Source organism: Pseudonaja textilis, chromosome 6, assembly GCF_049901715.1.
Source record: "Pseudonaja textilis isolate UNSWEBS1 chromosome 6, rPseTex1.2, whole genome shotgun sequence".
Lineage (NCBI taxonomy): Eukaryota > Metazoa > Chordata > Lepidosauria > Squamata > Elapidae > Pseudonaja > Pseudonaja textilis.
This window is the reverse complement of record NC_141995.1, coordinates 17,125,322-17,197,410: the sequence shown is the minus strand read 5'-3', so window position 1 is coordinate 17,197,410 and position 72,089 is coordinate 17,125,322. Positions and strand designations below refer to the sequence as shown.

General features: G+C 36.0%; 2 protein-coding genes across 2 annotated transcripts; one reads left to right on the top strand and one right to left on the bottom strand.

Annotated features, from left to right (window-relative positions):
* The first annotated feature begins 15,040 nt into the window (after positions 1 to 15,040).
* On the top strand, positions 15,041 to 27,073 carry C6H4orf54 (chromosome 6 C4orf54 homolog). The gene is made up of 2 exons (XM_026698290.2): positions 15,041 to 21,314; positions 24,939 to 27,073. Exon 1 carries the CDS (start codon positions 16,240 to 16,242, stop codon positions 21,277 to 21,279), a length of 5,040 nt encoding a protein of 1,679 aa, XP_026554075.2. The 5' UTR covers positions 15,041 to 16,239; the 3' UTR covers positions 21,280 to 21,314; positions 24,939 to 27,073.
* Positions 27,074 to 33,996: 6,923 nt separating this feature from the next.
* Positions 33,997 to 69,128, bottom strand: MTTP (microsomal triglyceride transfer protein). The gene is made up of 18 exons (XM_026698291.2): positions 68,955 to 69,128; positions 61,284 to 61,471; positions 60,441 to 60,584; positions 57,073 to 57,180; positions 54,605 to 54,721; positions 53,602 to 53,741; positions 52,671 to 52,821; positions 50,221 to 50,381; positions 48,622 to 48,790; positions 47,327 to 47,434; positions 44,941 to 45,153; positions 43,309 to 43,520; positions 42,287 to 42,384; positions 42,070 to 42,191; positions 40,741 to 40,968; positions 40,203 to 40,327; positions 38,928 to 39,098; positions 33,997 to 37,185 (listed from the first exon to the last, which is right to left on the bottom strand). The coding sequence occupies exons 1-18, from the start codon at positions 69,043 to 69,045 to the stop codon at positions 37,017 to 37,019; spliced, it is 2,715 nt and encodes a 904-aa protein (XP_026554076.1). The 5' UTR covers positions 69,046 to 69,128; the 3' UTR covers positions 33,997 to 37,016.
* Positions 69,129 to 72,089: the final 2,961 nt, after the last annotated feature.

Below are 72,089 nucleotides of genomic sequence, written 5' to 3'. Positions count from 1 at the left end.
GTTGCCGGGGGGGGGAGGTGCGGGGTGATTTTGTTATATTGTACTATATTAATTTATTTCATTCTTTTTGTTAGTTTTTATTGTTTTAAATGTGGTTTTTATATTCTGTAAGCCACCTTGAGTCATCATGGGCAATATAAATTCAATAGATTAATAAATAAACAATGGTTCGAACACTGTTTCTCAATCTTGGCAATTTTCAGATGTGTGGACTTCAATTCCCAGAATTTTCTCAGCCAGCAAACTTTAAATATTAAATTTAAGATTTAAATTTATCTTAAATTCTGGGAATTGAAGTCCACCCATCCTAAAGCACAGCTGGCTGGGGAATTCTGGGAGCTGAAGTCCACCTATCTTAAAACTGCCATGTTTTTAAAAATATTGTTTTTAATAAGCTTGGCTGATGCAAATAGTCACCAAAACAGTTTGTTAAAAGGTCCTATTTACTCAACTATTTCATATAATTTCCTCAAAGAAAAGTTAGGCAAATCAGTATTAACATTTCACTAACAATTGTGTTTATAGACTTCACTTTAGATCAGCTACAATAGTTCAGATTGTATAACATTCTACTTCTCAGTACATTTTTCAGGGTTTTTCTGACTGTGTTTCTACAGGATGAATTTTTTTTTGTAACTAATGAAGACGGCTTGAAATAGTATCTTGAAATAATATCTGTTCTCTGAAGCAAGAGCACCTCTTTTAACTCCTTATGGTAACAACTTTTAGAACCTTTTGCTTCTATTAACTTGAATTGCATTTTTCCTTTCTTTTCTGTGCATTTTTGAATGCAGCTGGAGACAAAACTGATGCAGCTACTGTACTGTGAAGATGGCATCAGTGAAGAAGTAGCCTCCTCACCATATTGCATGGTGCCAGACAGATACTGGTGCAGATTTAAAAAATTCCATAAAGCAATATGAATTAGGTAATAATACCCGTCAATTTTTAGTCATGTAAGCTTTGAATAGATTTCTTCATAGCCTTGTAGTATACATTAAAAAAAACCAAGCCTAAGAATTAAGATCTTCCCCCACAATGCTGGATTTATCTAGTTTTCATATCAGGATAAAGGCAGATTTTCGTCTACACCTGGACTGTCAAACTCCTGGCCCACGGGCCGGATGCAGCACTCTCTGGCCATGCCCACACCCAGTTTAGCGAAGGGGGGAAAAGTCCTGATATGTCATGTGACAATGTGAGTTTGCACCCCTGGTCTACACTTAACATCTATGGACTATTAAAACTCCCATTTTTGTAGCCTTTAATTGGGCAAAACAATGCATCGTTAGGCAGCAATTTATGAATCAAGCTATTTCAAATGGGCCAACTTACAGAATGCTTCCAAAATGGGCCCCATGACTCCTGAAGGAATATTGTGACAGCTTCAACTGCCAGGCTGTTGCTGCAGTCATACAATCCTCATTTTCAACATGTTGGGACAATTTCCTAGCCATTCTTGCAATCCCTCACTCCCTCTTCCATGCAGCAGCAGCCACTTATCTGCCTGGTGGAAAGGGAAGAGAAGGGAAGGGGAAGGCAGGAGAGAAAGGGGGGAAGCCAGGCTAGCCATGTTTATTTATCAAATTGGATTCATAGTCATTCACTTAAAATTGTTATTTATACAGCCCCTCACTTTTATGGAACAGATGCAGAAAAAGATTACAAAAACTATCAGATGAAATAAGACAAATAACCAGATTATTCATTTTATGATGGAAGGTTGAACTGGAGTAAGGTGTCCCGTGGATCTGAAGTGGATCTGAAATGAGATTGAGAAATGTTAAGGTTAAGCATCAGAAAATGAGCGAGAAACTTAAAGAAACCTAAAGAAACTTTAATGGGTCAAAGCTAATTAATAAAACACATTTTGCATCAAGATGGTTAACTAAGGATCTATAATAAAATCACAGTAGGAGAATGAATTGCAAAATATTGGCAATACAATTGCCAAAGAAAGAAGACCTATTAGAATATACTTTTCCTTCAAGGGATAAACAAAGCAGCCAGTGAAAAATTACAAATGATGGGGCTGAGGTAGTATGAAGGCTAGTTCTACATCGCAAACTATCAGAACTAATAGCAACTGCTGTGGGTTCTCTCAAGCACATAAACATGGAGTGGCTGATTGCCATCCCAGTTTGCCACTTGGAAAACCAGATCAAGAACTTGATAAATGCAATGAAAGAAACCTTTGAAAGGAAGGACATTTAAAAGAAATACTTTGAATACTTAAATATTCAAATAAAAATATTGGACAGAGATATAGAGTATTGTAGTGTTTACTCATGTATGTGATAGTTGTGCCATTTGGTTCGCCCTCTCTGTCTTGTGACTCTTTTGTGGCTTTTCTTCATTTCAGATTCCACTATTTTGGGTGCTCGTACATAAAAATATTTTGTTATGTTACAGAATGGTATATTGTGCATTGTCAGCACAACCTGAGCTTAAAGGCTGATCCTAAATAATTTTTTTAGCATGGTTCAGGTGGATTTACAGGTTTGAAATGTATAAGTTGATACTTCCCATCACCTTTTCCCCTTTCCCTTTAAAATGTAAAATAAGCCAAGGCCAGGACATATGAACCCCTACTAATTCCAAGCTATGGGTAGATAGTTTCTGATGAAGCATGTATTTTTACTCTCAACTCATCTTGGACTGATGTTCCACTTGGCCATGTGGCAAAGTAATCACTCAGACTCTTCACTGCGCATTCAATGCAGATCAAGCAGAGCAACCTTGACAAAATGCAAAAGGTTAGAGGAATGAATCTCGGCTAATGCTGATGGAAAACTGAAATTTCAATAGTGTATTTAATTTGACATCCATCATCAAAATAGGTAGAGAGGCAGATATTGCAGCTCAAGTTATTTTGTTAAAAAATATTCCTGCCAATACATTTAATGGCTATCAAATGCCAATAAAATGTTGATATTTAATAGGCATATTTCAGTGAACAATTTCACTGGCTCACACCCTTTTCCCTTTGTTGGAGAAATTTGATGCAGCTTTTGAAAGAAATTTTTCCTGTGGAAGATCATAGAAAACTAACAGAATATGGATAGCTTTCATATGAACATGTAGAGCATTGGCAGAAAAGTGCAGGCAGCATTTATTATAGAATCCTTCTGGATAAAAACTTGGTTAAAAATGAGGGAGGGAAACTAAGAATATAAAATAATTACTTTATTAAAAACATTTCATATTTATGTAGTGCTGTCACACTCTAAGTGGAGGATAGCCTTGTTCCAACGTTTACCAAAACTCTGTAAGGGAAGTTTTTGCCATTGTATTTCTGTAGTAAAGGAGAAGTCAAAGAGAGATGAGAAATTTTTCTTGCAGCCACTTTTTTGTATTTTGCTAAATTCATGGCACAAACAAGATTCAAACCAGCGACATGCATACCTCAGTTGCTTCTTCACCACTCTACTACAGCTATTGACTTATGATAGATTATGGAAAAGACACCTGTTCAGGGCTTCACATTGACCTTAATGCAGCACTTAAGATTATTTGAGAGACATGTAACAAGCAATAGATTCACAGACTTATTTGCTCCTATTTTAGAAGAATAATGGCATCTCTTCTAAAAGTAGTTGACCTTAGTCTTATACCATATACTCCAGTTGGAGCATCAGTCAAATAAATCTGTTTATTCCATCATTGTAGCTGCCATAAAAACAAAACAAAATATGTGACAGTATGTCCATAGCCCAAAGCTGCATTTCAAGAGTGATTTGTCATTGATTAGAAGAAAGTTCCATCTCTTCTACTGAGATAAAACCAGAAAAAGAGATCTCCCAGGTGATTGATCTTTGATTTATGGATTTCCATCAATGGAAAAGTTTGTTCTTTTTTGGATACTAATTCTTTTATTTAATTTTTTAAAATTCTGCCAATCACTTATCAGCATTTGTATATTTTGCTCCTGTTTTCTTGGAGAACCAACTGTTTTATATGGTCTTTCTGTTTCCAACATAGCCTTTTGTTACTCTACTCTGTTTTTTATTTTTAATTGTAATTATTTATTCATCATTATTTTTTTCCATTAATGTTATTACTGTCATTTTATTTACAAATCAAAGTGGAATTTGTTCACATATTAGATTCTTATTTCTACCAAAATACTGTTCAATGAAGCTAAGAATAAAATATAAAAAATAAAATAGCAAAGTTATAGTTTAAATTCAACAATAAAAATAATTGACTAAGAACAATAATAACAAATCTTCTGTTAGTATATAAATATATGGATCATAGATATAATTGCATGAACAAATCAGCACATTAAATTAATCCTTTAGATTTGGATTAAAGTAATGAAAAACAATCAAAAAACAGCTGTCACACAAGTTTTTGCCTATTGCTTCTTCTCTTTCACATTCCCCAAACCTTAAATTAATTAAAAAACAAACTTCAGTGACAATCTTAATATTAAAGCCACTGTTATCTTTCTTTTATTAAAATTACAAAGTGAAGCTAATTTAACCATCTTTCTTTCTTTGTTACTTCTACTATTTTATTTTTGTCAATTAATAAATAATTTTATTTATTAATTTAATAAATTATTTTAATTTATTAATTAATAAAAATAAAATAGTAGTGGTCATCTCATCTATAAAATATTAAATAAAACCAGGGTTACAGAAAATTTTAAATTTTCAGAAGTATCTGGACATGAATTTAGCAAAACAAACTTAACACATTCTCTCTCAATTAACTTAATTAGAACTAATATTCCATAGCTATCCAAAAAATCTTTTACTCTTGGACAATCTGGAAATCTTGTATTCATGTAATTATGTCACTAAGAAAAATGGTACAGGCTTTTTAATTTAAAATATGCATTCTTGCACAGTAGTGCATATATTTCCTGGACTTTTAATAAGAAAAAAATCAGCAATTGCCATCATAATCCCTCATTTTTTCTGTAATTTTGATACTATATAAATGCACTCTATTAAATATGCATATAATCACTACACATTATTTTAATGATTTTTGTACATCTACAATATATGGAATGTAAGGGCATTATAGACACCACAGAAGCTGTGCTGATTTGTCTATTTGTAGCCTTAGACCAACAATTACTGTTGTTTTTTTTAAAAAACTGACAAAATGTTGCCTGAGAAATTATAATGCCTCTAGTATAGATTTTCCTAAGAAATCCCTAATAGACTTTTTATCATGCGATACTGTAATTTCCAGTATTCCCAATTTAGCCCAGAGGATAAAAATTAGCTTGCATAAAATTAATGTTGATGGGTAATGGAGATTCAAAATGCCAAAATATAGCAATAGAGAAGATGCTTTTCCAATCATGTAATTCAAAGAAAGAAAAACTGCATTTTGATCTGTGGGTATCATTCTCCTAAACTGCAGAGCTAACACCCTGGCAGATTTAATACCTTGTTTTCTTGGAGGAAAGAAGAAGAGTCAGTGAGAGTTCTACTCTGCCGTTGAAATGTGAAAGAGATTGAAAGAGGACACACCTGTTGTGGTTGGAAAGTCCCATGGTGCACAAATGAGTAAGGGTCTGGCATCTGGCAAATGCATTGCAAGCTTGACCTCCCTCTTGACAATCCCACTGCCAAGTACAGACTAAAGTGGATTAGGGAAAAGAGAGAAGCCATAGGAGGAAACTGGGAAAAATCATCTCCATCTATAAGAAGCCCGGGGGAACAGCAGCTTTTTGCAAGACCATGAGTCACCCTTAGATAGCCTTCTAGGGGGGAAATGTTGGACTTTGCAACTGTGTGTGTATAACGTGTTGTTATAGCCTTGCATGTTACAATTTCCTGTGCATGTGCTTTGTGCATTGTACAATGCTGGCTGCCATGGGAGTAAAAGGAAGTGAGTACACACGTAGGAAAACAGAATCGTAAGCAAGTTGTCACATTGTTTCAGCTGTTTGATCAATACTCTGTGTGAGACAAAGTGCAAGCGTGTATCCAAAAATTTACAAATTATCTGCTTAATCATATCCTCAGCACATGCAGAGTTTGGGTTAAGTGAAAATGTAATCTCTGGAAATAGTAGAATTGCCATTTGTACAGTCCTTCCCACCCCACAATTGTCACTAATGTAGAAAAAAATAGAGAATAAAATCATAGCTTGGAAGGGACCTTAGAGGTCTTCTAGTCCAACCCCTTGCCCATGGCAGGAGACCTTATATCATCCTGGATAAACGGTTTCCAATCTTTTCTTGAAAACCTCCAGCAATGGAACACTCACAATTCTAGGAGGAAACTTTTACCATTGGTTAATTATTCTTACTGTCAGGAAATTTCTCCTTAATTGTAGGCTGGATCTCTCTTTAACAAGCTTCTACCCTTCTTGTTCTATCCTCAGGAGCTTTGGAGAATAAGTTGCCCCCCCCCCCCCCTCTGTATCAGCCCCTCTTGTACCAGAAGATAGCTGTCATGTCACCCCAATTCTTCTCTTCATTAGGTCACTAGACATACCTAGTTCCCATAACCATGCATCATATGGTAAGGCCTCCAGACTTATCTGCACTCTTTCTAGGGTCTCAGCATCTTTTTTGCATCATGGCAATCAGAACTGGATGCCGTATTCCAAGTGAGGCTTTACTACTGCAGTCTAGAGAGGTACTATCACGTCTCATGATCTTGATGCTATCCCTCTGTTAATGTAGCCTAGGACTGCATTGACTTTTTGTCATCTACAGCACCTACTGCTGGCTCATATTTAAGCGGTGGTCCACATGGACACCTAGACCCCTCTTAGAGTTTCTACTGTTGAGCCAGGTACCACTATAAATACCACTTAAAGCTCCATTGTAATTCATAAAATAGTAACTGAATGGAAATATAAAAGCAGAATATACATCAAATGGAAACTAAGGAAATTATAAAACAAAAAAATCAAATGGCTGGTTGAAAATACATTGCAAAATCCAATAGGAAAAAACATGCTAATTTGAACCCTAATATTTAACCCAGCATTTTGTTCCCAGTGAATACATGCAGGATGAGAAAACAATAACCCCACTCCCACCCCAATTCATGTTTCCCTACAACTTTTTCTGATTATTTTTCATTTCATTTTTTTTCTTTGCTCTTTGTAAGAGCCCAGGTTACCATGCATCATTGAACCGCAATGAAAACATTCTGTAAAAACATTATGGAATCCTTTCTCCTTCCAACCCATGTAAAATACACATTAATAACTGAAAAAATATTGGAAAAGCATTGCAATACTAGTTTTCATCCTGATTCTGAGTTCTAGAGTACAGCACATGGATTTTAAGTTATGAGAGAGCAGATTCCAATTAAATTTTAAATCTCCGCTTTTGACTACTGCGCTATCTTTTTATAATTTTTAGCCAAAACGCCTCTGATTCTGTACCTCTGCCTTACATCAAAGTCTTCTACTTGTTACTATTTTCTATGATTGTCTTATCTATCCTATCTATCTATCTATCTATCTATCTATCTAATATCAGAATACTATTCAATATTCCAAGTCTGGTCACAATATGGAATACAAATAGGAGATTTGGCAATTTATCTGAACATTCTGCATCAAATAATGACATGATATACAGCAATGAATGAAAATTACCTAGTCCACGTATATTTATTTATTAGATATATATTCCATCTTGCCGTTTGAGGCTCAAGTTAATATACATAGCATTTTCTCTTCCTATTTTTCCCATCAAAAACCTGTGAAGTCACCCCAGCATCTCCCAGAATGAGGTTCACTTGAACCTTGATCTCTTTGTACCAATTCATCACATCAGAATCATTACACCATACTAATGTGTGTGTGTGTGTTAAACATTTCATCAACCAATCAACATTTTGACATGAATAATTTACAATAGCAATAGTATTAGATTTTCTAAGTTAACTAACTAAATAGATAACTAGATAGTGAGAGAGAGAGAAAGAAAGCCAATTTAGAAATGTTTATAGAAGATATCTAATTAAAACTCAATATGTATGGGGTACGTGTGTGTGTGTGTGTGTGTGTATGATTATGTATCTCTCTCGCAACAGATTGCAAACAGCTTACAATGATATTCATTACACTGATCTATATATAGCAAATCCACTTTCATGAGGCTTTGCTCTGGGGCTTTTTAAAATTTATCCTTTCAGCACTGCATGATGGAGAGCACTATTTTCCCCACATGTCAAAGAAGAAATATAAGATAGATTTGTAGCACATGAACTTTAGGTATTATAACAAAACTAAAACCAAAAATAGTTGAGTAGCTTTTAACTTGGTTGTGTGAATTCTAACTTTGCTGAATGTGAAATGTTTTATGATGGTCTCTTTGGCCATTCATCTAATATGTATCTTCAGTGATATGGAAGATGCTTACCAGTGAAATATTAGTCTCCTGCCAAACCACTTTTTGGGTTGTTGCATTGATTGTATTTTTCAACCAATGTGAGAGATAATAGGACATGGCACTTATAAGGCAGAAAGTTTGGACTGGCTCCATTCTCTATAGACATATTCTAACTTCATCAACCTGAAATTAAATGTGGAGGTTGGACATTATGGGTTTAAGGATTGCCTTGTGATTTTATCTCCTGCATTTAAATCAATAGATTCAGTAGAGCACAGCTAAAATACTGTGATGAAGGTAAAACAAGCATCCTGTAAGGTGACTGAAGGCAAAATTGGAGAAATCAGCCAACAATTTAAATATATTGCAAGTTTCTTACAATATGGGCTGGTTCCTTGCAAGATGTGACTAAGGATATGAACCAGTCCAACAATCAAATAACAAGTGGGCCAAATTCCTGCAACTGGAATGAATGGGTAGCTGTTCCTTATGCAAAAAGTGATAGAAAAGGTCCATGCCGGTTGCCAGATAAGCTTATCTCAATCTCTTGAAAGTTTTTTTTTTTTTGCAACAATAAGGCTATTGTTTGCCATTACATTCTTCCAGAATTAAATTTATCTATTTCCAAGTTTAAACTTCTGATAGTTTTCGATCTAAGTTCTAATCAGTTATGATCTTCCTTAGCATTGTATGTAAGATCAACCAAGATTAACTAGGTGCTGTTATCTATTGAGTTCCCAATCCTACTCCTTCTATCAAAGTTATAATCCTCCTTTTGTTACCCTGTTATCATGGCTTTGGTTCTAAGAAAAGGAAGAATGACTCTGAAGTGCTATAAAAATGCTTTATAGGTGCTAGAAATGCCTCTAATAGTTCATTAATTTCCTCTAGTATCACACTTGAATAGCTAATATATGTGGAGATAGATGAAAAAAATAGTTGAGAGATACAATGATAGCACTACATATTAATTATTTTGAAACTTTAAATCAAATTAGCAGCACTCATATCTTAAATGGATAACAATAGTTCTGGTGCATCCAATGTCACAAGCTTTTAAGAAAAATAATGACAATTTTAAAGCTAAATACATTAATTTACAGCAAATTCTGGTTGGATTATATTTACTACTCAAATGCCATAAAGATGGCGTTTTCATCAGCATAAAAGTATTAAGACAGGTAACTTAAAAATGCTATCATGTCATGCATGAAGAATCAGGCCACAAGACTGGAATACAATCCTTTTGCCAAGGCTTTATTAAATCTATCCAACTTGGAATGATTGTTAAGTATCCAGGTGTAAGTTGAGGACTACCTATACAGTCTATGGTACCTTTGCTAAGGCTTTATTACATCTATCCAATTTAAGTCTTAGCAAAGGACTACAGACCATATAGGTAGTTCTCAACTTAGATCTGGATACTTAACAACCATTCCAAGTTGGACAGATTTAATAAAGCCTTGACAAAAGGACTGTATTCTAATCTATATTAGCAGTTAGATCTTCCCCAGTGTTTTGGTTTAGGCCAATTGAAGTCATGTGACTATTTTATTTATTATTTCAGTGCTAAAGAAGAAACATTAAAGTGATAGTTTTAGTAGTAGTTATTGAGACTAACATCACTTTTCAAAAAGTTTCCAGTAAGAATAACACTGAGATTTTTAACTTAGTGATTCAGTTTATAAGATCCCATTGAACTCATTCGCTATCCATAATGTGGTTTATTTGATTCTGACTGAGCATGTTGGATTTATTTGCTGTGATTTATTTCCCATGGATAATGATTTAGTATGATGTCCCAAACAATAAAATATAACTTCATGCTTTTAATCTATTTGCTTTCATCCCGTCTCTAATGTTCAGTCTTCCACTAGAGTTCCACTTCATTGAAATAATATTTTTATGGCATTTCTTCTTGTTTGACAATAAAAACTTTAAGTTCAATAATTTATGCCGGTATCCAGAGAATTTACATGTGTTCAAAACCAGTTTTCATATGCTGTATATGAATGAAAAGTTTTCTCCTTGAATTTCAGTAAAGCCGCTTATTTCTATCATTACTTTATACTGGGGGCAGTGCAAATTCTCAATGGGCTTCGCACAGACTGAATATCAAAGTGGCAGGTGCTTATGTCTTTATCTGGTAAAGGTGAAGCAGTTCTGCTGTCTTCATATGGCTTTTCTTCTTGAACTAAAGACAGTCATAAAAGTGAACACGTAAAAGGTTAACCATTTCATAACTTCATCCTCCATCAGTCAGCATATTTCCTAAGAGCACCTGGCATTAGGGTGTGACTTGATTAAGGAGAAAGACAGCACTTTTTAAATGTGTTATTTCACAAGTACTTTTACTCCTGATGCTAACAGGGTTCAGTTACATGAACATACGTTGCACAGTATAATAGTTTGCCAGAACTTGATCCGAGAGGAAATGCAGTCTCCCATTCTAAGGGGCCATTTAAAGCCTTTAAATCCTTTTAATCTCACTCAGGTTAAGGTCTTGAAAGTTCTCCAGGTTTATAGTTCCACTTCTTGGAATAGGGTCTTGCTTGCAGCGAAAGACAAACTTTAGAAGGTTGATACTTAATAAGAATAAAATGACATATGTTGATCAAGATGTCAGCCAGATAGCTACAGGATTTTTCTTCCAGGCAGGCTCTTAAGATCATAAATGACTGTGATGTTCAGGGTATCTTAAACAGTTAAATAAATAAAGTTGTTTATTGCTAATTTCTGAACTACATATCAGATTGAGAATGAGACAAATGAGACAAAAATAGTACCACCATACTAATATAATTGTGATTATTTATAATGCAGGTAAAGGTTTACCATTGCTTCTTGCTATTATTCATGAAATGGAAGTCTGCAGTGAGTCGTTGTTTGCGCACTTTAAACAATGTATCATGACTGAATTTTTTGACTGCTAAGAAACCTTCTAATAGAAATATAGTAACCCTTGACTTACAACCATAACTGGGACCAGAATTTCCATCACTAAACAATGTGGTCATAAAGCGAGATGTCATGTAATCATATCATTTAGTGATGGCAGTCCCAGCATTCCTATAGTGGTCAAAATAGGAATCCAGATTAAAAAATCCTTACATCCCCTGTTTGAATACATTCATGTCCTCCCTGGAGAATTGGTTTCACTGTGGAACATAGAGGCGTTTTCTTTTTCCTAATATTCAATTGAAATGTTTCTTGAAATTATTAATGTATGTCTTTCAATTTGGAATGATAAACAGGTCTTGAACTTTTCTGTAGGACATCCTTTTAGGTTTTTGAAAAGTACCATTATATTACTCCTCAGTATTTGTTTTTAGGCCAATATGCTCAGTTATAATCCTTTTCTCAGGCTCTTTGTTTGTCTAAATTCAAGCGTGTTATCCAGAATTGGATGGTCAGTCTAGCTGTCCATCTCTCTGTCTAAAGTGGAGTATTAAAGCACAAACCAATGAAATTATTACTCTTTGCAATCTGAATACTGCATTTGCCTTTCAGTTGCCATATTATTCTACTGAGTCATACTTGGTTTGTAATCAACTATCATTCCAGTATCTTTTTTCCACAATGACCATTATCAAGCCAGGTATCCAGTAGTCCACATCTGGGATCTGATTTTGTTTCTTATGTGAAGAACTTATAATTTCTGTATTCGGTATTTCTGCTACCCTACCCAATTGCATCATTTCCAGATTTGAAAAGCACTTTTAGAATAGAGTCGAGTCGAGTCGAGTCGAATAGAATAGAATAGAATAGAATAGAATAGAATAGAATAGAATAGAATAGAATAGAATAGAATAGAATAGAATAGAATAGAATAGAATTCTTTATTGGCCAAATGTGATTGGGCACACAAGGAATTTGTCTTGGTGCAAGTGCTCTCAGTGTACATAAAAGAAAAGATACATTCATCAAGAATCATAAGGTACAACACTTAATAATAGTCATAGGGTACAATAAACAAACTTAATTCAAAATTCAAATTTCTTTATCATCATAAAGAAAAATGTTGAAAAATATACAACCCTGCACTGAACCTTTTGCTGCCTATCTTTTGCTACCTTTACTATCTTTTTTCAGTTTAATGAGTTATTTTCCCCCATTATAACTGCTGATAATCTATATTAATCTGTTAAAAAAAAACCATAACAATATACTATTTCAACACTAGAGGGCTGTTTTGCACAGGTTAACAATTCATAGTGCCATCTAATTAGCTCAGGCCATAAATAAAATGGACACTTCAAAAAATAGAGTTACATTCTAAGCTGTCATTCATTAAACATTATTGTATCATACCTGGGATATTAATGGGAAATATCTCTACAAGTGAAGATTTTTGCAGGAAATATTTTATACAGTGCCCTTCAAAACTGCTTTTCTCCCTGAGAAATGCTTTCCTCCTAGTGAACTTTCTTTCACACTGGAAATAGCTCTTTTATAATCAGATCCTGAAGTGTGAAATTGTGATGCTTTTCCTTTCTCGTCCTCTGAGGTGGAAATCCCTCCCACCTGATCTTAGATGCAGATGGTCTGAGAAGTGATTCATGATTCAAACTGATTCCCAAATTTGGGTATCCTGTATGGTTGACTGATGCGTTATGAAAGTTGTGTGACTGGCTCAATGCCTTATTCTAATTGAATATCCAGGCTGCAATATAATCAGAGCATGTGTTTTTCTTGGAAAAGCTGTGTTCATTCTAATCAGAACTATATTTTATTTAGTTGTACAATCTTTCTTAAATATCAAACTCTTTATGTTACAAATGTACAAATATAATTCAACATAGCCTTTTAAAATCTTATCTTCAAGTCAATCACATCTACTGCAGAAGAAAGTTAGAAACAGTTTTGTAATATTTCTTTGCATATAATGTATGTCAATGGTTTTTCTGAAAATTGTCAGACCTATATTGATCAACCTTCACGTAACTCACTATAGTTAATTTGAAATTTCATAATCACCTCTTCAAGATTTTAATCAATTTGCAACCTAGCTATTTTCATAATAGCATCTTAAAGGGGGAGGGAGCCATTGACATATTTGCAATTGCAAGCACAAAATCAAAACGCCTCTCCCAAATATATATCTGCTTCCCTTTTCATGTTTTCCATTGATTTACTCTTTTCCAATTATGAATATACTTTCAAAGAATCCTATCCAAGGCAAATCTATTGCATAACAACCTTTGTCTATAGTTAAACCTAAGATTGGCATCAGAAACCCATGTTTGTGATTTCTGAGGTTGTCATTTTAGCACTCCAGGTATTTAGAGATGTAGCCTGAAATAGCTGGGTGTAAGAGGTACATCTTTATTAGTAACCATTCTGAAATTATGTACTTAACAAAAATAGAGGAAATTGTTTTATTTCCTAGTTTTAGACAGCCTATGGCCTGATTCCCACATGCTAAATTGTAATCTAGTTTGTATTTGTTTTTCAGTAAGATGGTGTGCAAACCAGATCATTATCCACTAGAGATTAGCACTAATAGGAACTTACTTTTATTTCACACGTGAGTTTTCTTTTTATTTGTCCTGGTGCTTTAAGAGGCTTACAGTATTTTAAAGATGTTTTATATATTATTTTAATGTTGATTTAAACATTTTTATACCTCTTTGGGTATGATACATATATAAATGGAATTAAAATTAAAATGACATAGAATTTTAAAACTGATTTAGTAATACATATTGGTTATATTATTAATGGTAATAATATCCTGTTGAGTTGGTTCTGCAAACCAACAGGACAAACACAGACTTCAGAGAATAATTAGGACTGAAGAAAAAATTACTACCAACCTGCCTTCAATCAAGGACCTGTATACTGCATGAGTCAAAAAGAAGGCTGTGAAAATATTTACAGACCCCTCACATCCCAGACATCAACTGTTTTAACGCCTTTCCTCAAAACGACACTATAGAGCACTGCACACCAGAACAACTAGACACAAGGACAGTTTTTTCCTGAAAGCCATCACTCTGCTAAACAAATAATTCCCTCAACACTGTTCAACTATTTACAAAGTCTGCACTACTATTACTGTTAACCTTCTCATCACTCTTTATCACCCATCCCCTCCCACTTGTGACTGTGTGACTGTAACTTTGTTGCTTGTATCCTTATGATTTATATTGACTGTATCCTAGTATAATATGATTGCTTATTGTACCCTATGACTATCATTAAGTGTTGTACCTTATGATTCTTGACTCTTGACGAATGTATCTTTTCTTTTATGTATACTGAGAGCATTTGCACCAAGACAAATTCCTTGTGTGTCCAATCACACTTGGCCAATAAAGAATTCTATTATTCTATTAATAATTATATTAAGACACAAAAAAGAGAAATATTTACTTTAAAAAAAAATATACTTTCATTTTTCTAACTAACTTCCTTTACAGTACTTTATTGCACACACTTAATTTTACTTCAACAATATCATAACAATGTTATGCATTATAAATTTAAGTATTTAAACATAGAAGAACGAGGCAAAAATATATTAAGGAAGATCAGAGATTCCTGCAATGAATGACAGTCAAACACATTTATTTTTACTATGTAGAAATGTGGTAGTTTAAAATAGTACTTTATTCACCCTGTTGAAATGACACACAGTCTATGTATAGATAATGGTTTTGACCCAGCAAGCTATACTGATCTGACAAAAATGCTTCAGAGTTTTCTTACTCTGAACAAGTCATTATCAAAATCAAACCAGTTTGGTATTTTCCCATTGCTTGTTCTTTATCTCCTTCACATCCTTTTAAAAACCTCTGAAGACAAGAAGAATTTTTTTCAAGATCTAAGGTGCTGATTAGTATCCCTTGGACTAATGCTACAAAATCAAAAAAAAGGTAAATGTTTTTTTCATATTGCTTGTTTCTTCTGTATTAGACCTCTTTGTAACAGATAAAGTCTACTCAACTTACACTAGAGAAGCTTGAGATGGTATAATTTTAATAGTATTCAAGTGGAACTTGAATTGTGGCTGATATAATTAATAATAATATAATTATAATTAACTAAGTACAGTTCTAAAACAACTTAATAAAAAGAGATAGAAGCAAGTTAAAATTAGTTTTATTTCTCTATTTCATGACATATTAAGAATTGTTCCAATTCTGTATGTTGGAAGTATTTTTGTTGGAAGAAGTATGTTCATATGGAGCCCCAGTTTTTTATTTTTTTTAAAAGGAAAGGACGGGGAACCCTCTTTAAATGCTTTTGTATAAAATACAAATAATGTTTCATAAATTGGGAAAAAGTGCTTTTTAAAAATTACCAGTAAATTTGAAATTCCTAATGTCTTATTAAAATTAAATTCAGTCTTTTTTTGCCCACTGAACTATTATCTAGGTAATATTTTTAAAAATATTGTTCTAGCAATAAAAGGTGCTTTTCCTTTCATTTTGATCATCCAAAAACCAATAATTTTTTAAAACTATTACGTGAATTAATCATTCTCACATGCTTACATGTTCCTTAACTAGAAGTATAAGAATTTCCATATGCTTTCTCTTCATTTTGGGATGTCTGGGAAAGTTGAGTGGCAGATGCTGTTAATGCTGCTACTTCTGTTACCAATGGCATTCAGACTGACAGCTCTTCATGCCAAACTAACAACTGTACTTCATAGCTCAGGAATAAGACACTGGCAGCAGCAGCAGTTACCAGCACCCCCCATCTCCACAGAGACAACAGCAGCCACCCAGCCTACTACCCCCAGCACTATCAAGCAACTCTCCAAGGTCTACAGCTAAACTACAAGCAACGAAGTTAGGAACCACTGGGGAACACGTGTGTATATGTGTGTGTCTCTCTCTCTCTGTTGACTTTGGTCCTGGGTCCAAATCTTGTTGGTCCCTTCAATCAGCTTGAAAGCGTTCGCCATGGAAGTATTTACAGAACTGCCTGCTGAAGAGATAGTTATTCAAACAGAGAATGCTGGAAAAAGCAACAGCCAAATGATCACGTGTCATCCTAAAGAGCCATCTACTTCCTCAGCTGCGGAATCAAAATATGTGGAAATTTACGATTACCCTGGAGGGACAGGAGAGAATCCCCAGGCTCTAAAGCTGAATCTAGAACGGAATAGAAGTAAAGTGCCCTTTATCAGACCTAAAAATGGACCTTGCGGGATCAGTGAGATTAACAGATTGGCTAACAAAATCTTGGCAGACAAATATGCGAATCAAGAATCTCTGGATTATACATCTAAAATGGAAGGCACTCTTTCGCCCATGGGGATGAAAGCTGATGAGGTTGGGGAAAGGATTTCTGGCATCAGTTCAGAAGGGTCTGAGAACACTCTGTCCCCTAGTACCTCCAATGTTCAGCTTTATACACATGGCTGCCCAGAATCCTCTTCATCATCTTGTCCTTCACCAATACAAAATACAAGGAATTTTCTAAAAATGGATGACTTAGAAAGAGGTGGGAAAACCTCCTCTTCATTTGGGTATGACAGCGATGAAGATGATGAAGCAGACTGCAAAGAAATCTGTCTGAGCAATGAGAGAGGAAGAGGCCCGCATGCTTCACAGCTATTGCAGCCACAACCCAGCTATGCCAGTGAAAGCAACAATAGTAATAATGATGAAGCACATTATATTACCACCCATGAAATACAGCTTAGTGAAGTAGATCATGACATGGACTTTGACTATGGATTAGCTTCTCGGTGGGACTTTGAGGATAACAATGTTATTTATTCCTTTGTGGATTATGCTTCTTTTGGGAGCGAAGAAACTCTAGCAGACACACAAACAGAAGAAGATAATAGCTGTTATCTCAGCACAACCACCAGTGATCCTAATAATCAGACAGACAGTATTGATAATACCAGCAGTACAGAGATAGTCAGCATTAATTCTGAAAATGATACTCCAAGCACAGACAAATGCGCCAGCTCGGAAGAAAGTCAGTCCAAGAACCTCTGCAACATGAGTGAGAATTCTGCAGGCCAGATACTCCTATCAATCAAACCAACTTCCAGGGCTATAAATGAGCCTAGCAACCAGCATGAAAAGCAAAACATTATTTACGCTGCCAAGCATGAAGGCGACATGAGCCTGTGTGTCTCCACAGCTCATGAACGAAATTCAAGTTTCAAACAAGATGTGTTTCATGACTATGCAAAAAAGTTTATTGCAGTTCCTGCACACTTGCAAACAAGGTGTGCAGCTATAAAAGCAAGAGAATTGGGTGGATATTCAAGTGGTGCCTCCAGCGTGGTAAGTGAGTTGGATGATGCAGATAAAGAAGTAAGAAGCCTGACAGCAAGGGCATTTCGGAGCTTAGCTTATCCCTACTTTGATACCCTGAACTTGAGTTCCAGTGAGTCTTCCACATCTCTTTCAGAACACAATCTAGGAATCAACCGATGGTCAACTTACTTGGATTTAAAGTGCAGCAGTCTGGGACAGAAAGCAGAGCAGAATCTTTTCAAAAGCAGCACTGCATCTGCTGGATGGAAAAGAAACTCTGGGACTAAGACAGCCAGTGACAATTTCTATATTCACTCCAATAAATCACAGACTAAAGCATTGGAATTTGTTGTCAGTAAACTTGATGGGGAAATAACGCATGTTGAAACACCACGTTGCTTTGAAAAACAGGTCCAGGCAGGTTCCCAAGTTGTTACTTTGCTGGAGACTTTGAATTTCAGCAGCAATATTAATGCGGGTGTCCCCAGACCTGCTAAACCTTCTGAAAATGCTGCTGTTGGGTCAAGTTGCACAGATGGAGTTACAGAAACACCGCCAAAGGAGCAGGGCAATGAAATCTGCAAACAAACTGGAACCATTGCAGAAACCATGGAAGGAACACAGAAGTCAAAATTTGCATCTAGCCTCCTCAAAAATGTTATTTCAAAGAAGATGCAACAGGAACATGAGTTCAAAATGGAAAGGGGAGAGATCACAGACACTACATACTCCGGTATGTCAAATTCCTCGTCTTCTAAAGAGGTAGATAGCACTGCCAAGGAGAAGTTAAAGAACGGGGGGCTGCAAAGACAAAATTCAAGATATTCAGAAGGCGGCTCTGATTGCACTATTGTAACAGCAGATGATTTGGGGGAATTTTCTGATAGCAAGTCACCAACCTCCAAGCCCTCTACTCCACGGGAGGCCACTATTAGCCTAAATCGAAGCCTTTCAGAAACATTTTTAGAAGAGGCATGTAAAATAAAACAAAGTGCCTCTGAAACACTCAAGGCAACTTTCCTCCGTAGCCAGAACAGTGCATTTAGAACATGGAAAGAAAAAGAAGCAGAAAAAAAAGAGGAAAAAGTTCCTGTGGGAAAACTGAAAATAGGATTCAAAGGTGATTGGAAGGCCGATATGGGAGAAATCACAGCTAATAAAGCAACTAAAATGTCTCGTCTTTTTGTTCCAAATATTCAACAAACAGTCAAAGATAATAATAACTTGCATGTGACAAAATATTCTACAGCGACAACTGCAGCAGCTCAGACTGCTATTGCCACCACAATGATAAAGCCCAAACCTCCAGAGATCAAGATAAGCTTGGGAAGTGTGGAGCAGAACAAAGACAATCCTTTCAATATTACTAAGCTTCTCAGCCCCATGATCGCTGGAAATGCCCCCAATTTTTTCAAGACAGCTGTTGATACCAGATGTCAACTGCAAAAGCAAATAAAAGGGGAGATTATGGACAAACTGCCTCAATTTCAGGTACGTGATGTAAGAGAAAATAAGTCTAAAGTCCAAGGACCTATACATCAGGTGAGAGATGTCAGGAAATTACTCAAGAGTAGTTATGGTCTTGAGTCAGGGGATAACCACAGTGACAGAGGTAGTGTTAACTCTGACCAGGGAACCTTTGACCAGAAATCCAAACAGCTAATGTCAATAGGAATTCCCAGGTCTCTGTCTCCCATGGTGATAACTTGTCAGGCAGTAAGTAACAGTAAAGAAGACAAGAAGCCCAACAAATCTCATGAGATGGGGCCCAGAGTAATTAATGGAGGCAAGATGCTACCTTCCAACCAAGAAGGAACTATTCTGGTACACAGGACCTCAGGAAGGCTGCCAGTAGCCACCATTGCTCCCAACAAGAGTGACCCTCGCCAGCCTGCTGTATTGAAGATAGTCTCCAAAACATCTGTGCCCTGGAGGCAGCAGTCACATCCACCACCACAGCAGCAGCCTGTGACAACTGAGAAAAGCAATAAAGTGGCACCACTGGTGGTGGATGAAGAAGAACCTCCCAAAGAAGAAGAGGTGACCAAGGCACCTGCCTCAGCAAACCATAAGGCTCTGCAAAAACTCACAGCAGCAGTCCGGAGCATGGAAGAGCTGTACAGTTTCAGTAAAAATGAGTGGAAACGAAAGAGTGACCCATTACCGATAACTGATAGCCATGTCCTGAACCTCATTGCCAGCGAAGAGCAAACCACAGGAGCCATAAACAGCGTCAAGGAAGAATCGATGATGGTTGCCAAGACTGAGGACCAGGAGGGAGTTCAGATGGTGGGATTAACAACTTCTCCCAGCAAATCCGCGCCAGAACGCCATCCCTGTGGCAGATTCACCAACCCAACCAAGAACATAGAGAAGGTCTCAGCCAAGACAGCAGCCTTTGAGAGCCTGACCCGAGAACGGGCCCGTGGTTCAGGCCTCTATGGAGAATCTGCAGCAAGAAACCCCGGGCCTGTTGAGAAGGAAAGAGTCCCTGTGGTCCCTAGGACCACCTTAACTTTTAACGCTCAGGCCCAGAAGGCCAAGCATCAACCACCGGTGCTGTCGTCTCCTTCCCCGCCCCGAGGCCTCAAAGGCCAGGCTAGGCCTCGCGCCATCAAGTTATTTGGCAGCCGGCAGGGGAGCCTGGTGGAGCCCGACAAGAGCCGCAAGCCCACCTTACCCGACTGCGGAAACTACTTGGCCATTTCGCTCAAGGAATCGTCCGCGGAGCAACCGGTGGCCTTAGGCGCAGGAGGAGAAGCAGCAGCAGGCACCGACCGCGCAGGCCTCGTCGCCACTGCTTCACCCGCTGCCGCCCAGCCTCTCAACCAGGCCCGGTCCGTGGCAGGCTCCAGCCTCAACCAGGCGCCCCAGCAGCAGCCCGCAGAGGAGCGCCCTGGCCCCACCGCAGCCACCACTCAGCCTCAGCCTTTGGCACAGTTGCTGCCGCCCTTGCCGCCGCAACAGCAGCAACAGCAGCAACTCCAGGCGGCGACGGCGACGGCGGCTCCACCTCTGGAAATGTCTCCGGCGCACATCTTCCCTCAGGCTCTGTCCCTCGCAGCTGCGGCGGCCGCTCTGACAGGCGCCGCTCAGCCGGCAACGCCGTTGCTTTGCTTCTCGCCGCCCATGGCCGCTGAACCCGCTGCCTTCCCGCCGTCTCAGATGCAGCGCAAGGTGCTGCTGGACCTCAGCACGGGCCAGTGCTACTTAGTGGACGCCCCGCTGCAGCCCCAGCCGCAGCCCCAGAAGCGGCGCCTCTTTGACCCCGAAACAGGGCAGTACGTGGAAGTACCCTTGCCGGTCCCGGCGCCGGCGCCGCCACAGCCGCCGGCCCTGGCCCCCATGACCATCCCCATGTCGTCCCTGGCGTTGGGAGCGGCCGCTGGAACCTACGGCGCCCCGGCCGCAGCCTACATGTTCTACCCGGGCTTCCTGCCGGCAGTCCTGTCCGCCAGCGCACTGCAGGGCCAGCTCGCCCAGCAGCCTAGCGGTGAGCTGGGGTCTGCGGCCACCTCGTCCAGGAGCGCCGCCAGCCCCGCCGCAGAAAGCCCGTATTACATGCCCACGGGCACCCCGCAGCAGCTACCGTGCCCGCAAGCGGCTCCTGGCGACGGGAAAGCACCGCTTATCAGTATCACCTCGCAGCCGCTGGGCCCCCGGATCATCGCGCCTCCGTCCTTCGACGGCACCACCATGCGCTTCGTCGTGGAGCACCGGTGATGGGGCGCCGGCCAGGAGAGATGCGGGTACGACGGGTGAGTTGCCTTGCGGCTACGATTAATTATCACAACAAAGGTGGCATTTCTGCCAAAGGTCCCGTCAGGAGAGGGGCATGGGGGTGAGGGAGGGGGGGAACAAGCCTTGCAAAACACTCTGAGGTTTGCAACGAGCCAGCTATGATCAGAGAGAGGGATCTTGTACCATTGGCAGGTTATTTTGATTGGTAACACAACCATTCCTAGCAATAGCAAAGAAAAAAAAATACAGTGCAATATATACATTCCCTTTGCTCAACAGATTTTTGTGGCAATAAAAAGGTGGAATTTTAGTGGGAGGGTTGTAGGTGAAAGACCATGATGTCTATGCCACTAGCAGTAGAGGCTACCCCTTAATCTATTTTGTGAAGGGTCCAATCACTGTTTCTTGAGGCGAAAAAATATTGAAGAGCAACGGGTAATGGAGAGTAACTTAGGAGGGAAAGTAAATTCTTCCTTGGTCTCCTCTATAATACTGCCTTGCAGACAAGGAATGCTTCCTAGGAATAGCTTCTAAAGGCATTTATAGTTATTTTTTTTTCTCTTTCCCTTCTTATGACCTTATGGGGGAACAGAAGAAATGGGAACTGCAATTGTTGCATAAACCCACATTTTGTAAAATGGATTTTGTAAATGGGACAAAGGAAATACATGTAACTTTAGGTCTCAAATACTTGCAGCTTGCTTACTATAGTAATCAAGACATACTGGGCATTTTGTGTATCAAAACGTAGCAAGGAATGATAAAGCTTGGCTAAACTACAAATGAAAGACAAAGATATTTCCTTCCTTCTGGCCGTCCATCAGTTTTTACTCATAGAAACTGCCTGGAGAAGTCCCTTAGTTTTCTTGGCAAGTTTTCTGCCACTGTCTTCTTCCTAGGGCTGTGTGAAAATCACTGGCCCAAGGTCACCCAGCTGGCCTTGTGCCTAAGGTAGAACTAGAAGTGATAGTCACCCAGTTTCTAGTCCGGTGTCTTAACAAAAACCTTGTTGGCAGCATCCATGTTTATGGACGCATTCTGTAACATACAGTATGATGTGCCAATAATAGAATAAAAGACATTAGTCTCAACATCAGCATGAATATTCATCAATAGGCTTACATTCAGGGCAAAAACAGAAGTGATGGGAAGAAGTAACATATTCATGCACACATGCATGATGATGTTCATACAACTTATACATTTTCTGCTCAGAATATATTCCTAAATACAGCTGTGACATGTTTGAAGCAGGTTTGTGTGTAATCAAAGAACTGGAAAGTGACATTTGGAGCACTCTGTGCTCGCTGCAAAAATTAAAACCAAACTATCCATGATTGTTCAAAAGCAGTCTCTGCTTTCAGAATAGTCTATAGGTTTTATTTCTTAGTACTTTATAATCATTCTGACCTTGTTTTCCCCAAGAGAATGGAAAGAGGGAGAAAGTGAACAAATATATTCAAGTTTCTGATAAGAGGAAGACACTGTACATCAGAAGAATTTTTGGAAAATGAGATGAACCTGATCAGTGGTCGTCTTCTGAGAGCAATTTAGAGGAGATACAAGATGTATGTGAGAAAGAGAGAGTATGGGAATGCTTTGACATATCACAGAAGTAGTGAGACTGCAGGTCACCACCTGTTTCAAACTATACACTTCAAAGAAATACTGCCAGCCACTGAGCCTGTTTCAACACTGATACATGAAACTATTCATTTTCATATTGGAGTTCCAAGCTTTTTTCTAGTAAGGCTTTAATACTCGTTTGACAGAAACTCCATAGGTAACGTTTTATTCCCATTATGTACTGCAGATAAGAAGCTGGGCTTAACTTGTCGGTTTCTTGGTTAGAATATAATAGGTATTACACTGAATACAATGTAATATATAAAGTATAATATCTCTAATATAAAATATAAGAATACTACCTACAAAAATTAGCTTTAGTTTTGGTAATAGTAAATAAATAGTTATGTCACGCTATTTTTGCATCAATCATTTTTAAATGCTTTTAAATATGTATTAGGTTATCTTGTTCTGTTAGAGGGGATTTTCAGTAGAGGAAAGAGTTAACTTTCCCTCCTTTAAAACAGAATCATGATCTGGAGTGCAATTAGCTGTGCCTGCCAAATACTGTATTAAAACATGCTATTGAAATAATGTCAACTCTGGCCCTCACTTCACGGAATAGATTAGACATGGGGTAGCAGTATACTAAATTCCTGGCAAGGGATTTTCTTGAACTGTATTATGCTTTTCTTTTCTGAGATACACTTGTAGATCAGTACAAAACCTCCAGTCTTTCTTAGAAAAAATTATAAGACTTTATAGAATAAAGTTTTCTTTTAAGTGAGAGGCACACAGTACAGATAGCTTTTGAGTTACAATCATTAATTTAGTAAACTGTTTGAAATTACAACAACTCTGAAAAAATGACTCACAACCATTCCTTCCATTTTTTACCATTTCGCAGCATCTCCACTATCACATGATTAAAATTAGATCATAAAATCACTATTTGCCACTTTCCCAGCCAGGAAGCAAACTTCCAAGAAGCAAAGTCAATGGGGAGAAGTCAGTTTTGCTTAATAACCTATGATTCGCTTAATAATTGTAGTGATTCGCTTAACAACCATGACAAAAAAGGTCATAAAAGCAAGTGAAATTCACTTAATAACCACCTTGCTTACCAACAGATATTCTGGTCCCAATTGTGGTTGTAAGTCAAGGAGTATGTGCGCTCAGTATTTTTAATTAATTTAATTACAATTTAATTACGTTATTATGCTTTGACTCCCTACTTCATCTCATTATTAGTTCCTTCCTTGAAGGCCTTTGTCACTTCCCCCAAAGGAGCAGAAAGTCTCATTTTGATATTGTACTGGGCTAAGAGGGAGGCTAGGTAGGGTAGCAGGAGGCAACAGCAGCTGGAGTGCAGGAGTGCCATAATAGCAGAAAACAAGGTGCATGGGGCACTGCTTCTCTGCTACCTCAGGACCTATAATCCAGTACAAAGGCTCTTTCACCATTTTTGGAGAATTGGAAGTGGGGGGAGATACAAGAGAAAGTTCCTTGTTCATTTTAAATTGCATTCAGAATCCTCAGCCAAAATAAACAACTATAAACTTTCATTTCTCAACCACCTAAAACTACTTTTCTTAAAGTATTGGAGCATGCAAAATACTGGAGAATTGTGCCAGTTATCCATGTGTCCATGTTATGTGTCTTTGTTCAGCAAGTCTTACAAATAGGGCAGAAATTGGAAGCCGTGGTGTTAAATTTGCTTTAAGATTTATGGATTTGAAAAGCACTTTCATGTAACTGTTTAACAGAAACATGAAAATAAAGTTTTTAAATTCTGTGATGATAAGAGTTTGACCAAACTATTAGATCATGTATAAAAATTATAATACCAGGGATCGCCTTAAATTTTATATAGAAATTTTCTCCTGTAAAATAACAACTGACAATGTTTAGCATAATATGAACCATTCTAAGGGTCATGAAGATAGAGTGAAGGTGAGGAAATTACTTAAAGTTATAAATTCAAAGTTCAAGAAAGATCATATAACATCTTGCATTGATATAACGATTTTGTTAAATCAAACATTTAATGTCTGTGTTTATGCTTTATCCCACAGGCACAAAGAACAAGAATTTGTCTCCCTTAATTTGAAATGTACTTGGTAATTCTAAATTTTTGTTTAAATAGCTGTCCTCTGATGTATTTCTCATGCATTGTTTTGTGGAAAACATGTGTTACATTGTTTTCATGTTTGGATAAGCTGTTTCCTCATTTTTAACTATGTAGAAATTTAATTATTCAAATATAAATGATTGAATTGTGGTATTTTCTGTAAGTTTTTAAATGTAGAAACTAGTAATTAGTGTACTGTGCAATACACAGCTAACTACAAATTACCTACAAATGCATATATAGAATCAGGAGCCCTTACTGCTTTCAAACAAAAAACAAGTTTGAGTGAAGAAATAAGATGCTGATATAGTTTTGCAGATACCTATTTGCAGATTTTTTAAAAAAAAGCTTGGGAAGCTTGAATTATTACTCTAATCTGTGTCTCTGTTTTTAAAAAAGTGACTATAGGGTTGTTTTTATACTTAACTATGTATGTGTAGTTTATTCTTAAAGTTGTTTTAATACATTTTGATATCTCTCCATTATCTTGGAGAAAACATATCTAAAAGTAAAAGAAGTAAAATTTTGTTTTTTCTTAGTTTTGCTAAAATATTCAAATATATTCAAATTTTTCCAATAATATCCAATTACATTAGGCTTATGTAGTTCCCATTGAAGCTATTTTTATTTTAGGTTTAATCTTCAATAGCAGCTGAATTAGGATCTCATTATATAATAGGTATGCAGTCAATTAGTTTGAGTTTAGTTCAAACTAGTTAACTCCCAAGCTGCTTAAATCCAATCAGCTATGGGTAGCTGTACAGCATCCATTGCTATCAAGCAAACACCAGCCCTACAGCAGTATCTTTAGTCCTCAAAAATAGTTTTTTTAAAATGCCCAAATCTTGCAAGTTCTGCAGAATTCCATGAAACTTCAGCAGTATCATATGAGGGAGTGCAAGATTTTTCTGGCAAAAAAAGAGTGTGGTAAATTTTAGAAATCTTCAGATCTTGCAAGGTTTCAGGCAATTTGGGTGGGAACTGTGTTGAGGATATTTTTAGGTACAATTTTTTTTTAATGAATCCTGAGTTAAACGTATTGAAGATCCACTGATCATTAGATTGTTTTATTTAAGTTTCTTTGAATATGAAGCCTAATTCTGTGGATGTTTACTTGGATTTAAAACCTATTGTTTTATGGGGTCTAACTGCCAAATGCATGCATATGTTTCAGTTCCTATTTTTAACAGAGTTCATTGAAATACAGTTAACAAAGTATATATTTTATTTAATGGCTTCCCCTTAAAACCGATTGTGGAAATAACTGAAAATATAGTTCTTTATTCTGTTTAAATGCTGCTTTAAATTATATTCAAAGGAGTCTTTTAACTGCACTTTTTTGTTTAAATATCAGAAATCTAGAAAAGGGATACAAATTATTACACTTTCTTGGTGCCTTCAATAATTGTGGAGCAAGCAGTCATTCATCTGGTTAAGCTTTTTTTACTACTTTATCTTCATACAGAATAAATTGTGCTTGTGTGATTGTCATGCAGCTCCCCCCAAAAGTGTTAACACTTTTGTATATGTGTCTTGTATTTCGTTATTATTTCAAAGAAGAAGACACATTTTTTTCATCTTTATATGAGGAATTAGTTTTAGGGTGGGAGGGGTTGTTTTGTTTTTTTACAAATATGTGAATTTCAAAAGGTTATTTTAGAAAGTAGTTTGAGATTTTAACTTCGCTATTTGCAGTTAGTGTTCTAATCCACTAATGAATATTTGGCATTAAGTTATAACTTAAAATATACCACTTGAAACATTGAAGGGAAAAGAATGAATACTTGAATGAGCTTTTAAAATGGAGAATTTTCATAGGAGATTTATTTGGTGTAAGTATGACAATTTTAACTACAACTGCAGGAAATCCTGAACAAACTCAGAATGATATTTAAGTGCAAAAGGCATAAATACCAAAATATATCTGGTACAATATGAAACATGGGGTATACAACTAAAAGCAACAGAACCACATATTGTCCCTAAATCTTGGGTGCATCCAGAAGGTCCTAAAAATACAGTGTTGTATCTTAAGTTCTACAACTGTAAAGCCACAGGTGAAGCAAGAGTTTTTAATTTTACAAATCAAATGGAAGATGTATTAGTTGCATCAATTTTAAGAGATCCTTGGCCAAGCAGTGATGATTCCCTTTCAGTATTCTGTTTCTGGTTAGGTATATTACAAACACTTCTGCTACCCACAACCATATCAGTGGGTATTATGTGGCATATGATCCACATAGTATACAGATTCCAGTTAGCTTAATGTGGCTGGCAGTTCATCCATATAGTGCTACAGATTAGTAGATGAGATCCTTAGACTAAATAGTCAATAGCTAAACTCAGGTGTAGAGTCAGAATAAATAAGCCACGGTATCCTAAGAATAAGTCTTATTTTTTTCTCCCATTTTACTTAAAGTTCTTCGTGGTTTTGGGCCAGAATTCAGTGCAGTGGGGCTTAATTACATATAGTAATAGTCTTGAGTCTAGTCCTGTTTTAAAACACTGAGCTTAACATATTGAAAACACAAGGCTAGATGGACCATCCTATTTTTTAAAACGTATTTCTACTAAAGTTCTTACACACAAAACCCCCACTAAAGTCATTCCCATAGTTCTGACCCATTTGTAATTCCTTCATCCATATGATTTAAATCTTCTCCATGCTGATCTAAGTTCCGTTTGCTTAAAGAAGTGATGATAAATGAAAGACCAGTTATGTTCCTACTGCATAAAAATTTAACATGCAATTCACCTTAAAAATTAGATTCATGCACAGGAGGTTCTTTATAGTTATTGTCATTTTAATGCGTATACTTTTGGTGGAATGTATGAAAAAGCTCTAAGTATCTACAGGCTTATTAAATATAATGCTTATTCAGATCTCCTTAGAGGTGATTTAACATGGGCTACAATATGGGTGTCAAACTCATGTCGTCACGGCATTGTCACATGACATTGTGAATTTTTTACTCCTTCACTAAACCAGACATGGGCATGGGCATGGCCAGTGCGTGATGCATCCAGCTCACAGGTCGCTAGTTTGATAACCCTGGGCTACAATATTTCAATTTGTAGTAGCTTTATATGAAAAAAAAATCTAAAGAATGAAATAATGTAATGTGAAAATAAGACAATTGTTTTGGGATTCACATATTTATTTTTCTGGTTTGTATTTTGTTTTTAAATTAATTGCTTTTAAAGGAAAAAATGAATATACAATATTGTTTTGATGGTACTGCCCAAATGCTCTGCTTTTGTTTCTCATGAAATGTATGTGCTGCATAAAATATATGTGTAAGCATATATTTTATGTACTATTCATGTACTATTTTCAGACTGCCAGACTGTATGGGCGCAAAATTATCTCAGTTATATGCACATGAAACACTAACAATAATTTTTTTTCATCTTGGTGCTCACAATGAAGTTTCAATCTGTAGTTTACAAGATGCAGCTTTTCATCCACATGTATATCTTAACATAAATAATTTAGTACACAGTGAATGGTTAGAGCGCCAATTCTATTGTCAGATGCTCAGGGTTATTTTTTTTCCAGTGTACTTGAAAAATCAGAGTGAAACTACATTTTATTTGAAAAGAGGGGCATCACCAAAAGAGCAATTTGTGTCAGGTACTCCCTTTCCTTTCTCCATAATTTTCAAGTCATTCACATTTACCTCATGTTTCACATGGTGCATTTTTTCCTCATCTTTCACTGTTTTAGCAGGCAGCATTATAGAATCAGTATGATAACAGGACTCAATAATCAAACAAGTGCTTTTTATAACATGAATTTATGTCTACTAAAAATGATGAAAAGGTATATACTATTTTTAAATTTAGAAGAGATATCTATAAAAATCTTTTCTCAGGGGAAAACTCTTCAGAACAATGCCAAAGAAGAAAGTGCTCCAGCATTTCAAGCAAATTTCAGCTTAGGTTGTACAAATATAATATGCAAATGAGTTCCTTATTCATCAATTGTAGAATCAATAGTTATTTGCATCACTTAATTATTATTAAAAACAAATATTTTCATGATTTCAGAGAGAATTAATTCTATAAACTTCCACTAATTTAATAATTTTATTAAAGCTTACCGTTGCAATAATAAAAACTAACACAAACTGAAAAATAGAAAAGTAAAAAGAAAGAGTAAAAGGTGCTAAAAAGAAAGGAAAAAGAAGAAATAGGAAAAAATGAGTATAGGAAAGAAAAAGAAATATATAAGGAAGTCGCTTACCACCTTCATAACAACAAGTATAAACAATTTAATAACTTATTACCTTCTTTTAAAATTCAGCAAATTATTTATTCTTCCCAATCCCATTAATTTTCCATATACAAATTGTTAAAGCCTTATCATTACAATCTTGATGTCAGCAAAAGTCCATTAAGGGTTATCAGAGTTAATAACATATCTGTTTTAATTTGACCAAGACTGATGAAATAAACCAACTTTATATTCCTTTTACTTCTAATAAACTTAATCTAGTCTCTTCAAATAATGTACTGGAACTTCACTTCTTTTTAGTTTTCACTTCTTTGTCCCTTTTCACAAAATTCTTCAAAACTTTAGCAAGCTTGTTTTGTTACAGAAAATTATCCAGGTTATTCTCTTGGTTTGTTGCTTTTATGTCTCTTTTAGTTATTAGGACATCAACTGATTTCTTTTGTGTTCCCAGTATAACATCTTTTCCATTGCATTCTTGTAGCTTATCATTTTTAAGTACACTTTCATCTCAGTCTTCACATTATTAACTAGAACTTGTTCCTCTTGTATAATATATTTTCAACATAGTCTTATTTCAAATTTAGCCCCCTAATATCATAGTTTAATCATCCTTTTGATGTTTATTTTTAAAAAGTTGTTTAAGTTCTTAAACTTGTAACTAAAACGTCTTTCATTAAGAATTGACAGAAACTCATCTGTTGCAGTAAAACTTGTCAATCCAAAGGTTTCTAATAGCTAAATAGCAGTTTAGAAGCAATTTCCGATAATGTTTCAAAGGCACCACCATGGTTTGAGTAAGATGGCTATTCCCTTAACTCCCAAAGCTCTAAAACCATAGAAGATCACTATCTTATGGATTTCTTGTGATGAGCAGCTGTCTGGAATACTTGGTGGCAATCTCAAGTCCTTAGGTTTCAGAGACCTGGTCTTCATTCCACTGCAGTCATCAGCTCCCCTTTTTGTGGAAACATCTGCAGTCCACCATTTCTTCCCTGGCCTTATCTTATGTTAAAACCATAAGACTATTGAGATGACATTCATCTGAAAAGAAACATATTTTTAGTGACCGATTTTTCATTCACAATTTTCCACCCTTTTCAGTGAAGGATAGTTCCAACTTTTTTACCTTCATTCTCCCATTATTTATCTATATGCAGCTTTAAAAATCTGGGAAAAGATTGCCTTCAGGTTGACCTGCTTGTAAATAAGATATTACTAAGGTTACAGAATGTAATTTCATATACTATAGGATAAATTAATAATTCAGATGTATTAAATATATTTTGTATTCATACTGTAAATTGGATGGAAATAACTGTGAGAAAGAAACTAGTCACCAAAGCAATTCTGCAAATATTTATATTTGCTTGGTGCTATTATATGTAGGCTTTGTAGCAATTCGAAATTTCTTCTTGTTCAACCTAGGTCATAAATACAACCAAATTTTAAAACCTTATTTTTCATAAAGAATGTCTTTACGAAGCAATATTTTCATAGATAGTTTTGGATTTGAACATATAAATAAGTCAAATTAGGTTACAGTTCTGTCTAGAACTGTGGGATTAAGAAACTGACTTTTTTGTATAACAGGTATTTCACATTGTTATTACAGAAACACAACATTTCAATCAAAATATTTAGGCATCAATTAAGTGTTAGGATCTTTTCCACCATACAGTCTAAAAAGAAGTTCTATCAATTTCACTGGCTTCTGTAGTCCCTTGACTTATGACCACAACTGAGGTCAACATTTCTGTTGCTAAGCAATATAGTTACATTTTGTCCCATTTTATGACCTTTCTTGCCACAGTTGTTAAGTGAATCACTAGAGTAGTTAAATTAGTAGTAAAGTTGTTAAGTGAATCTGGCTTCCTCATTGACTTTGCTTGACAGAAGGTAGCAAAATGTGATCACATGACCCAGGACACTGCAACTGTCATAAATGCATGTACGTTGCCACATGCCCAAATTTTTATCATGTGATTGTGCAAATGCTGCACATCATGTAAAAAAAGGTCATAAATTATTTTTTTAGTGCCATTGTAACTTTGAACAGTCAGTAAACCTAAAGTTGAAAGTTGAGGACTACCTATATTGTAATTTCAGACCTGAAATGTTCTATTGAACATTTCTACCTGAGACTGACTTTTACTGCATTACTTCAGCAAATATTAAATTCTCCTTTCATAGTTACTTCAGAAAGCTGTTTTTGTTTAGACTGAAAAATGCCTTTGCTGTATGAAGTGGCTGGAAAAGGTATTATTCCTTTTTCCATTGCAGTGGCACCAAAATGTCGGCTGTCAATTAGCGATTAGAACTTAGTAATTCTAACATGCTTTTCCAAACTGAATGAGGATGGTGGTGTGGTTTTCCTCCTATGTCTTGATAAAAAGAAGATCGTGTAAAGGAATTTAAGAATGGTAAGATAAAGAAAGAACAATGGTAATGAAGGAGACTGTTGGTTGAATGTCTGAAATGAATGTAGTTGAATAAAACGTGAAGGGCAGAATGCATTTGAAGGTTGTTTTAACAAAATAGTGCTACTTGTGCAATGTCTAAGGAAAACTATCTGGAAGAAAATGACTGCTGCTTTCAACATAGATGACCCTATTACAAGTTCTTGACTGAAATCTGAAGTGATCCTTTTATAGACTGATAGAATTGAAAGACAGCAAACCTAGCTAAGACAGTCTGGGAATTGCACTTCATGTGTATTGCACATAGCAAAGATATAATTGTATGAGGATTGCAAGAATATATAATAAACTGTCCTTTAAGAAGCAACCTTTTTAAGCAAACAAGCAAGGATTTGTATATTTTTTGAATGTTATAACAAATAAAATGTATTTTTCAGTAAACAATGTTATGAACAACCTGTCCGTATTCTGTTTGGATTATGTAAAAATATTGAATTAGAAATCTATTAATCTGTAATGCGGGGGGGGGGATATAAAATATATTGTTATGCAAAATAAAGAATAAACTCATATATAAATCAATTAAGATTCACCATCTCTTCACCAAGGGGAACTAAAAAACATTAACATTATTCTCCATTTCTTAAAATATTGACTATTTGTTAACGCAATGCATCCTCTGCCATGCCTTTAATAAAGGCAGAATAGATAAAGAAACCACAAAAGTGAGAAATGAGTGCCAAGGAATTAATTGTATAATTATGAATTATAATTTACTCTGTTTTCTGAAAAGAACACATAGTTGCTGCTTATGCTATCCTTCCAAAGGGCAGTTGCACTAGCTTAGTAAGGGTCTCTTGAACCTCCAATGGCCTTAAGGTCTTTTACAGGTCCTTGAAAGATATATGTTGCAATGATGCAGAAGGTGAAGTGGCTTATGGGTAAACAAAGATTTGCAAAGGCTCTCTGTTGAGCACAAAACTAGCTACAAAGATTGAACAGTTGCCTCAAATTTAGAAGAGGCTGTTTTGAGCATCTTGGAAATACTTGGAGCTCAAAAAAAGATGATAAAATGCAACTCTTCCAAACTGCTCCACAGCTATTTTGCATTTACAAGAAGTATTTCATATTAAATGGGCATTAAAACTGGAGGTTTCAAATCCAGTTTCTGTATCACTGGACATTAATTAGCCACAATGTTTTCTTTCTTTCTTTTTAAGTAGTAGATAGTAAGGACAGCTCTTGCCTCTGATTTCAAGATTGTCCTTTTCTAGTGTACCTTCTGAAAACAAACAACATAAAATAATGAGAAACAAAAGGGTAACATTTTTCCTATTTATTTCATAGGTCCCAAATGAATATAATATCTTGAAACAGATATCAAAAAGCATAAAATCATCCACCTGTTGAACTGACTTTTAGGCATGATTAATGCCAATGCCCAAATTTAGCAGCTCCATACAGGCCAGTGTTACTGGTAGCATTAAGCTATCCATTGAGAATAGTTTCATTCATTTATTCCACTGCTTTATATTCAAGGAAATGCAGTAAAGCACAACATGAAATGAAGACCAACATCAGTTTGATGCCTCTAAAATCACAGTAATATTTAGTTGATCAATCAAGATATAATGTGTTGCTCACGTAACCAATAAAAAGTTTACACATAAATACTATTGCTGTAACTTCTATGGTCATCATCAAAAGAACTCTAATGTTCTATATTACTTAGTGAACTTTGTCACTATGTGGAGATCAAATCCATCTCACTGATCAAAGTTCAGTGCTATTATTTTTAAATAATCTGAAATCTTGTGGCCAACATATATAGCAAATATAAATAATATAAATTAAATCACACTTACTAAATAAAAGCTTCAATATTTTGGGTGGATCAGATATATATTTATTATTATTACACAGTAGCAATAAAAACATTTAGTCACTTCTGAAAAAATTTGGCCAGTGGAGTGTTTGATAATTATGTGGGAAGAAAATATGCTAAGAACAAATTCTAAGCTTTCCTAATACCTAGTTAGGAACTTGCGAAACCCTCGTGAAAAATTTGTTTTCAAAAAGGTAAGTCATAAGATACAATCCTACAACTTTAACTAAATCCACCAGATGTATATGTAAACAGAGTGCAGATCTGCTTCTATTATTTCAAAATTATTTACTTTTGAAATAAATAAATGAAATAAATTTGTATAGTGCAATATTAATGCAATATTAGGGATTTTCAGTTCAATGTATAGTGAAGGATGTGTGTTTGTGTTTATTTTCATAGTCATAATTTTTTTGTACACTGAAGGTGGTTATTTAATTTCATTGTATGAGTTGCAAAGACATAAAGTAAACTAATTTATTGTTTACCAAATAGGTCAACATAGCACCTGCAGAGAAGAGGCAATATACAGTATGCTTACAAATGTGTTTTTTATAATTTTTCCAATAACTACAACACTGATCATATGGTTTTTATGGCTAAAATGGAACAGACATAGTAGGAAGAAATGGCCAGATACTCTGGTAAGGTATGCCAACTATAGGTATGCAAAAACACTCAGTAGAACAGAAATGCTTAATAATGGTTATGACTATGTCTTACTGGCTATGCCACTACATATGTGGAAGGCCATTTCCCATGCCCTCAGCATCGACTTACACTGACCTTCACAGCAGAACAGGGATTTAAAGTACAGTAGGAGGTAGCAGTGTATGGTCTACAAACCCGTCCATAGCACTAAACCATTCTTTTTTTGAGTACCTGAATTCTGAAATGAAAATTTGGCAGTTTCCAGCTGAAATTGGCATAGTTCTGTGTATAGGTATGAAAGAGACTAAAATTACTGCTAACAGTTTAAAACTTTTATTATGTGGTGAAGACTATAATATTAAAAATTCTACCCTTCCTCCCCACTTTAAAATCTAGCCCTAGTGATTTACATGATGTTATCTGCACGTTGTAGTCTTATCTATCAAAATCCCTCCTTAACCTTTGCTACCTATTGAAGTTTGATTGCACCTGTTATAATGGGCAGTTTAGTGTTTATAGGCTGGATTTGCTCAGCAAGCTAATTTAGAATAAAAAGGGTTAATAGTTTGTAGTCTGCATGTTATAAGAAACTCACTAGTGACTTAATGTTGTATGAGCCATAATATGATTTAATTGGGAGAGGCATTATATAAACTGTTCTTTTGTTAATCAAGATCTAGAACATAGCTTGTTGTATGAACTCAGTTGCAAAGCTCCAAAAGAGAATCCAAAAAAATTCAAGACTTTGGCAGAAAAACAGTAACAGTACTGGATCATGGATTTTTTTTTAAGTTACAACCAAACCAAAATAATAAAACAGAAAATCTGTACCAAGACAATATATATATACTGTACAATCTCACATGAGAGGAAACTGCAATGTTAGTGGAGTCTAGTCATCTTCAGACACTCCTTGAATGTCTAAGCACTCCTTAATCCAGAGATTTTGTTTTTTTATTCATTTCACTATCAGTTTTGAAATGAGAATTTGAGGGCAATTCCACATAAGGTAGTTTTATTAGAAAGGGTGGGAGAAGGAAGCCAACAACAATTTTTACATTACATAGATGGATTAATTTAAAGCTAATTGTATTTAGCACTTCCCAAACTAGGGAGGGTACATTTTCCACTCAAGTAAAAAATTACAAATCCTTACATCATATTGTGGTATAGGCATCCATTTCCAGCCTAGCATATGGAAAATATGATTATAAAGCCATAATAAACTGAGAAAGGAAAAAAAAAACATTCTATTCTTGATCTCTGATTTTCTCCTGGTTTCTGTTCCAGTTTTGTGATGAATGACCATCACATTGTTCCTTGAAGCATATAAGATCTTGACAAACCATCATCTTGGACTATGTTTGTTTACACTGGAAACAGGTTTTGACTTATAGGGAGGAAGATTAATGTTCTCAACTCTATTGTCTTCCCACCATATGCATATGAAAGTTAAAATAAAGATAAATTATGAACGCATGAGTTGTTAACTTAAATCTTAGCTGCAATCTTAAAATGCATTTACTAATGAGTAAGACTAGCCGAATACTTCTGAAAAATTGTACCCAATATTCTTTAACAGGTAAATAGTATCTAAAATATATTCTAGTTAAAAAACCATCTGCTGAAACCATTAAGATGAATGAGACTTCAAAGAAATATATCTACACATTGTATTAAGACTTGCAAAAGGAACATGTTTTGGCTGAATTTTGCTAATAACCCTTTAAGCAATTTTAGCACAGAACATTTTTTTTATTTTTTATGGCAGCCACTTTATTATGGTTCCATTAAAGTTATGATTTCTCAGTGTAAAATAGCTGAGAAGGGCAATCTAAATAAAATTTTAAATAGTGTTTGTTTTATTCAGTAATTTTTAAGAACTCCCATGATGAACATTTGTATGGTTTAAGAAACAATACATATTGTTTTGACTTGTAACACCAAATGATAAATATGAGAAAAGGAAACTTCTGACTAGATTAATTGCAACTTTTTTCTTTTGTTGTTTAAATGTTTCAAATTTCGGTTTGTTTTTCATTGTAAAACTCTGTTAGCATTTTTTTCAGTTTCTGTTATTATCAAAGTTGATAAAGTTATTTTTAAAATTTTACAATAAAATTTGCATTTTAATTTGTATGTATTTACAATGAAATGTAATGCACATTTCTTTGGACATATTTCTTTGCAAATTTGCCTAAAATGCATAGCTTTCTCAAGCAATTTCCCTAGCGTGGACAGCTAGAAAAGTTTGCAATCAAGAATTGTATAAGCTCTTCAGTGAACCCTCTGACTCTAAAGAAAATACACTAGCAGCTCTAAAATTACTGAAATGGCTGTTGAAATTGCTGTGAGGTGCAGAGAGGTAAAACAACACATATAGTATTATTTATTTTTCTGTCCAAGGCTAACAATTTTGAATGGGGTGTAGGGAGTAATTATAAATTACAGAAGACAGTGAGGAACTGATTAAAACTTCAGTTCCATCAAGTATCTCACCCCCAAGTTATTTTATCTCTTAAATAACAGAAAATGCTCTTAAGAGATCCAAGCAGAATTATGTCCTATGACCTCTAATGGTCTTAAATGAATATCTGGATTTGAAATAAGTTGTATTCCTAGCATGTTACAAACAAACCCAAAATAAATCTTTTAAATATATGTAAATATGTAAACATGGTGCAGAAGACTCAATCCTGGGCCTCTTAAAGTTCGATACAACAAAGTTCTCACAGAGTTGTAAATTATAGGTTTAGGCTCTAAACGAAGGTAGCAAAACTTGAAGCCGGAATCAGCTAGGTTTTTGGTGAAATGCAAGATCAGGTGCCTATTTCAAAACCAAGATTCAGAAAGATCAGCTTGGTCACTGTAAACTTCCCTGCACATGTTGGAGTTTTCTTGGTGAAGGGGATATTCAGAACCTGCCAACAAGTTCACTTTTCTTTTTCGAGAGATATATGGCTTTCCAGAAGGAAGACTTTCATATTTTGTTAGGTATTGCCTGCAAAAAATAGTAGTAATATGATTATACTATATTACTTGAGCAATAGCATGTTATAATCTTAGGAATAATTCTTAATGACATACACATTTGGAACAGATCGTGTTTTAAGTTTTCCTTATCCATAATTTTCCAGAGCAAAGTTGAATAAAAATGAATGCAACACATGTCAATGGTACTTTTCCTTGAACACAATGTCAGATGCTGTTGAAAGCCAATCTTTGGGAAAACTTGATTATTGAGAACTTCCTTGTGTAGATCAAGGCCAAAGTCAGGTGTAATAGGAACAATATTACTGGTGAAGGTGAGATGTTTAAAAATAATCCATGCTTACATTCAAGCGATCTATAGTGGTATCTTTCAGATCTTCATATGAATGCATGAGGGCTGGAGAGTGATGTGTACATTTTGACTACCAGCTCAGAAGAATGTAGCCTTTAATTTTAAAAAAAATCCTCAAAAACTTTCCTCACAACAGAGAGTGGCAATGTGGTTCCTCCAGAAAGTAGGTATTTTTTAATCTCATTAGATTATAATAATCTTCTGTGAGAACTACGGAATCTCTTCTGTGAAGAAAACTCTCTTCTATAAAATCTCAAATACCTCTCAAAATAAGTGTACAAACACGTGAAATTATGAGATTTAGTGTCCTTTTGGAAGTAGTCTTTAAGGATACTTAGACCATCACAATGGCATCTGAATAATTTGCTGATCACTAATTTGCTGATCTACAACTGATTATCTACAGTTGTAGATAATTCTCATTTAATGGTCACTTGTTCAGCAACAGTTCAAACTTGCAATGGCGCTGAATGAATGGTTCTTATGACTAGCCCTCATAGTTCTGGCCATGATAGCCTCTCTAGATATATTAGCATTTGTGATCTTTGTCAGCTTCCAACAAGCAAAGCCAATGTGGAAGCCATTCAGTTCTCCTGAAATTAATTCCTTATTAACTTCTATTTCTCTTTTTCTGTCCTGAGAAGTTAAAATTTACCACTAGCTTCTTCCAGAAAATGAATGGTACCAGTACAGCCTACATTATTCATCTTCTTGATATGTATCTGTCATACATCTTTGAAGTTCAATTGATCTTTAGCATCATACAGTACAGTGATAGGAGTTTATGTGTTTTGGGAAGTATAAAAAAGAAAATATTTGATTCAGTCAACTAATTCCAAGGTAGTCAGATTTAGTCTTAAACAGATTCCATTTTGCATAGAGTTAAACTAATTTCCTCAATCAATCTGTCTTTTCCTGAAACTGATGACCTTGGTTAACTAATCTATGCCTCTCGGAGATCAAAAATCTCTCTAGATTATACCTCTAAGGATGGTGGTGAACATTTTATGGAAGATTGATGTCTTTCCTAAACTTGCCTATCATGACACCAATCTTGATCATACCATGTTTGCTTTTTCCCTCACTTTGCTTGGAGAAAAAAAAGTGCAATCTCCTTTGCAATGCTGAAGGGGTTGTAAAAATTGCCACTGTGGTATATTGATCATACACTGCTAGAATACAGTGATAAGTCTATCAGAGAGAAAGTTGGAATCTGGATTGGTAATGAAATTAGGACAATCAACAACTATTAATTAGGGACTAATTTAAGGGTCATCCAACCTCCTATATAAATTGCACTCTAATTTCTTATTTATTTGACACATAATGATCTTCTCCAGAATCAGAAAGATGCATTAAAATGCTAGGCAGATCAATAAATATTTCTAGTTGTTTCCTACCTAAATGGACTTTCGGTTTTATCCATCTGCATGCACACTAAAAATGGGTATTGCGAAAATTTCACTGTGGTGACAAAATCCAACATTGCTTCGATTTCACTAGTGGTTTCCAGGCCAGTGTTCACAAACATAGCGTCCACAACGAAATTACCAACCATAGCTGCAGCTCCCCTGAAACAAAAGAGGAGTGAAAAGAAAACAAGTGGTCAAAAATTGAATATTATATTGGAATAATATCTCCTCCAATGGGTAACTTTTAGACAAATTGTTCTGTATAAAAATCTCATTTCACATTGGCTTCCCTGGCTGCACCTCTATATTACTGATTCTTCCTAGCAGTCAAACATTGATGTTGCTAAGGATAGGAGAAGAAAAAGAAAAATGGCTGTATAGTTTAAACATTAATTCCAGATGTTTCAGGAATTCAAACCTTGGACAGGACAGGAATGATAAATCCAATTCCCTACATTTTGCTGAATGACAAATTACAACATTCCTCACTCTAGCCTTCTGGTTGTGATCACTGAACATAGTAATGTCACAACTGGAAAAATATGGGCTCACCCCAAGAGTTCTCAGGTATTGTTCCACTAATTATTTTACTCAAAGCTGATAAGGGCAATACACAAGTTTTATTCAACACCTGATAAAGACAATACACAAGTTTGAGCTATCAAAGGTACAAGTAACAGTTTTTACTATTTTGTGGTTCATCTGATCCATGGAGGGAAAATGATAAAACCTTGCCATGAACACCATATAAACATCAATTGTGAGTTGACAGTCACGTGGAGGAAAGTTTAACTTCACCTTCACATGACTATCAGCTTGCAACTGAAGTTGGGATGCAAGTATGCAATGCAGGGTTTGTGTCGTGTTGATACAATAGACATTTCAAGTTTTCACTATCACAGTTTATACCGGCTGTTTCAACTATGGTTTTTAAAATCAGATAGAAAAAGAATCTTCTGCAGAAAAACTAAAGTTACATTTTCTCCATTTTCCACTTGTTTTCATACAACTACTGTTTCAACTAAGGGTCTAAGTTTTTAAAATGTTTTAAAATTGTATTCTTCTTCTTCTTGTGCCTTATCCATCATTGAATGTTGGCAATCCTATTTTTATCAACAGCCACATGAAAAAGTACTGTTGAGTTTTACCTAGACCAGTCCCTTAGATTTTGATTTAAAATTGTATACTCTAACTAAATTTAAAATCCCTCATGTTGATGATGAAATTTAATATCTCCATCAAGAACTAAATTAGATGTCTCACCGGTTTTTAACTTTTGTTTTGGATTCTCTGTACCAAAGGCTGAATTCCATTCCTCCTGATACATCGATAGTCATACCTCCCTTGAATTCAGCACTGCAAATCAGCCCAGATTGCAGCTGGATAGCCTAAGTAAAAAAAAAAAAAGAACACATATAATATTTCTTGCTTATCTAGTAAATGTTTAGATTAGTAATGTTTTAGGAGGACACAAATACTTTCTGTCTCTACTTCTCAGACTCCCATTCTGAGTTTTCCCTTTGGTGTAAAGAAAAATCTCTCCATTCCATGCAACTGGGCTACTCAACCAGATAAGAACAGAAGATCCATAGATGAAGCTTACAGTGCAGGGCAGCTACACAGAGAGTCACTTCAAAGTACATTTTTTAATAACAGAAACTGTTCTTGAGACAGTTGTTTCATGTTGCACAGAAATGAAACATCTATCCCCTCAGCACTATTCATGCAAGTTCTTTTTGATATTTCTGGTCCACTAAATCAAATAAATAGGTTTCCAGGACATACATTTCACAGTACATACCTGTGAGAAATCCAACAGAAGGACGAGCCCTTTCACTACGCTAATGGGGTCTCCAGTGGCCGAGAACATTTTAGACATTAAATCACTATATCCTTGGAAAAAGGTAACTGGCCGGAGTTGAACATCAAGCATGATTGCTGACAAACCAGCAAAGGAGTCAAGATTTTCTTCTCCTTCATCTGCAGATGTAGCTATAATAGATTCCAGACCTTGAGCTTCAATTACCACCTAAAAGAAAGCAACAACACACAGCACATGGGAAAATAAATATGTGCATGCAAGGACATTTTGTTCTAAATTCAACAAGATTGTCATATTATTCCTCTCTTGTTCACTTTCTTACAACTGAGAAGCGGCGCAAGGCTTTTCTAAGATAACTGCTACATTGAAAAGGAAAGGAGACAACTACCATCAAAGGGCAGGATGGGAGGGTGGGAGGAGAATAGGTGAAAGCTACAGAAGGGGAGATTTTGGTCAATGTAGAGAATATTTTATGGAAGCTCTTGTTTGACAAGGAAGTAGACTTTCTTAGATGTCCTATAAATCTATTGGAGGGATTTATACAAATTATTTTAGTCATGCATCAAATACTACAGAGTCTTTAATGACAAGGGTTGGGTGTAAATGATCGCCAGATCCTTTCTCATTCTATGATTCTACCAAAATTTGATAGACATAGTTGGACATTCAAGGTAATAAAAACTGCAGCTAGTCAACTTCTCATAATTATGAAAGATGCAGAAACACTTTCTTTTCCCACCTGGCCAATTAACAGTATTTTAAAGGTAAAAAGTAGGGAATAGAAAATGATGGAGTTGCTGTTACAATAAACCCTAAGCTACGCCATCGAAGGAAGCTAAGCGCACACAGATTCAGGTTCAATCTGAAACATCACCACTCAAATATCTGGATGATGAGCAGGACCTTTAACACTGTAATGAATTAAGAGGACAACAGTAAGCTGTTCATCTTCCAAACCACTTTTATGACTAGAAGAGAGGTATTATGCTTCTGCGTGCATAAGGTTTAAAGCAATTCTGAACCATTTGCACAAAAAGCATGGCCCTAAACAATAGTTTGATGTAATTTAAGGCAATTTTCTTTTTTTAAAAAAAAAAATTTTTTATTGTTTTTAACATACAAAACACAACGACAAAACATAAAAGTATCAGCTCCCCCATATTTTTGTACACACAGTAAGTCGGTTGGTCCATCAGTTTTGTGCATTCACCTCATAAAGGCAATTTTCTATGGTCAAGTTGTATATGACTCCAGCTGCTGGCTAGGCTCTTTTCTGATGTTTTTATTTTAATAGTGCATGAGACATACCTGGCTGGCATGAAGTTGAGCAAGTTTATTGAAAAGAAAGATATTCATGTTGCTTCTTCTTAAGATGCCCGAACCAGAGTACAGTATATCAAGGCTATATGTAGACGATAGAACTTGGTCACCTTAATTAAACAGAGTTACATGTTGTAGTTACAATTTTGGAAAAACAATCAAGAAATGCAAATATAATGTAATATTAATTTTGGTCATCACATACGTGTTAAGTAACCAGAGAAGGCCGAAGAAGAACCCATTTTTGAAAATCGGTCATAATTATGAATCAATATGTCCTTCAGAACTTTACGGATCATTTTGCTGAAAAACAAACATTTTATTTCTATTGGAGAAGAAAACATTTTCCCTGTACAATAAAATACCAAAAAGATACATTTTATAATGGCATTACATTTTTATTTGAGCTGAAATCCATACTAAGAACCTTCCTTGGAGAAAAGATATTATTTAAGGAATTAATCTGATTAAAGAGATATGGCTGTTTGCTGAAAAATACAGTAAAATAATTTCAGCCTTAAAAACTTCTACTTCTCTATGCACATCGTTATGCCACCAATTGATGGCTCAAATTCTATAGTTCAGCCTACATGAGAATTGTACTTATGTTGAGTAATTCTTCTGTAGTGTCAATCTGTTTTCTCTGTGTTCACAATGAAACACAAACCTGCCAACCACATTTAGACTAATGTATTGTCAAATGTACCCCATTTTGTTACTATTGTGTAAACCCCCAAAATTGGTTAATTTTTTTAAACCCATCACAGTAAGCATACTGCACTAACACAATCATTCCATCAGAGAACTGAGTTAGCATTTTGCTTGCCTTAATGTAGATGTCTTGATTTAAAAAAATTCTGATGAGTAAAGCTATCTTAACTTTTCTAGTCATATTCCTCCCACCCCTACTACTACTACTATTACTACATCAAAAAAAAAAATTTAAGTGTTAAATCATTGCAAGATAAAGATCTCCTACTTGAACAGGAGGCTAGACTAGAAAACCTCCAAGGTCCCTTCCAACTCTGTTATTCTGTTAAGAAAGGAACAGGAAATACGTACATACGACTGTTAGTCAGTGCACTTTTAAGCTCTTTTTAAAAAAAACTATGCTTTTTATCCCAGCATAAATGTGGCGGAGGTGTTATGAATCCCATTGTACAAGAGTAATATTTGTGGAGCAGTCCTATTGCAGCATGGTTACACAAATAACAATATTTGATATACCTGGCAGGCATTTCAAAACGTAGTATGTCCTGGACTAGTGAAAGCATGTACTTATTCATTTCCAGTGGCAGCTCTCCAATAGAGAGGAGGAGGTTTTTAACTTCCATGAAGGACGGGTTGCTGTTGAAGATAATAGCAGCAGCTGTGGTTCGTACAGTCTTCTCATGAACTTTATAATTCTGGTGATAAATCCTGTTCATGGTTTTTTTCACCTAGTAGAAATATAATCTGGTCAATTCCACTGAATAGCTGACAGAAGAAGAGAAGAAAGGAAAGAAAGCCTATCGCCTATAAATGAGATCAGGTAGATTTTTTAAAAACTTCAGATGCTATACCTCCTGTGTACTGGGATGGCATCAACATTCAAATGATTGTGTCAGGATCAATAATTACCAAGGAATTTGACCTATTCCTCCCAATTCTCTTAAACTGGAGGAAAAATAGTGAATTTTGGTTAACATATACCTTACTAGGTGGTGGCAGAAAATATTGAGATATTATAGATCATGCATCAAACTTGAAAGTTATAGGATTAATTGCTAGATAACTTAGCAATTTGAGTTCAAACCTCATTTCTTTTTCACCTTTCTGTGTATTGAACTTCACCTCGGATCATACAGTATGTTCATATTTGTTGCGACAGATACATGGAAAGACCAAAACATGGTTCTTCTCCCAAAATGTTAAATATATTTCTGCCCATATCCAGAGCAATCAATGAGACACCCTTTTCTAACCTTAAAGATATATTGGATAACAACTCCCACTATTTCTAGCTAATGGAATTTGTAACCTAACACACCTGGAATGTATATGAGAATTACTTCTCAGATAAAAGTGTTTCAGTTATAAAAACAATGAATACACAGAAATTCTTCTGTCACAAAAGAGGAAGGCATCCGTATCTTTTCACAGAATATGCAGAAATGGACAAGAACTGAATTTAAATTTGCCTGTATCTAAGTTTTTCATAATCATCAGTGGATTTCTATTTCTTTTCTTCTGATAAATGCTTCTTTTACCTTTTACCTTCTGTTTAATAAATGTTTACCTTCCTTCTAATAGAATTATCAGAGATATTTGATTCTAAATCTTTGGATAAAAATGTTTCCATCCAGTTTACAAGAAAGAAAATCTGAAAGTAAGAAAGGTGTTCAAGTATTACATTGCCTGAAGCTTTTCCAAGTTTGGATGTAGAAAATTTTAAAACCAAGAATTGGCAATATGGGACCTGCATAATCCAGACAGCGTATGTAAACAACTCAAGATACATTAAAATTACATTTTTAATTGTAAGAATTTTTAACTCTCACATGAAATCACCAGAATTCTATAAGGTTTCATATCTCAAGATTTTATCATTTTTAAAATATGATGAGCCAGCCAAATTTGGGGTAATTTTCTGGAAGGGCAGAATGACAGCTGGTGCTTAAAATGGTTGCTGATGTAAAAAAAAAACTTAAAAGGTATACCCATCATTCTCTTGAACTTTGCATGAGAATGCCATAATCTTTGTGGGTTCTTTGGTAAAATACACATATGTATTTACAACTTTTTCTTCTAAATGAAGGACCATCAGATAAGGGGGCATTATCCAAAACTCCTAAAAAACCTTGCGTACTTTTTATTTACCTCAGTAGTTATGGAAGAATGATCATATCTCTGTAGAGCAGTAACAGCGATGTTGCTGATAGGTCCTTCTCCTGACTCAGCGAATTTCAGCAGCACAGGAACAGCTTCTGGCAAAAGGGCATTTTTCAGTGCCAAAAGGAACATCTTCACATCATCAGCTTTATCTGCTCTGTTCATGCCTTGGAATATCAGTTTCTTGGCTTCTACAACAGCCTGGAAAGAATCCACCCCACTATATTAATACTGCACCAAAGAGAACCTAGGGGAACCTACTGTAGTAAAAGGAAGAGAAATTTTTAAAGAAAACTATGAATCAAGAAAAATGTATAGGTAGTCCTCGACTTATGACCACAATTGAGACTAAGTTTCTGTTGCTAAGCAAGGCAGTTGTTAAGGGAGCTGTTCCCCATTTTATGACTTTCCTTGCCACAACTATTAAGTGAATTGGGCTTCCCCATTGACTTTGCTTGTCAAAAGGTCACAAAAGGGGATCACACTGCAACCATCATAAATACATGCCAGTTGCCAAGCATCCAAATTTTGATCACGTGACCGTGGGGACACTGCAACAGCTGCAAGTGTGAAAAACAGTTATGTCACTTTTTTCGGTGTCATTTTCATTTTGAATAGTCATTAAAAGAATGGTTGTAAGTCAAGGACTACCTATATTACACTTTATTACAAGTCATCCATCAGGTTTTCTTCTTGGATTTGATGAATCTAATAAAGCAGGGGTGTCAAACTCAATTTCATTGAGGGCTGCATCAAGGTTGTGTTTGACCTCGGGGAGCCAGGGAGGGTGGCATGGCCAGGGTGGGCAGGTCCAGTTTGACATCACTCATTGAGGCTCCATTTTCAGCCACAACGGCCTCCTGCAGCCCTTTGCCAGTGAAAATGGAGCCTGGGGGGCACATGTGGCCTCCCTGGGCTCTGTTTCCACTGGCAGAGGGCTGCAGGAGGCCAGCACGCTCAAAAACAGAGCCTGGGCAGGTGGTGCACGGCCTTCTCCCTGAGCTCTGTTTTTGCTGGCAGAGGCATCAGTCCTTCACTGTTTCCAGGGTGGCCCCATGGGCCAGATATAAGCACCCCATGGGCCGGATTTAGCCTGCAGCCTTGAGTTTGACATTCCTCTAATAAAGTATTTGATCAAAATATTATGTATATGAAATTAATTATGATTTAAGCCTTTGGGCAGGAGTTCACTGGAAAGCATCATATTGGTCTATTCTTCAGGGTTTTATGGGCAAATCTTTTTCTGTTAAGGACTGTATTTCCTCAAGAGTCTTTGGCAAGGACCTACATAATGGGGAGGTTTCATAGTATGTGGAAATGCCATAAGGAGATAGGAGAAGAGCTTCATCTCTTCCTTTTATTCTCTTTCTAACAACCCCTTCTCTTTTCCAAATAGCAGCTAATGGAAAAAGGGCAAAATCTCTTTGCAGAAGTTGAAGTGATTTTGTGCAGAGGGCTTTGGAAATTACTCCAACAGCCACATGTGGCTTGTAGATTGTCTTTATCTAATTTGGGATGGGAGTAGGGGAGGTGAAGCAAGCATCTGTGAGCTATTTTAAGAGCAAAATACTATTGTGGCTGCTAATATGGGCCTTATATATATATAGCCTAGATAGCATACCATTGTACTCTGCAGTATATGGAAGTGGCACACTCCCTCACCCAGTGACCGTGCTATCCTTTCCTGGGTGGATAACATTACAGCAGTAGCCAAGCAAAGAAAACAGAAAGCAGAAGGAGGCTGACACAAGTAGAAGAGAATAGGGATAAGAAATAATAAAGGAGTGGGGAAAACAATATAATAATTATTTGGAACATAATTCTTAAGGGGCATAAACTGAATAAAGGAAAGGGAAATTGTCAGAATCACATAGAAGGAAAAGTTTTTTTCAAGCAAACTGGAACTTAATAATTGGAGTCAGTAATACTCAGAGGAACTTAAATGAAATTTCACATTTGCACTAAGTGCATACAGGTAGTCTTCAACTTACACCTGTAGCGGAACCTGCTCATTTTGGCTGTAAGTCATGACAGTCATATAATTTTATTATCTTTTTTTGTGGCAGTCTTTAAACAAACCAACCATTTGCTCAGGGCATATTTTTGCCAAGAACTGGAAGTAAATGCTGTTTTTTAGCAAAACCGTTGTAAAATAGTTGTGATTGTGGGATGCCTAAACTAGCCATAACTGTGGCCTGATTGCCAAGCTCTTGAAGTTCACTCATGTGAACACAGGGGGTTGTTCATCAGAACTTTGAATCTGGGTTGTAAGTAGCCTCCAGGAAGGTCCACTGTAACTTCTAACAGTTGCTAAGGTCTACCTGTATTGCATTAGTTTGTCATGAGCTCTTGTAGGAAATTAGAAAACACTTACAGGCAATTTGCAGCCTCCAATGTTGCACAGTTTTCTGATGAGTGCGCCAGCAATAATAATAACCATTTCTCTGATTTCATTGTTACCAATTGGACTCCTGAATTTATTCTGTTGTATTTAAAAAAAAGTCAAGTGTCAGCATTGGCCCATTAAATCTAACATTTAAAAATATCTATAATCCCTTTGGGGGTTTTGCACAAATGTTTTTCTGAAATTTGGCTTACACAAAGCTCGCATGACCTAACCCTACTGGTTTTCTCTAAAGCTTCAAAGATTTGGTTCTGCCAAATCTGCCAAACTTGGGACCTGAGTATGTAGTTGAGCCCATATCATGGCTGATTGTGCTGTTTGCTTAGTTTTATCTAAGTTGCTATATTATTTCTTATTTGTTGTTTTATTATCTTTTGATTGTGTTTTGATTTCCTGGAAGCCACCAAGAGATATCTGGGATGGGTGTTCATATAAATTGAATGAATTAGTAAAAAAAATAAATGATACTAATCTCTCAAAGAACTGTTCCAAGTCCTGTTTTGTGACTGGAGGGAACAATGCTCCTTATTCAAAAAGGATCAGCCTACCTACCATCGTGCTGTGCAACACACAATATTTTATCAAATATAAAATAGACAGCAATTTGCAAAAAAATATTCTCATGAAGAATTGGAGCAGTTTTGCTGAATGGGAAAGGATCAATGATGGATTGGTATCCATCTCTTCATGAGGAAACCACCAGATCTGCAGCCTCATAGAGCAACTTTTGGCTATCATGTTTTTAATTAAGAATCAGGAGAGAAAAAACAATCAGCATTGCTGATATATGAAAGGCAGGGAAATATAAGCTTAACTTTCCCATTCATAACTTTGAATAAGCATCTCTTTCCCTCCACATTAAAATTAGCAGTGAAGGGGAGAAAAATCCCATTGTGGCACCCCTCAAACATTTTTCTTAGTGAAAATGTATGCCAGGAAGAAGAGGAATTTTTGCAATATTTTTATCCGCATTTTCCCTAATAGTACTGATTTTTTTGAATTCCAAATGCACTTATTTAGCTTTATTCATAAAGTCTTTGTTTTTACTTTATTATTTTTACCATGTTGCTAATAGTACTAAGTGCATCCCAAACCAAAGGCTGTGTCAAAAGCTAGTCTCCTTTGATTCAAAGAAGCTCACTTCAAGATTACTTTCAAAAGCTCATGTTCATCTCTCCAGAAAAGGGTGTTTCTCAGAAAAAGAAAAACATGGTCTTAAAAACTGTGCTATAGTCACATTTCCTTGACTGCTCTGGGTAACTTACAATTAAAGATCTGAGTAATAACTCATTGGGATGAGAAGTGAAACCAGAAGCATAGAGGAATCGTTCCTGAAGGAGAGATCCACTCTTGTTCTTGAAATCCAGAAAATCTAACATCGCTTCTAGAGAGGCTGAAGTATGTGCGGAGGCTACCGCGTCAACTAGTTGGGGACTGTATGGAGGCCAAGCAGAGAAATAAAAAGTTAGTAATTATTTAAAACACATTGCTGTTGCTGTGTCTTCTTGCATTTTTGATGAATATTTTGATTCAGATAGTCCTTGCTTACTGACCATAGTTGCAACAGCATTAAATAAAAAGATTGGTCCTTGTGGTTGTGCCTGTTGTAGCTTGTCATGTCCCAACATAAGATCTTTATATACTGTTGTTGCTCTCTAGCCTCATCTAGTGGCCAGAGGGACAAATACAAAGTATATTGTTTGAAGCTCACCCAACCCATTTTACCCATCAGCCCACACTCTCAAACCAAGTGGGAAACCTTCCTTTAGCATTTGGAGAAGACAGGAGCACAAAGAAGCATCCATCTTAATCTGTGTCATCCAAGGACAAACCCACATCCCACACAGAGCATTGTTGGTGAGATTTAAATTGCTTGTATTTATTAATTGTTATGTTCAGCAGTGACTTAATACTGTCTATCTTGTATTTGGTTCTCATTGTATGTATCCCTATTTTCTCCAGTTTCACCATATCCTATTCTTTCAATAAAACATTCAGATCTATGCATAGGGTCTGTTTTATTGGAGGATAGGTGGATTTAGCTGCATGTCGAGCTACACACAGACTAACATGTAGTGGAGGCAGAACCCTCACGCCCTATTATGAGATCCCAATTCAGATGCTAAGCAACTATCTCATAATTACAATGATTGCTGTGTTCCACTGTCACAATTGTCATTTGCAACCTTCCCTCCAGCTTCTGTCAAGCAAAGTCAATGGGAGAGCTGGCAGGAGTTATAAATAGTGATTTTGTGACATCTACATGACTGACTGACAGAGTTGCCAGTCTCAATTGCCATTTTTATGCTAGGACTACCTCTCCCTGGATAATGTCTCATGTTACTACTATTCAATTTGAACAGCTACACAACAGGTTTGGGCAATGCTAGCTTCCATTAAAAAAAAAACCGCAGACAATGCTAGCTGGCAGCAAAATGTTAGCATTGTTCTGGGTCTCTTTTCTGCCATCTACTAATTTTGCGTATTTTTTGCAATTCAAAACTACTTGAGCCTAAAGTTAGATCTGAAACCAGGATAATAAGGCCTGACTAACAAGGAAATTATTTGATGATAATAATATTAGCTGGCTTGTTAGTTATTTGTTCATGGCTTACCCAGGAAAAAACAAAGGGACCTCTGATCTAGTTCATAGTGGCTTGAAAACAGTGCATATTGTGCTAACAAGTAAGAACTACAACAGTGTTTTGGTATTTTATTCATTTTGATCATAATAATCTTATATAAGATATATGTCTAATCTTATATAACTTTACAAAATACAAGAATTCTTTCTCCAAAGCTTACTGAAATTTAAAATGGAGATGTTACTGCAGAAAAAGTAAAACCCATTGCCAGCAACTCACAGTATTTCTGTATTATTTTCATTTCTCAGTAGCTGTAAGATTTCTTCTTTTGTTGCTTTCTTCAGGCTCTTGATAAATACCAAAAATCCTTTTACGGCATCGGCTTTTGAAAGATTATCTGGTTCAAGCTGTTTTTGGATTCCCATCCACTGCTGAAACAGCTGCCAAAAAGATACACAATTTGAACCTTTGCCCCTTCAAAGGTTTGTCCTCTGTGAATTGCTTATAACTTGGGCTGGTCTCCTTTTTCAGCACTCCACAAATTGGCCTGGGATATTACCTACTCTCTTCTGATAAGAACTGAAAGGCCAAAACTTCTCCAGCTTTAGCCTGGTTTGCTAAAGAGAAACTGACCTTTTGATCCCATCAGATTTTTTCTTTTTTTTTTCAGAGAAATCAGAAGAAGGGAATGAGAAAGTAAACCTGAGGTGATCAGAAAAACGTTTGTGAGGAAGAGGAAATATGTTGACCAGCAGATTTTATAATAGCCTAACTTAGATCATACCTTTACAGAATTTTAAAGGTAATAATCAATACTTGATATGTCACCTTAAACGAAACTGAGACTCAGTGCAATTAAAAACCCCAGAGTTGGCCCTGCAAATGCCAAGGTTGTTAACCAAATTAACAGCCGGTTCAGCTCAGGAAGACCAAGTAATATGAGAAAGAAGCTTAAATATGAGAAAGAAGCTTGACTTGACTTGAATTTCTTTGGTACAAGAGCAAATGAAAGGGAAATACTGTCAGTCTTCGAAGACTGAGATATTATAGCCAATATAAACAAAGTAGAGTTTTAATATTTCATATGAAGTCTGAATTGGTTTTCCTCAAGGGCTGATAGTAATGTTAACAGCAGAGGTGTCATTGATCTTCTTGGGGGGGCGGGTTGCAGATCCTGAGTTCTAGATTGTATATTAGCCAAAGCTAATAAAAGATCTGGCTGTTACTTTAGGGTAATCAATCACGGAAGATCCAGAATCACTCCCAAACTTTCAAGTATGGCATTCTTCTCCCCACTCCACAAGTACATCTGCCTATCTGGATTTAGCTTTAATTTACTGTAGCTCATTCAACTCAATATTGACTTAAGGAAAACAACACATTCATATGTAAGTATTCTGATAGCATTCTGCTCAAAATCCTCTGATGAACTGCCCCATCTATTTCATATGTATGTATATATATATATATTCAAACTACAATAAAACCTACAATATATTCAAACTACAGTAAAACCTACAATATTTGTCCCAGGATTATTTTAAATCTTCAGATGTCTAATTTCAAAAGTCTGATTTTTTTTATCTTTGAAACATCCTGTGAAGTTTTGTCTGTCATGTGAAAAAAAAATGTCTGAATGTTCAAACAACTTCCAGTACAGAGCTGAGTGAATATTTTGACCAGTGCTACCGTATACAGCCACTTCTGTTATCCAGTATTATCTCTGGCATTCTTTTGAGAAAGCTCAGCTGTTCCTACCAGCAATGTTTATTGCAGCTCTCCTAAGTAGGAAATTAGGAGCTCAGCTCAGCCTTTGCTAAAATACCCTATCTCTTATTGGGCCAGGGTTATTAAGCAATAGTAGCAGATGCTAATTCCAAATAGCACTTGTATAATTTCAACAGTACAAGTTCACCTTACCTGAATTGTAATTAAACATACAAAAGCAATGATGAGTGAGATAGCAGCTATTTCTGGAGCCTTAATGAATGGCAAGGGAGTACTAATAGCTCAGGACACAGCTGGAGATTAAAAACTTCAGCTGAGCATCCCTACATATCCTATGCTAAATATTGCTTTATAGACAAGAATGTATGACCCAAGGCCTTGGGATTGTATGTGGCCCTCATTTTCAAAATCTTGTGTGTGATCCTTACAGCTCCTCTGAAAGTTGTGTTGAATGAAATATCTGGCAAGGAAACCTATTGTAAATATGTGAGGAGTGATTATATTATTAAATATAATTGTTTTCATTTTAAAATTTAAAAGTAAAGTTAAAATGTTTGTGCTAAACCCCCAATTTTTGGAGTCTCTCCCCAATATGCCATTTAAAAACCAAGTGTGACCTTAACCCCCAAAGTTGCCTCTTTCTGATTTATGGACATTTAGTCTCTACAATTATACTGAAGAAGAATAGATGAATAATAAATAAGCTTTCTAGTGGTGAGGTTTTCCTGACATGGCCCAGGCAATGTTGCATGATAGAATTCTCAGTTGTTCAATTGCTGGAGGAGAATAGAGCATCATGGGATAAAAGCTGTTCACATACAGTTCAAAATCTTGGAATTAGGCTCAGACTATAGTAGTCTGCTAACTATAGTAGCAGCGAATATGTTTCCTAGATAAAGTAATCTTAAGTTCTCTAATTCCTTCCGGTACCTTTTTAGCTATGGCCATTTCAATAGTACATAACTTTTATATTTCCTTTCATGCATTTCTTTATTACTTACTGATGGACAACTTTTGCATTCATGAGAGACAGGATCTGCCATCAAAGAAATTGCCACATAATTTGAATCCAGAGCCTTTATAATGCTGGCAACTTGCTTCCCAGCTTTCATTCTTGGACCAGCTTCAGTTGACTTCAGTTCCAGTTTCTGCCTATAGTATGTACATAAGGAAGCAGTTCAACTAGCATGCCTTCTCTAACACAAACAGCTTAAAATAGCTATATGTGTTGGCAAGGGCTACAAGACATCTATATTCTGAGATATATATAGCTGAGTAATGGTTATAAGCAAAAACATATCTATTTGTGGCAAAATTCATGCAAATAAGGAATCAAATAATATGTAGAGCTGCAGCATTTTTTAAAAACAAAACAAAAGATTTGTTTAGATTTGACAGATCAACCGTGGACTTTGATATTCCTGAGAACAGGAGAAAGTCAGGCTCTGTGAAGCATTCAGATGAAGAGCCTTGCAATTGAAAAAGACGAAGTACCTCTCTTTGGATTATTAAAGTAGCTGTATCATTTGCATAATTAGTTTGGCTGCTTTAAAAGCCATCCTTGGCTGTCTACATGAGTGGTTGGGGCTAAAGTGTATCTCTATATGCATTTACCCCAATTAGAGAGAAATTTCCAGGTAGCCATTCAAGTTTTTTAATTATGGGTATGTTTTAATGTGTTGAGGAGATATGCTTTGCTTATATGCTTGAAAAGCACTTCTTCCAAGCCCAATTAATACAAAGCAATGATAGCAATAATAAACATGTTAAGCTTCTTGAATTATATACAAAAATATATTGTTTTCAAAATGTTTTCCCTTTGCTTTTAAATTATAGTACTTGGGATATCAACAAAGGTAAAGATTAAAAGCATTATTAATTGGATTTGACCATTGGAAATTTTCTGAAAAATAGACAAAGAAACCACCTTACTTTGAAATAACCTTTGTATCAATAAGTTGCAGAGATTTCAAATTAAAAATATGATTTTCTTCAGCCCGCACAGATTTAATGAAGGTGTCCTCCAGTACATAAATTACAGCTGAAGTGGCTTTTTTCGTCACCTTGAAGAGCTGAAAAATGATTTTATGTAAATAAAAAATACATAAATAAAATTAGAAACTAATTCTCCAAATTACATCAATCTATTTTTATTATACTGTTTGCTGGATATAAAATTACTTGAATTTATCTTGTTCTAAATTATAACATGGAATGAAGTCAATTAACAGTAGTTTTATGGTGAACAAAAGAAAGCAAATCAAATAGCATCAATTGCCATAATATAGGATGATAACTGGTTTATATTATGTTTTTAACATTAATAAGTGATTAAGAAATTTGAAAAAGTATTTACTGAACCATATTAGCTTTTACTGTCCCCTAACGCATGTTTTCTTTATTCAGTACTATTCAAAACTTTGGGGACTTTTTGTCTGATGCAAAAAAAATGTTATTTTTATTTTATTTATTTATTTTGTCAAGCACGTATTAGATAACAGATATAAGTATAAACATGATTATGAATACATGAAATGGATAAGAATAAAAGGAAACATTATGACAGGGACGGAAGGCACGTTGGTATGCTTATGCACGTCCCTTACAGACCTCTTAGGAATGGGGTGAGATCAACCCCATTAAAGTGTTTGGGGTTAAAGTGTTTGGGATTTGGGGGAAGAAACCACAGGGTCAGGTAGTGCATTCCAAGCATTGACCACTCTGTTGCTGAAGTCGTATTTCCTGCAATTGAGTTTGGTGCGGTTTACCTTGAGTTTGTATCTATTGGATACAAACTTGAATTTGTATAATTATCGTAGTTCTGAAGTTATCTAACTGACTAGAGATTTGCTGAAGAAAGTAATTAGGATTGGGACCACAAGATTAAACCCCAAGAATTAACCAAATAGTAGAAAAGTTGTGTACCCTACTGTACCTGATTGTGGTTGGTTACACTTGGATGTTCTAACTTGCAAGAGTTCAGGGCTTTCACTTTAGTGATCTGATTCTGCCGAATTTGATAAGTCACATTACATTTTCCACAAATATCAATCTAGAGAATAGATTAAATAAACATGTTGGTGTATCAAAGACCTGCTGACCAACTTTTTTTTTTTTTACAAAACATAGTCTCTGCTTTTTATTATAAATATTCTCAAAGTAATAGTACAACTAATAAAATCATGCTACTGCAGCAATAAAGCAACTCAGTTTCTACCCAAGGTAAATTTCACCTCAGTGAAGGAATTTTCTTTAGACTATAGCTGGTACAGGAAGATCTGCAGTCCCAATAGTTCTAACTTCCACTAGAGTGATACTGTTTACATTTTTAAAACCTGTAGGATAATTTCAAAGAAGTGTTTAATATCAATAAAACCCTATTCATGTATTACATTAAGGCATTACTTGCTTAACTATGATCTGTTGATTAAGCCACAACTGGCTGTGTTCATATAATACACTATGTCATGAACCATGGCAGAAACTACACAGAGTGGATTCACACAACTTGTTTTCAAGAAGCAAAACTGACTAATTTGTGTCAACATTCTCCATTATTATAACTCTAAATATTTGTTCAGGATTTGACTATTCATATTTCTTTATGACATCCAAGAGAAGACAGGAAGAGGTCCAAATGTTCTCTATAAGTCTTTTATTGTTATACTGACTTGAACTAACCTTTACTCTAGATTTCCAAATAGATTATAGCAAGGATATCTGTACAAGGAGGAGAGGCAGGGCAAATGATGTCACATGTACTATAATGGAATTGGACACAATAATATCAGGACACATGTGTTGACATTGAGCTCTTAGAGACACTTGGTCTTATTTAAACACTAAAGTAAATCAGAAGTTCTGTTTAATTTACAACTGACATTTGTGTAGAAATTCTACAAATCAAGCACCAAATATTAGCTTTATTTGTAGCCCGACAAGTTATGGTTTGCCAACTATGATTTCAACAAATAAAATTAGTTGAGTAGAATCAAAGAAAACTATATTCCTATCTTAGATTCCCCAGTTTTCTTCAGGTGAATTTACAATAGGCTGAGATGAGAGACGAACATGGTGAAACAAAAAAGCTTAGTAAAAGGGAATGAGCATTTCACAAATTGACTGGTTTTCAACATAGGATACATGTGCAGCAAATTCATTCCTTATTTGTAACATTCATTTTTTATTTATTTGTTGAATTTATTTTCGCTGTGGGGCTACTCTAGGCAGCTAACAGTAATAAAAAGGAAGAAAATGAAAGAAGTATAAATAGAAGTAAAACAAAAGAATAGAATAAACAATGAAAAAGAACAGAATGATAATACATCAGTATGATAACCAAAAAGATGAATGAGTGGAGAGCAGTGTGCAAGGTGGGAGGGGGGAGGTGGAGCCTTCCATCAATCTAGCTGCTACCTCCAGCATAGAAGTCCACCATTGGTTCCCAAACCAACTGGCAGAGCCAGGCTCTTATATTTATACTTATATTTATATAGATGTAATGTAATAGAATATATGTAATGTAATATAATGTAATATATTAGTAAGAAAACTAATATATTTATGTTTATACTGTTAATATAGCACTCCATGACTGTGACTTCATTTTGTCTTGCTCTTAACCCTTACTTTGAGGGCAATAATGAGCTGGTTCTTCAGCAGAATTATAAATCTCATTATTGGTGGTCAGTGGTGGGATTAAAATTTTTTTTTACTACCGGTTCTATGAGAGAGTGCTTTGTGTGCACGCACAGCGTTCAAAATACACCAATTTTAAACACTACAGCTTACCTTCTAGGGCAGTCCCGGTAAGTAAAAGAGCTGAGGTGCGGGAATCCACTGTGCCACATGAATCAGCTGAGCTGAAAAATGCGGAAATATAGGACAGGATAGGGTGGGGTGGATGGGCGGGGCCAGATGATTGTTGGAGATACCAGTTTACTAGAACCGGTCCGAACCGGCAGCATCCCACCACTGCTGGTAGTGTGTTAGTCAAATCACAAGCTTCTTATATAACATACATAAGACATAGGCATTTATGTTTAACTCTTTAAAACTCTGTCCTCAACATTGTAAGAGGGTGGCACTCGCTGCATTTATTTCTGCCCAAATGTGAACACATACCTAGAAAAGGCTTATATAATTTTTACAAAAATCTATATCCCCCTTTCTCTTCTTTTTTAATGATGTATCTCATTTTCCAGAGTAATAGCCTATCTGTTCCTGTTCTTTATTCTCTTTATTCCTTTGTTTTTATAATTTTATTGCATTATTCTATGCTGTTTGGTTATGATATACACTACCCAGAGTCAATTTGGAATTGTATGGTGCCTAAATTAAATAAGTTCAATTTAAAATCAAGACAAGCAAATGCATTTTAGCATGCATGAAAGAATAGAGTACCTCGCTTGTAGATCCAGAATTTAGCTGTATTTGAAACAAACTAGCCAGGCCTTTCTTGAGATTCTTGATAATAGAAGGTTCATCTTCATAGCAGTAGAAATTTTTAACCTAGAAAGTTTGGAAGGAGAGAGAAAGAGAGAATTTGTAATAAGAATCAATTTTAATTTGAAAACCATCCTCCAAAATTCCAGTCATTATTTATCATTAACTTATTTTCACAGTTATTAAGATGAATCAGTATTCTATTCTACACAGTTATATCCCAAAGCATGTCCAATGAAAAGCAGCAGAACAACAACAGAAATCTGTGTCAAGTCTGCAGAATAAAACACAATCTATATATTTCCAAGCATGGAATGATCTTATTATGCAACACTTTCTTTCAATAATAGAAACATCAAAGCACTTTAAATTCATGCAAAATCAGCAGTGCCATGCAAACTTAAGCCTGATATCAAAATATTCGACCCAGAATCAGATGTAATAAATCTTTTTCAAGCTTCCCTGAATAAATAATATTACCATCTGATGGTTATTTAAAATGCCAAGTGCAGGAAACAACCAAATGACTTAGAATGTTTAGTACAAAAAGTGATGGATCATGTGATGTTTGTTTGCAAATAAGTATTTTTATTTGGGGGAGGTGAGTATCCAGCTTTGGTAAAGATTTCCCCTTTCCAACTGTGGTATCCAACTGTCGGAGGAGGTGCTCATCTCCATTTCTTAGTCAAGGGAGCCAGTGTTATTAGAAGCATCTTCGGATGCTTCTTCCATGGCCATGTAGCCAACAAGTCTGTACGCCAAGGCGCACTGAACCTTTCCTACTGAAGTGGTACCTATTTATCTACTTGCATTTGCATGCTTTCAAACTGCTATGTTGCAGGAGCTGGGACAAGTAATGGGAGCTCACTCTGTTATACGGTACTCAGGTGTCGAACTCCGGCTGTCAGCATTCCAGATGACAAGCTCAGCATCTTTAATACACCCTTTTCCAGCTCTGATATAGAACACTTAATTTTAATGTAGAAGGTTTTATCCAGCTTTTCACAACCTGGTGACCTCCAGATTAATGTAAATCAATTTCCAAAAATCCTCATGTCTGCATATCCTAAAGTAAGTTCCTGGTGTTTTCAATTTTAAAAAGGATCAGAAGGTGAAGCCCCTAGCTACTCAAAACCCTGGGGAACCACTACCAGACTAGATTACTAGTGGCTAAAAGTTACACTCTCAATCATCCAGGTCATGGTTATTCCAAAAGTGCTTTTTCCAAAAGGCAATTGGACTTTCATGCTTTTTTCCTTGAAAACATTTTGCTTCTCACCCAAGAAGAACTGAAGAGTCTTTTGGAAAAGCACTCTTGGGAGAGATGGAGAAGATACTAATTTTGATCCATATCAGAAGTCTTCTAGATGATGTGGATGTCTCCAGAGGGTACATGATGTTTTTTTTCTGGGAACTCATAATCTAAACAATCTATGCATTTTTTAAATCTCCCTCTAAGCATAGAATAAACATTTATAAGCCTTCATCTTGCAGTGCATAGACAATGGCTACAATGATGAAGATGATGATGGTGATGATGTGCTCATGATGTTTTCTTTATAATTTCCAGTCCATAACAGTCTTAAAATAGTATTTTCTGTTTCTCTTTGCCATGGAGATTGCACAAGATGCTTCCTCAATAATGCTGGTGATGTTGATGTAATGGACTGGGATCGATCCTAATACCATCATGTTATTCTCAGAAACTGGGAAAAAGTATCCCAAAATGATTGGCTCCCCTAATTAAGTGAAAATAAATAATCTGTCTCTGGGATGGCAGGAAGAAACTACTAATGTTAGTTCTATCTGACCCTAATAATAGTCAGGTACACTGATTAGTCGTCAAGATATGACATGAAATTGACTTAATAAGCTCACCTTTCATACTAACTCCCCTTTTGCCACCCCAGCAGAAATTTTGAGATAACACATACTGTAAATCTTGGTCCTTGATCTAAGCTATGCAATCAGTCAAAAATGAACCATAGTGAAATTAATAACAGAGGGACGTGTCAGAGGCAGAGTGATCTTTGCACTGGCTGCTGCCTCTGAATTTAAACCACAAGACTTTGTTCTTTTACCTAGCCCTCAAGCACTTAAAATATGCTGAGCTGCTGCCCATTCTGCCCTTTATAGAGGTTACAATAAGTACATTATCTCTTAATGGCACTCTATTGATACATTTTGGCATCCCTTTGAGAGCAGTATTTTATTTCCATGATGGGCAAACATTTTCAAGGCACGTAGGTGAGTCTTATTTGAAGTCTTTCTCATTCATCCTCGAAATGCCATTTTTCCATCTTCAGATCATAAAGCTTTCACCAGTGGGATCTGATATAGAGTGGGCTCACCAGCCTTTGATCCTGTGTTCTTCGTTCAATACAAAAAAAAACCCAGGGGATTTACTGTAGCCCACACAATTCAAATTGCTTTTCTATTATGCATTCCGACCCTCCCTGGTATTAGACTGGAATGGAGAATCCAAGACATGAATGGATGTGTGGGAATGGATTACCCACAAGATAGTACCACTCATGAATGTGATCTAATGCAGCTTCTCCACCCAAAAACACCCTGACATTTTATTTTGATTGCTCTGGCAGAGAGTGAAGGCAAAAGGCCAATCTGTCCACTCCACAACTAGCACAATATGCTCAAAGCAGTCACGATGATGTAGTAGTCGTTGCTTTTTTAAACGCTGGGATCTAGTACATTGGCCATGTAGATTCTATCAGGGCTGGGATGAGATCTGGATTTCAAGTGATTCAGAGTACATGTGGGTGTGTATGTAACGCTTGCTGGGATCACCTTAAAGTAACTGCAGCTGACACACAATCCTGGAAAAGACACTTTGGTTGTATAGTGTTTCCCACAGTTGCTACCTGCATGACTTCAAGGGCAACCATTGGTGGGGGAGGGGCTCAAAAAGTAAGGATGGCAGCCATTACTGACCAACTGAAGCCCCACCCCATTCTACATGTGTCGTGGCATGCAGAAAGAATAACTGAACTTTTCATTGTGCAAACTTTTGTGCTCTTTGCCCTCCCCTTGATACTCAATGCCATTGAAAGTTCTTGATCACAGTGTATGCTTTGAATGTGGATCTTTCCCCAGCCGTATTATCTATCAGATTTACTAAATCTTCTGCTATTGTTTGCGTGGAACTTACAAGACAGCTCTTGAGCATGTGCTAGCTATATAATACATGGTGACTGGGTTACATATCATTTAGCCTTTTACAAATATCATGACCCTAATTCAAAGCATGCAAGGTAGATTTATATAAATAAAACCTTTAAAACGAACCTTTCTACTTATTCTCTTACCTTTCCACGAATCCAATGCAGAAATACAGGCCTTTTTAAAGCAGCAAGATGTTCTTCTTCATATAATTTATTGGTGTTTTTCTGCTGAAAAATGTCTTTTGCTACAGGACGCTCATTCACATTTTCAAGTGATACATCTGTAATCTAGAAAGGCAAAAGCAACAACAACCCCCAATAAAATAAAATAGGAAAAATCAGCTAATTTGCAATAGGAGATTATTTCCTCAGACTTAATTTCCCCTTTCTTCAATTATTTTTCAAAATGTATTTTCCATTTTATCTGTGTACTTTGAAGTGGCTTTTCAAAACCAATGTGTAACCTGCAATTTCTAATCAGTCTTACACAAATTGGCCAAGGACAATGATGAATTCACAAGGCACACTAACTCATAATGTGATTTATTTGGGGTTTTTATTTTTGTTTACTATTATGTGATTTTTACAAATCTGGCCTTTGTTCTATTACATGAGAGTTTACAGAAGCATCCTGAAATAATTAAACTCTACATAATTGATAACTCTACATAATTGATGAGCCTTAAAATTGGAAAATTCTAAATAGAATCTCTATATTTCTCATTTGGCTTCAATTCACAAAGTTGCTAACTTTGAGCCTGATAGCTCCTTATGTTGAAACCTGTATCCCTGTATGTACCACTGAACATCGTGGGCTATACTTTCTGTACAGTGCAATATTAAATGCCTTCAATTTTGAAATGCATCCTATATTTTCTATAAGTATAAATTAATCACATTTTGCCTCTTGACTTACATTAACTAAATTTGCATTACCCAAATTATCAGAAAATGCCTTTATAACATCATCTTACAATAATTGCCTACCGCAATTTTGATCAACTGGTCATCGTCATTATTGGGATTTCTCCATACTAAGTTGACATCCACTCCAGATGAAATTTGATAGCCCACACTCTCATGGGGTAAACCTCTCACTCTGTCAATAAGAACTTGGGTAGAATAGGTAAACTTGTATAATTTGTCATTGTTTATTCGAGGACCAGTATTGTGGCCTATATGAAGAAAAAAAATAATTGTGGATAGTGTTGCATCAGTGATAAACTAAAATACAAAGAGGCCACCATATTATAGTCCTATCTCCAAAGCATGGTTTAAATATGAGAGATTTAAGACAACGCTTAAACTTACCTCTGAACAGATTCACCACCAAAGTTCCTCAGATTGAACCTTAAGAATCTTCCTAGATGCTTTTTAACAAACTTTTGTGAATCATATTTGCACTAAAACTCTACTTAAAACTTGCCACCTTTAATGAAAGGGTAACGGAGTAGCATACCCAAACCAAAGTTCCAGGAATTAAAACAGGGACAGTCTAAAATAAGAAAGCCCTATGCAAATATAGGAAAATATATAAATAAAAATGTTTGTGTGTGTGTGTAGGGAGGGAGGGAGGAAAGAAGGAAGGAAGGAAGGAAGGAAGGAAGGAAGGAAGGAAGGAAAATTTCTGACAACCACTGCCAGCTTCATTCTAGGAAACTTAGTGAGGAAGCTGAGAAATCAGAAGTTGCTCCTTCTTCTGTTAATTGTTTATGGTTATTTGCTTTGTCTGTTTAGCAAAGGAAATATCTTTGCAATAATGACCCATGGATCATGGATTGTCTAGTTCCTATCAAAGCTTTGGGCTGAGCCTAGTTTTATCCATTGCTAAAAGAATCTTTCCTACTGGTAGCATTCTAAAATAAGCTACTGTGCTGTAAATAATATTTCAATACTATTATTTCAACAAAATTTTCACTGGATGATTGGCAGGGGGAGGGTTTATGAAGGAAATAATATACCCCTATATCACATCCATCCATTTCAAGGCCATCCCTACTATTAGACCTAGTAAGGCTGTTGGCTGAGGTTGTAGCTATTGGGATGAATGGTGTTGCAGGAAAGTACTGAACTGCACTCCCGCACTGGGTGTATCATTCAATTTGACCTTCATCTTTTCACTCATTTACTAGAAAGTTTGCATTAAGATGCCTCCTCTTAATCACTTCCCAGCCTTTTGGCTAAGATCCAATGTATTTCATCTTTTAGAAATATATGCATACATATAAATGTGCATATAAATTGTCTCTCTGCCTCCCATGCTTTTTATTTTCTTATCCATGTATTAAATTATATGATAGTATTCTAAATTTGAAACTATCTTGAGTATTTGGCAGAGACAGTGCATAAAGACCACAGAAATAATAAATAAAACACAGACTGGAAAAAATATTAATACATCTTTGGGAACAACACAGATTGGCTTAGAAAAATTCTAATATGTTTAGCCTGTTAATTTATTTTTTAATTTATCTTTTTCAGAATTTTGTGTTTGCTGTGTCTGATCTACTGGCTAGAGTAGCTTACAATAATTCGATATATTTTACCTGATTATAAACTGTGACAAATAATAGTTATAATCCTAATGCCCAATTAAACCTGATGGTTTAAATAATATGTATCTATTTTCATCTGCACAATTTTACATTAATCTGCATTAATGTTATTCTCCTTCTGATAAATTTGCAAAGTTTATTCATATAAATGTAGATTTCCCTAAATACCGTGTTTCTCACAAAATAAGGCCGGGTCTTTTGTTTTTTTGACCCCTGGAAAAAACGGCTAAGCCGTCTTTTCGGGGGTGACTTAATTTCCTCCCCCACCTAGAGCGGCCCATACGCACATACCTTGCCGCAAGGCCACTTCTATCGGCCGAAGATAGCTCCCTGAAGGCAGAGTCCCCAACTGCTTCAGGGCATGACGTGGCTGCCCTTATCCCCTCGCCTTTAGGCAGTCTCTTTCGGGTGATGGAAGCTCCCCAAATGCAGTCACCAGCCACTTCGATCAGCTGGTAGAAGCGGCCTCGGGGCGAGCACACATGCACACTCCCCTTGCCGCGAGGCCGCTTCTATCAGCAGACAAAAGCTCCCTTGAAGGCAGAGTCCCAAGCCTCTTCGGAACAAGGCGTGGCTACCTGTATCCCCTTGCCTTTAGGCAGTGTCTTTCGGGCAATGGAAGCTCCCCAAATGCAGTCACCAGCCACTTCTATCGGCCAGTAGAAGCGGCCTCGCAGTGAGGGGAGTGTGTGTGTGCGCTCACCCCAAGGCCACTTCTACTGGCCGATCGAAGTGGCTGGTGGCTGCATTTGGGGAGCTTCCATTGCCCAAAAAAGACTGCCTAAAGGCAAGGGGACATGGGCAGCCCCGCCTCACCCCGAAGCGGCTTGGGACTCTGCCTTCAAGGGAGCTTTCATCTGCTGAAAGAAGCAGCCTTGCGGCAAGGGGAGTGTGTATGTGTGCTTGCCCCGAGGCCGCTTCTACCAGCTGATCGAAGTGGCTGGTGACTGCATTTGGGGAGCTTCCATCGCCTGAAAGAGACTGCCCTAAAGGCGAGGGGACATGGGTAGCCACGCCATGCCCTGAAGCGGCTGGGGACTCTGCCTTCAGGGAGCTTCTATCGGCTATCGGGGTATTCTACCCTAGGCTACCTGCAGGGCATTCCTAAAGGCAAGTTTTCTCCCCATACCCCCCGCTCATTTCTCTTCACCTTATGTAGTTCTAATGAACGATGTGAGAAATGGTGGGAAAAGCATGGTTTAAATAGGCCTACATTTTGGGGGCAGGACTTAATTTCACCTCATGCCTAGAAATCATGCTGGGCCTTCCTATTGGTGGAGGCCGTATTGTTGGAGAAATACGGTAGTACTAGATATACATTTTAATGTAGTATGTTGAGATTCTCACATAAAGCAGAGAGTTCCACTGTTATCTAAACACGTTGCAGAGAGAAATGAGTACATGCAACTTGAATAACTATTTTAGTGTCTGTCATTACAACTTTCTATAATTAACTCATGGTTCTGTATAATAGAGAAAGCTATGCTGCCTGAGCTGAGACAGCTGTCAGGGACTGTACCTTTTATTAGTATTCCTGGCATAGACAACACATGCAGTTTTAACCATTAGCTGGCTCTAAGTTTACACTTGCTGTGTCTTACAGCAAGCAATTTGGAGAAAATACTAAGCTATAGCATTACAGCTGTATTTTCTGCTGTAATCTCACTGAATCCTTCTGAAAAATATTATACATTTATAAAGAAATTTACTTTTAATATAGAAATATTTTACATACATAAGCAATCGAAAATATGATAATTAAAATCTTTTTTATTACAAAAGCATCTGTGTTGTTTCAATTGTGATTCTAGGAAGTTGCACAAAATCAATACAATCAAAATAAGTTTAACAGAACTCTAATATTGTCATAGAAAGCATTCCATCTTATAATACCAAGTGGCCATGATAAATTTGAGTTCACATTTGCCCAATTATCTGATCATCCTAATGCACAAACATATTCTTTTATAATAAATTACTAAAATGGAATGAAGGCAACATTAGGTATCTATATACTCAGGTTAATTTAATGTTCCTCATTTATCGTTATCAGATCACAGAGTCTTTAAAAAAATCTTCCACGAAGACATATTTTAAGTCCTGCTATAGTCCAAAGATCGTAACTGTACAACTGATGTTATAATTGCAAAGATAATACAAATATAATTAAGGGAGCACCATTCAATGCAGATTAATAGGAAAAAAATGGAGACTTCTTCATGCTTCCATATAATTGCATATTGTTGAATTAAACATTATGACATTTTTGAAAATGCTTAACACTGCTACTGTTCTTTAAAAAGAAAAGCGGCAGTTTAGAACCCCAAACTGCTGCTGTAATCCAGATTTGGATCGGAGCCCACGTCAATTTGCCATTCAAAATCCACTTTCCCACCTGCTATTTGCCCTTTAGCTTTTCTGCACTTCCCCTTGGCTAATGTACAAATTACCCTAAATAGCAGGATAGGATATTAGTAATTTCTGTGATATATATATATATATGTGTACATGTCTATACTGTCATGTGTGTGTATACACACACATATGTACAGATGTGTGTGTATACACACACACGTGTGTATGTATGTACAGTATATGTATACACACACACACACACACACATAGGACAGTATAGACATGTACAGGAAAGTAAGTCAGAAATTTGTGTGTGTATATCTCACATATTTTCCTGTCCACTTTTGGTCAAAAACTAAAGAAAGTAGATGTGTTAAAATATTAAAAACAAGAAATGGTGTAGAGTCTCTTGCCTGGGTGGGGGGGTTGGACTAGATGACCTACAAGGTCCCTTCCAACTCTGTTATTCTGTTATTTCAATGGAACAGAAAGCACTTTATTTTGCTTAAAAACAAAAAAGCAAAATAAAAGATTGAAAACCTCGTATCATAACCAGTTCTACTCAGTGAACACATTATTTTTCCCAAAGTTGTCCATCCTAAATCTAAAGCACAATAATAGCATTTCATTACTCTGGGGTACTCTGTGTCTAGACGATCTGTTCTCCAGACACTGGCTTCTATTTTAGCATCACTGCTTGTCCTGTATTTGTTTAAGTTTAAATTGGTCTGCCTCCAACTCCAAGAAAAACACACTGACAGAAAGGTACTTCTTGGAAAAGCAAAAGGCCATCCTACACCTCTCCTCTGGGGCAGGAAACTAAGGAATATGTTCCTTAGAGTGTGATAGCTTACACTTTTCCTCCCACTGTAAGCAACGAATGGCTCCAACAGAAACTCAAAAAAAAAATGTGGGAGTTTTTTCAGTGTATTATTCATAATTCTTTTTTTTTTACTAGCATGAATGAAATACGACACATTTTCAAAATTGCCTTCAATAGGAATTTTGTCTATCAGTACAGGCTGAACAGAATTCATTTCCAGGGGCATATAGCAGTTATGGGGGCACAAATGAATCCCCAACCTTTTTAATATGCAAAAAAAAAAAAAAAGGCTCAGGGCTTCAGCCATGGACACATTTTTTTTTTACTTCCCACCCCATAAGAGCCACTATCCATTCCTCACTAAAGTTATAAATTGCATTTTCCTCCTAATTTTTTAAATTATTCAGATGATTTCTAACTATGCGTTGAAATACAGTTGCCCACAAATATGTAGGATAGAATAAAACAAAAAGCCATGTTTCAACAAAAGGACATTACATTGCAACCACGTCAAGAAATATATAACCAACCATATGTCAAAATAAACATAAGACAAATAAGAGAGAAGCAACCAGGTTTAAAAACAGAGACAACTAAGCATACCATTGAAGCAAGGTCCAAGATAAATTGGCTTTAGGAAATTTTTTAAAATCAATTAGGAAGTTTTTGGAGAGGACATCCACAACAAGAAGCCCCTCACCTTGCTGTCACTCAGCAGGGGCAGTCAGAAAAGGTCAATGGAAGATTATGCCAGTATTTGAGTAGGCGCATGTATCCAGAAGCAATTCTTCAGTAAATCCTCACACTATGAAAGGTTTTGAAAGGACTGAACTTTAAGACTTAGGCAGAAAGCTCAGTTGTCACTCAGTTGAGTGAAAAGGATAGACAGAGCAGGGTTTGCTGATCACATTTTGAAGCAAGTAAGCTAAGCATACTGTAATTTAAAGGTGGGGTACTCAACTTCCCAAATATATTGCCCACTGTTTCCATTTGTTTCCTGATACTATGCCAGCACCTTCAATTGGACCTAAACATTGTTTAAAAAGCAATGAGGATGTCAAAGTACCCTTTCATATCTCCCCCTGCAGGTTTCCTTGCAAGCAAGTGCCAAACTCCATTCAAAAGTGATCTAGAAAATGCATTTTATCCGAGAGTACCCACACTTGGTTAGCAGCCAAGTTACCTGACCTCCTTGCTCAGATCATAGTTCAATATACCTTCCTTATCACCTTTTTTAATGAACTGGAACTAAATCTTTGTCATTGAGGACTATACCACCTGCAAGACTCCACCTATTATTCCTTGCTGGGTGTAATAAGCAAGGAGACACTGTGCTTAATGACATACCTTCTTGTTCACATCCACCCTTAGGCCTAAAATTTAATCAATTCCATGACAACGTGATTAAATAAAATATAAAAATAAAAAATATAGAGTGCTCTGGATTTTCAAAATTGACTAGTCTACTTTCATTATAATACCCAGTTATTATGAAAGGCCTTGTCCTCAAAACCTCTTGCAAATGTGGCCAAGGGGGTACTGCGAGATATCCCCTATATTTTTTGTAAAGCAACTTTGAAAAAAACAAAAAAACTCTGCCAAATGAACTGTAAGTATGTAGTCCCTTGCTATAATCCGTGGTTTCTTCTGTATTTGCATCTCAATGGAATATATAACCATCACCTCTTGTCACACAGATTGTAATCAAGTAGTTGGAATAAAACATTCAATCATTTCTTCTACTCTATTTAAATTATCAGCCAAGTTCATTTACATTCTGATCACTGAACAGAGGCAGTCCCATAAATTGGCTTTCCATAGCATATATTTTTAAATCTCTTGGAAATTTTGTAGTTAATGCCTGCTAAAGATCCTACTTCCAAAGTCAAAGGAACATAGTTCTGTTTATAAAGACATACATCTTGAAACCTAGAAATTCTATCTTCATCTCTTGCATTATGCAGCTGTTTATCTTACAATCATGTAGACTGATGGGCTTGATTACCCCTTCCTTCTAAATATAGCTAGCTACCTTTCTTTCTCATTGATAGACTCGGTATCTAACCAGTTTATGGTTTAGCATTTTAAAAGCAGATTATCTGTCATTGTTTTAACAAGACATTCCAAGATACTTAAGAGCATGGGAAGTTAAAGAATGCACTTTTAGCAATGCACTTTGCTAAACAACTATATTGCTATACATAGTTGTTATACCTTAGATCAAACAGATCTCTATTGGAAAAACTACCCTGGCATTATGTTCTAATTTTGAATTACTTCAGTCCAGTATGAAAAAAATATAAGACGACAGATCAGAAGGAGAATAGATTGAAAAAAATTGCTGGATAACAGGTGAAGTCTTTGATGAGATATATTACCATATATTTACAATATTGTTTAAATGTGCACATGCAAATGTACATACAGTTAATTCACACAAAACCTATAGTAAGTGGCACTTTATTCAGATAATGGCATCCTCAGCCAATTTTTGCAAAACCAACAAATATGTGATGCCCTGAAAAGCAAATATATGTCAACTATTGGTCATGACTACACAAGATGTTAATAACTGACAGTGAAAACTGTTCAGAAGTAATTCCCATTGGTTTAAAAGATCTGGCCTGGATTAGAAAAACTATTTTCTTAAACCTTTCTAAAGTAGATTCCTGTGAATAGTTTCAGTGTTAAAGCAGAAATCCAGATTTCATAAGAAGAAAGACCTAACTTGCTGCAAACTATTGATGGCTCACAAAGCAATCCATTTAACATAATCTCCCCCATCTCAACCCCCACCTCCCAATTAATTCAAAATGATCTAGATATGAGATCCATATAAGCAAAATCTACAATGTACCTTCATCTCTCTTATTAAAAGGCAGATACACATCTATTAATGCAAGTCAAAAGATTAAAGCAACTTACCTTTGACTGATGCTGAATATGTGGAAATGATGCATGGGAAAAGCACAGTAAGAAGAACCATGGCCGGCTCACATAAGGTACAAATTATCATATTGGAAATAATGTAAGGAAACTGTGAACTGCTCTGATTGAAATGAAATCTACAAAGAAGTCTTCTATCTGCCACAATGGTGTTTATCTAGATGTAGTAAGAGTCAGATTCCAAATTCCACACTTGGGTACTAAGTCCATTGAAGGGTTTTCTAGTTAATTATTGAAAAGTGAGATAATGTGTGTTTAAATATTTTATTCTTTTCTTAAGCTTTCATTATTATATGCTAAAAGATGTACAAATGTTAGCCAGTGTAATATTTGTACATTTGCCCAACTTCCTTTAAACTTTGTAAATGCAGTGGGAATTATTGCAGAAGACATATGATTGATAAATCTCATGAAAAATTACTCTTTTAAATCTTTGCGCTGTGTGGCATTATGTCTTTAAGAAATTTAAAACATACTTTGTCCTTCCTGTTTTTGCCCTAAATGCTTTTATCATGCTACTTATTCCTAATTTTTAACAGGATACAGACACTTTGAAAAACTTGTTTTTACTTGTTTGCAGAATTCCTGGAACCAAATTATAGTCAGAATACACTCTCTGTTTAATTCTAAGCAACTGCACAGAGTTGCTATGAGTCAGGAAGCATAAACATTTTATCATTATGGTTGGTCACTTTATCAGTCAGATGTTTAGACTGGATTTGGCATTTTTATCCAGCTGTTAAGTCTTTCCCAAGGACCTGGGACAGGCAGACGTTGTTTGGTGGTATTAAAGGTATTGTAGCAGGATGTAAGGCTATTCCAAGTAAAACTGCCTTATTATTATTTGTTCACAACAATGTGAAGTCACAGCTGCCCATTTTTTAACTGGTGTTGGCATTGAGTTCTTCTCAAGAATTTAGGATTTACTATCACAATTGAGCCCTGAATTTTTATTGCAAGACAGTTGTGACTTTTGCTCCATTTTACAACATTTCTTGCCACAATTGTTAAGTGAATCACTGCAGTTGTTAAGTTAGTACTGCAGATGTAAAGCGAATCTGGCGTCCCCAGTGTCTTTGCTTGTCAGAAGGTCGCAAAAGGTGATCACGTGACCCCAGGACATTGCAACCATCATAAATATGAATAAGTTGCCAATCATCCTAATTTTAATCACACAATCATGGGGATGTATGAAAAACATTCATAAGTCACTTTTGTAACTTTGTTGTAACTTTGATAACTAAACAAATGGTTGCAAGTTGAGGACTATCTGTACTATGGTTCATCGCACAGTCAGCCGGATATTCAGATTGGATCTGACATTTTTATCCACCCATCGAGTCCTTCCCAAGGACCTGGGATAGGCAGATGCTGATGTATGGGGGGCTGTTGTCACATAATGTAAATTCTTCCAAGTAAAGCTACCTTCTGAAGTAGAAAAGTGTCTGGTTTGATCCAGCATTACTCAAGCCAAAACCCTTTCTAGTCCACAATCAGGTTTTCCACATTGATCAATAGCTAGAAGAAAATTCAAAATATGATATGGGGGGGTAGGCTTGGGGGAACTGTTTCCCTATCCAATTGTTTCTAACAACTCATATCCAGAGGCATTAAAAAATGCCATTTTTAGATTTAACAGAACATGTCTAATTTAGTTCTGAGTTGGAAGACCTTGTAGCTTCCATTAATTGAAAGGTAAATTAGAATGCATTATTCCAGGGAACATCAAAGTGCCTTTTGAAAACAAACAGATTCTTATTTCTAGAGTTGCTATTCATACAAATGGTACTGTTCTCATTGACCTGAACAAGCATTTCCTTTCAATATATTTCATTTTAGTCTTGCTGGCCAGCATTCCAGGGTTAAAGTCCTATCGCCGTCATAAATTTCCAGAGTCCAAGCCATAAAACTCCTTCCATTATCATGTAATGAAGATAATTAGTTTCTTTGATCAAACTGATTTTTTAAAAAAGAACATGTCTTATTCCGCTCTTTTCACAAGCCTCATTTGAATGCTTAGTGGGGGAAATGTGATTGATAAACTTGTCCTGTATATACTACCATCAATATAAAAGAGTTTGGCAATTACTTTCCAGCCAAGCAAGAAAAAAGCTAGTGCAGAAGACAAAATTAGTATGCATTACAGTAATAAGAATGTGGGTAATATTTTTGTCAGGAACATGTCACTATGGACATGCAAACAGGCATGGACTTTTTCAAACATACACTCACGCTTTTCTCTTCTTTGCCCTTTTGCTTCCATCCCAGTGACTCTCTGCCAATCATTGCTGTTCAATGGAAGAAACTACGTTGTTTCATTTCCTGCTATAAATAGCAGCATTAGCATTCTCATCAGTCACCCACTAAAAATCAGAGCTCACGTGTTTTGGGACTGAGGCCTCTGCATGCCCACAGGCCATTGATGAATCCAATTTAAGATGCATCCTTTTGACTGCAATGTTCAGTAAGCTGTCATGACCATTTGTAGTAATCTGGCAATTGCAATTTATCTTTTTACAATATATCCATCAGTCCTCAAAGATCCAATGATTAAAAATGTGATGTGTCATGCTGAGTTCTGTAAGAAACCTATCCATATATCAGCTTGCTATGTAGCAATGTTCTCTATGAAGGTGTATTTTATATTAATTTTCATTTTCTTTTTTTTAAAGTTTTTATTGGTTTTTAAAAACAAACATAAACAAACAGAACATAAAAACATTAAGCCATCTTCCATATGTATATATACAGTGTGCTGGTTGGTTTACAAATTGTTTTGTGCTTGCATTTCGTAGTTTTCAATTACAATTACATTGCATATAATCTCGTATTTTCAATCAAAAATTAAATACCTTAGTATCATTATTAATCAATCATTTGACTATACTTTTATATCTTCTTATTTCTTTTTTGACTTTCTCTTCCTGGGGTTTTTGTTGCGATATTTCAATTAGAATGTATCTTTTGGAAGTCTTGTTGAGATTTTGCTGTAAGTTCTTTTTTAATTCCAGGCAATCTCCTCCCTTCCAGATCCTGCCCTTTTATTCTTCCTCTCTCCTTTCCTGTTTTCAAAAGCTTTTAATTATCCAGAAATCTTTATTAGCGCTTTGACTT

Bases quoted from the DNA above. Each gene is read 5' to 3' on its own strand.
- MTTP (XM_026698291.2), bottom strand. From the start codon at position 69,045: ATGATAATTTGTACCTTATGTGAGCCGGCCATGGTTCTTCTTACTGTG. The intron at 60,585-61,283 runs GTAGGCAATTAT...TTGCCTTTCTAG, and splicing joins ACCAGTTGATCAAAATTGCG to ATTACAGATGTATCACTTGA. The intron at 45,154-47,326 runs GTAAGTGTTTTC...GATTCTTTCCAG, and splicing joins TTGGAGGCTGCAAATTGCCT to GCTGTTGTAGAAGCCAAGAA.
- C6H4orf54 (XM_026698290.2), top strand. From the start codon at position 16,240: ATGGAAGTATTTACAGAACTGCCTGCTGAAGAGATAGTTATTCAAACA.